The sequence below is a fragment of the Gouania willdenowi genome, chromosome 24, assembly GCF_900634775.1.
Source record: "Gouania willdenowi chromosome 24, fGouWil2.1, whole genome shotgun sequence".
In the NCBI taxonomy this organism is placed as follows: domain Eukaryota; kingdom Metazoa; phylum Chordata; class Actinopteri; order Blenniiformes; family Gobiesocidae; genus Gouania; species Gouania willdenowi.
Genome location: NC_041066.1, coordinates 17,969,102 through 18,041,190, shown reverse-complemented (window position 1 = coordinate 18,041,190; position 72,089 = coordinate 17,969,102). Strand labels below are relative to the sequence as shown.

The following is a 72,089-nucleotide window of genomic DNA, read 5'->3' as shown; positions in this document are numbered from 1 at the left end:
GGATTCATCCAACACATCCATTCATGTATCTGTGTTGGACAGGTGTGTATGTGTGCAGGTACAAAGTGAACCCATGTCTTAGCCTCATTAGACACCAATAAATGACTCATCTGTAGGTCCTTAAATACATATAAACATTTGATACACAGTAGTTTGGTGTAAGAGCTGTGGGCAACGATTGAGATTGTACTCTTTTTTTTTTTTTTTTTGTTCTAAAGGTAACCTTAGGGAGAAAAGGTGCAATCTCACATAAACTGTGATTCCCAGTTTTAGTCGAGGTTTTCAAAGCGCAGCACCTCAGGCAGCAGCTTTGTGCAGACAGGGGCAGCTAAGGGAGGTTAAGGGAGTGCATACGTGTGTGAGTTTGGGGATGGGTGGTGCAGAAACATGTGGCCTGAGGAAAAACTGGGAGTTTGTGTTTGCATAGAGGGCCTGAACCCTTCTTAAGTACGTTAATAAAACATTGCAGCATTATGCTGTGGGGTTTAAGCCTGTATGATGTTATTATTAATATGTTGGAACAGCCACTTCCATTACAGCTGGGTTTTTTTTGGTTTTTTTCTGGCCTTTTTCAGGTTTCAGTGCAAACTTGGGCATATTTCTGAGGAACACACTTTACATGAAATAGTTCTAACAAGTTTCACTTGACTTCCATGTTATAGTTCCAGCATGATTTATTGATTCTTCTTTTTGAATAGTTGTTAAGTTGAGGTTTAATTTTTTCATACAAGGTATTTTAGGAAATCTTTACTTCCCGACATGTTTCGACTGTCAACTGCCAGCCAACGTCAGAGGAGTTCTGCTGAACGCCTTTGATGTTTCCTTTGAAGTTTCACTTGAATTCCATGCAATAGTTCCAGCGAGATTCATTTTGTCTTCTTTTTAAATAGTATGTTAAGTTGAAGTTAAATTTTTTTCATACAAGGTTTTTCAGGAAATCTTTACCTCCTGACATGTTTCGTCTGTCAACTGCCAGTCTTCATCAGAGGAGTTCTGCTGATCGCCTTTGATGTTTCCTTTCTTTTTTAATAGTATGTTAGACAAGGTTTTTTAGGATTTTTTTTAAATCTCGTGACATGTGTTGAAACTTGAATAAATTGGTGTTACTTTATTTTAAAAAAATATTTCATTTTATACAGCTGCCTTTGTGGGAGAAAAAAAAGTTCCAATTGTGCAAGATTTTGTCTCCTCCTTTTTAGTTTATATGTGGGGTGAAAGAAACTAGTAAATTTGACTTTGAGTACTATTTAATTGAGCTACTTTTTACTTGTACTTGAGTATTTTATTTATGACTTACTCGTACTTGAGTACAATTTCAATCAAGTAACAGTATTTCTACTTGAGTAGGATATATCAGTTCTCTTTACTCCTCTGGTATGTAGGGATTGGGAATGGTTAATGATGAGAGATCTTCAAGTCCGACATGTCTTTTAAAGGTGGTTTAACGTAAACCCAGACTGGCTGAAACACTTTAAAACAGGCTAAGTAAAAGCTTAGATCTTTATCCTAGAATGCAGCACCAACATATTGACACAGCTTTAGGTTCTAAACCACTAAACAGGCCATGTATCCCCCCTCCTTAACCTCCCACCAGCTGGAATGAAAGCCTGGTCTCCAGGGGCCGCTGATAAATAGAGACAAGTGTGTGTGTATGTGTCCTGTGGGTGAAAGAGGGAAAAAATAGAAAAGGGAGAGGAGGAGTGAATGTGTGCTGAGGGTGGGGGCCGAGGGTCTGCTTGGCTCAGCAGTTTTTCCTCGCCCGTCCTGACAAAGACTTGTGTGTTCTCCTGGCCAGTCACTCAGGGAAACGCCCACATGATAACTCGGTGCCTATCTCAAGGGTCACGCTCCAACTTTAGCTGCTGCAGGAGTCCCCCCCCACCCACTCCACCCCCACCCCCCCCAGCGCCATGCACTCTTTGTTTACCACTTATTATTCTGTCTGCGCGCTCAACAAATCACCCATTCAGCATCCCGAAGAATTAGGAATCGAAACGTTTTATTTGCAATGAAATCTCAGGATATTTGACAAGAATAAAACATCTGAGAGACAATTTTTTTCATTTATAAATTGCTCATGCAATATATTTCAATATATTTTTTAAGACTTACAGTTTTTCCTCCACTGATAAGACACTGTTCCTGAAAAACAGCACTGCACACGAGTCAAAACACTTTATTGTCAAAATTTGAACTTAATTTGTTTTCAAAATGAGCACAAACAGAGCAAAAAGTAGCGCACTGCACTGCTAAATACAAAACACTGTCCGTCACTGTGTTTACATGAAGTATTTAAAAAAAAATGATGCCGTCCTCAAAAATGGCCACGTTTACATGGGAGCTTTATTTCCTCTTTAAAGCAGAATGAAAGTGCATTACTTTTTAACCTGACCTTGCAAACACATAATTCCTAATTCTAATTAAATTCCGAATTAAAGTTAATTAGGTGGCTGGTTTATTCCGTTTTTAATTCTGAATTAGACAATTCCTCTTTCTTGTAAACACTCAACTTGTGTAATTCCGCTTTAAGTTAATTCGTATTGTTTTGAGCTTGCACAATGACGACAAAATCCAAGATGGCCTTAAGAGCCTTTAAAGACATGAATATAATGAAAAGTGTGGATGGACGGAGGCATAAACATGCAGACTTTTACATGGACACACACGGACTTATTAAACACACACGGACCTCGGTAAACACGGTAAATGGAACAGGCTTCACCGGACGGCAGGCACTAGGACCCGGAGGCGGAGTAAATGCGTCCCAGTACTGCATTCACAGGCTGTAATATCACCAAGTTTATCATTGTACCTGTTGTTAAAGCTACTGTCTTTACCAGGGAGCAACTATTTATTCCTGGTGTTTACCAGTGATTAGTTCCCATCGCCTTCCGCTCCGCGGTCCAAACTGAAACCGTGTGTTATTGTCGAGCTGCTGCTTCAAAACTACATCAAAATGAAGGTGAAACCAGTTCTCATGTGTGGTCTTCTGTGTTACAGCCGACAATAAAAGGTTTGTTGTGTGATTTTCCTGATAGACGTGATACGTCACGTTCTCCCCCTGTCCAATCAGAGCCTTCCCGACCCCCAGACCTAGAGCGGAATTATCTAAAGCCGAATAAACCAGCTTTTCATGTAAACCTCATTCGGGAATGACCATTTCCATGTAAACACGAAGCAGAACTCTTTAATTCAGAATGATTTAATTCGAAATAAATAATTCTTAATTAAAAAAACAATGAAACCGTGGCCAATGACAACTTACAATAAACACTAATGCATCCTATGAATTAAGAAAGTGTCTATTCGTACGGTTGCCATACAGACAACCCCCGGTAGTATTGGTACATTTACCGAAGTACACGTACGTAGCGTCTTAGGGTGAGGGTTAAGTTATAACCCTATATCGCAACAATTTCCAGGGTTAGGGTTAGTCTTACTCACGTAACCTAAACTGGCCAATGACTGACCTTTCACGTGACCTAAACTGGCCAATGAGGGGCGCTGCGTTTGGATAGAATATCAGTATATTGCAGTGGCGGATGCTTTAAGACTACAAGGGAACCTCAGCTTCCCCTAAAATCAGTGGTCAAATATGTAGTGTTGTGTGTACATTTCATTGACTAAATATATGACAGAACACATGTATGTTTAGTTCAGAATCAGCTTCTTATAACAGGAAACTGACAGTGACAGCGTGACGTTCTTCATTCATTACCGCAGCGTCACAGTGTTAATAAACAGTGGTGAAGTTCAGCTTCAATTGACTTCAATGGGAGAGGAATTAGGGGTTGATCCACTGCAGTCAAACTAGACGCTCATTGGATAAATGCTCGGTTATGACGCACTTAGTCCCGCCCATCGGACGCCGGGCTTCACAGGAGGTCTATGGAGCAGTGGGCTGGATCTGTCTGTTCCGGACGCTGGAATAATGGATGATGATTGGATGATCTGTCTCAGGCTAATTCAATTTTGATTGACAGTGAAATGAGCCAATCAGAGAGTATGACGTTGTAAGCACACAGGCGGGTTTTTCAAATATTTCAGTCCGTTGCTCTGTGTTGACACGGAGACTTTGCTGATCCTCTCATAGCGAATTAACTTCTAACAAACCTAGTGTCTGTTTTTGGTGTTTGTGGAGACTGTTACTGCTTGTGTTGTGAGACTTTTGACCAAACACTCACACTCCAGCGCGCAGCAGCTACGCGCGTGCGTGCGTGATAATCTACAAATAGTTGTTGACAACAAAATGTGAATTCTAGTAGAATTCACATTTAAATAAACAGATACATTTTCTGAAGTAGGCAGAAAATGAGCTTCCCCTGCATGAAAGACCAGCAGCCGCCACTGGTATATTGATACAGCAACTGTACGGATAGCCACTGCCATGAATTCATCAGAAGGGACAATTGCACCTGACTGTAAATGTGTTCAATGTTTTGCAAAAAGAGCGCAAGAGTTTGGGAAAATGTGTGAAAATGACCATGAATTGTGTTCAAGGTTTTGACATCAGTGTCCTGTTTTTGAGAAACGTGTGCAGTGAGTTGGTGCCTGTGTGCAGTGAATAGAACTTAGTGTCTTATCCATTGGGAAAAACTGTAATATAGAGCGATGACATTTTAATCATCACCTTTAGTTTATAGCTACCACTTCAATAGAGCTGCAGCATGCTTTATGTCACTGCTTTGATTTGAAACATGTGTCGCCACCACCACCACCACAAGTCCAAAATATTTTAGCTGTGCTTAAACACACAAAAATGTTTCTTTCACACCCGCAAAACTGTGATATGACAAATTACTCTAAATAAATAAAAACAATGGTGACTTGATTTAAGCTTTTCTCCTTTAGTGCAGAGATCATTAGTTAAAGCTCAGCATGTTTTGGTCTCTGTGTGGAGTTTCATGTTCTCTCTGTGAGTAGCTTCAGTCGAAGAATATACCTGTTTATTTTCAAAGTGTCATCCCCGATGATACATGCAGACATTTCTAGCTTTATGGGGGCCCTTTGCAAGATGCTGCGTGGGGCCCCCAGTTTCCCAATCTATATTGAGAGAGTCCTAATTCATTGCTCTATGGACTGCTTCAATCTATTATATTCAATATCAATCATTTTAAGTTGAGCCACTTGTATTCATGTCAATAAATAAAACAGATGATAAATGCTTTATTTGATCTGATAACCAACATTAATTTTCCAGCATATTAGGGTTAAGACACCTAAAGTTCATTCTCCTCAGATAAGGCCAGGGACTCAGCTTTGGGGCCCACTAGTGCCTCATGGGCTTATGCTTGTGCATAGTCCGCATATAACTACAAACGGCTCTGGATACATGATAAAGATAAATGAGGAAACTCTGACAAACATTAAGAAGGCATAATTCTGACATGCAAGGCCAAAGAAACATCATTAGTTTTTTTGTTAATATATGACACTTTTAAACCATACATGGAGTTTGCAGAGGGGGGAGCTTTTCCTCACCTAGTGGTAAAAAGTTTTCATTACAGTTTTCCCAAATTCATTCGAAAAAATACAATTCTTAATATAATGTACACAATATAACGCAGTGACTGTACAAACAGTTGTAAAATGTTAGTTTCATGTCACAGATGTTAGTTCTACATCAGGTGTGTAATATAAGTTTTCAGTGAAATGGTCCCAAACTTTTGAGACTTTAGGTTGGTTCTTCTTCTTTTGCACAATTCTTCTTCACAATGTAAATGGTGAAGCGACACTGCACCCAGCAGTTCATGTACGGTAGTGCAGCAAAAATTAAGCAGAAAGCGGCCACCGGCCTGTTTTTATCGTGAATTTACAACATTAAATTGCAATTTTTTGTAGTCAACATTAGCAATTATGTTACTAATCATTTTTGCATTATTGTATATGCGACACACATTGTGGGTGGGGCGAATCTTTAGATGGTCTATGTATTTAATTCTATTTTTTCTTTTGCCCCCGAGCTGCTGTTATTGTCTGTCTGTCTGTCTGTCAGTTACCTGGCTCCGCTCTGCCTGAGCCACACCGTTCAATTACAACCACAGCCACCGAAATGAGGCTGCGTAATAAAAGTTAAATGCAGCCTGTGAGTAAAGTTGTGTGTGTGTGTGCTGTGGTGCTTTTGTCATCTGAGACATGTATCAGGGTGCACAGCGACACCCCTGAGATGATAACTGGGTAGTCTTGTGGTGGTGACTGCAGGGTAATTTATGACAAATGAGGAAATACCTGGAATTGACTACTTTTTTTCTCTCTTTCTTTGTAGAAAACAGAGAAGTAAGCATTTTAAAACTCTCAGTAAGACATAGGCAACTGGTAACCTGGGGGCCATGTGCGGCCCTCTCTCTAATTTGGTTTGGCCCCTACAGTAAACTGACAAAATAACTCCAAACACGAAAAGTGACAGAAAGATACACAAAACAACAGCAAAAACCACACAGGATCACTATGAAAATAGATAAGAATAAAAAATATACATATATGCAAAATGACAACAAAAACACCAAACGACAACTAAAACACACAGAATTAATTGAAAAACAAAAGCTCATGCCTAAAATACTGGAAAATAACAACTAAAATTCACAAAATGACTTAGAATAGACAAGAACAAAAAATATATACAAAATGACAACAAAAACACCAAACAACTCAAACACACAAAATCAACTAAAATTCAGAAAATTATTTAGGAAACAGAAGAGTTGAGAGAGTCCATGACTGAATAACAAAAACAACGAAAATACAAGAACAAACCCATTGTTTTTCCTGAATTTATGTTCACAATGGTCATTATTCTAAATGCTGATATGAATGTTGATCATGTGGCCCTCTACAAAATACAATCTTCACAATGGTGATTAATAACATTACATTATTATTAGTCTATGTTATGCATAGACTAGCTTTGGACTGATAAAAAGTTATACATTTTAACATCCTCCAATGCTTCCAATATGCTTTTGCCAAATTGACAGAAGATGTTCTTATTATTCCTATTTATATTAATGTAAATGTTTGAATAAAATTGCATGCGATGCATGTGGTTTCACAATGGAAGCCAAAGGAGTAAATAAAGACATGCATTTTTTTGCTGATGCCTTTTTGGCTGATGCCTTCATTTGATCACGATGCAGTGGTTTCATGGCTATAGCGTAGCAGCGAATATAAAAAATAGATGGATGGATAATTATGATGGATGATTCCATAACCAAGGATTAGGATCTGTTTCTCGAGAGTTTACAGATGCTCCTAAATCTTTCTTACTGTCTCAGGATTGTAGAGCATTTATGGAAATTTGATAAAAATGTATCAGATAATTTCTTTTTGAGTTAATTAAACAGATTCTTCTTTAATGCGCAGACATCAAACACTAACCCTGCATCCAGCAACGCTACCGTTTGTCTCAGCTTGTCCTGTGACATTAAACCAGAACAAACTTATTTTGTAATAGTATGTTAAGTTGAGGTTTTGTTTATTCAGACCTGGTTTTTCAGGAAATATTTATCTCTGATTTGCCAATCGCCTATGATGGTTCCTTTGAACTTTCACTTGATTTCCCTGTAATGGTTCCAGCAACATACATTGTGTCTTCTTTTTTAACAGTATGTTAAGTTGCGGTTTCATTTATTCAGACAAAGTTTTTCAGGAAATTTTTATCTTCCGACATGTTTTGACTGTCAACTGCCAGTCTTCAGAGGAATTCTGCTGCTTGCCTTTGATGGTTCCTTTGCAGTTTCACTTGACTTCACTGTAATAATTCCAGCAAGAATCATTTTGTGTTCTTTTAGAATAGTATGTTAAGTTGTGGTTTTGTTTATTCAGACAAAGTTTTTCAGGATTTTTTTAATCTCCCGACATGTTTCGACTGTCAAATGCCAGTCTTCATCAAAGGAGTTCTGCTGCTTGCCTTTGATGGTTCCTTTGAAGTTTCCCTTGACTTCACTGTAATAATTCCAGCGAGAATCATTTTGTCTTCTTTTAGAATAGTTTGTTAAGTTGAGGTTTTGTTTATTCAGACATGGTTTTTCAGGAATTTTTTTATCTCTGTTCTGCCGATCGCCTTTGATGGTTCCTTTGAAGTTTCACTTGATTTCCATGTTATGGTTACAGTGAGATACATTATGTCTTCTTTTTGAACAGTGTGTTAAGTTGTGGCTTTGTTTATTCATACAAAGTTTTTCAGGATTTTTTTAATCTCCCGACATGTTTCGACTGTCAAATGCCAGTCTTCATCAAAGGAGTTCTGCTGCTTGCCTTTGATGGTTCCTTTGAAGTTTCACTTGACTTCACTGTAATAGTTTCAGCGAGAATCATTTTGTCTTCTTTTAGAATACTACGTTAAGTTGAGGTTTTGTTTATTCAGACAAGGTTTTTCAGGAAATGTTTATCTGCCGACATGTTTTGACTGTCTCAACTTAACATACTGTTCAAAATGAAAGCAAAATGAATCTAGCTGGAACTATTATTTTGTAATAGTTTACAAGTTGGGTAAGAAAAACAGTCAATATCGTGGATTTTGACCATTGTTGTAATGAGTGTCTGTGTATTTTTTATTGGCATTATGGCCTAGTTATTGGTTGTGATTCTGAGCACTGCAGCATTTTGAAGTTGTCCACATGAGCAGATACTTATAGAATAAGAGAAAGAGAGAGAGTTGTAGATATGATGCAGTGTGAAAACAAAAGCATAGACAGAGTGGCTGCTCATCAAAAGCATGTGATTGACTTAGAATTGCCCTTGATAAACAATGAGCAACAATTATGGATATATGCTGCTTTGTCTCTGTTTGTTCGTGTCTGTAACAGAGCATGTAAACACTTGATGGGATCATTGCTGAGGTTTGTCATTTATTTGTATTTTTGATAATAATTTTGAATATTTGATTTGAGGGCTTAAACTCTGTGCAGTAAACTAAAAGCTCAGCAGTGACTGGACATCAGGCTGGATATCATCGTCACAGGACTGGTTTGGCAGAAACCCCAGACTGTTACTGGGTGCGGCTGGTTTCTTGTATGTTATAAAACTGTACTGAGTTTACATTCACTCACATTAATAATAATAATAAAACATTTTATTTTAAAGCGCCTTTCAGGCCACCCATGGCCACTTTCCAATAAAAACAGTGCAATACATTGGAAAACAGAATAATACAAAAAAGTAAAAAAGAACAATGTAGGAAAAATGATGGAATGAGAAAACGTTAGTCCAGTGATTCTCAAATTGGGGTACGCGATGTCACTACAGGGGGTACTTGAGAGAGAGAGAGGAAAATTAACAAATGAAAGCATTACAAATATGTTGTTTTCTAAAGTTTATTCATAGTTAAAAATTATAATCATGCTAAATATTACCAGCAACTCTCAAAACAAAAAGAAAAACACAAAATAAGAGAAAAATATACTGAATAATAAAAATATATATCCCCATTTATTTTCCCATCAACACTGTGGAACTTCTTGTTGATGATGTCAGGTTCTCTCAGAGTCAACAGCTCAATGTTGACAGGTAGTCATGGTAATCCTGAGTTTACCATGTTACCGTGACCGAAGTGTGTTAGCTGAGCTTGAGCTGCTTGGCGGAGGTCTGCGCTCTCAGAGTGCTTTTCTAGTTTAAAATATGTTGTCACTCAACATTCCATCATATTTGATCTATAGGTCTTTTTTTTTCACAATATTCAGAGCAAAATGTCGGACAAAGTGGGTACTTGGATTTAGAAATAAGAGAAAGGGGGTACAAGAGCCAAGAAAGCTAGTCTAATGTATTACAGCTGGCTGGCAAACGAATATAAGAATCAATAAAGGGAGAAAATGCAGTATATTAACATTTAACTCAGTGACTGAATTGTGCTTATTTTGTTTTCCAAATTGATTGACGACTCGATTGTTATTTCATTCTTTCCTCCATCTCCATCTGGACCAGCAGACAACTATTAATAGTGTAACACGATGTCGAGGGCAAACAACTTGAGCAGTCATTATGTCTTCCTTTAAAACACAGACCCCTTCCCTTCCACTGTTTTCCTTTCAATTATTCTTGAGAATAATTTCCTGAGTATGACCTGAAATAACCGCCTCTCTGCGTTCACGTTGACCCTCACGAAGCCCACTGTAAACATGAAAGAAATTGAAATAGGCAGTCTTCTGTTAAGTGAGTGCAATAAATGCATATGAAATATGACTCCAGGCCTTGTGGGAATGTATACTGAAGAGAAACTTAGACGGGCATTGAGAGAACTCAAGAGGCATTTTGGTTTAATCAGTTTGTAGAAAGCAGTGCGATGACTAAGTGCATTAGTGTTGAAATAATTCAACACCTTTCACCCAAACTTTGTCAGAATAGTAGAAATATGTTATATTATATTTTTGAATAACCTGATTTTAAAAGAGCTTGCTCACTCTTCGGCAGTTTAAGAAGTTGCATACTAGCGTTTAGTGCATTCACAGTATGGAAAGATTGAGTATGCGAGAAATACCCAGATATATACTACAGTATATCATATCATTTTTGAAGTATGCACGGTAGGCACACTATAGTCATACTCAACTGCTCCATGATTCATTGCAAGTGCAAAGTAAAACCGTCCGGCCGACTTCAAGCTAAAAATCAAACATCCCCTTTTCAAAATAAACGCATCTCTTCTTGTCTTTCATTAGTTTTTTAACACTTATGTAAATAAGGCTCTTGTTTTGGAGTTAACCGGAAGTTTTGTCCAAAAATCTCTAAAATGTCGGCATGAAATGTGTTTTCTCAAGTTTTATGGATCGCTTTCAGAACTTTCAAAGGTGGCGAAATAACAGATATTTAGCTTCAGTGTGCTTCAGGTTTTTGTCGTTGTAGGTTCAAAACGCCCCTTGGAAAACTTGAAGGTATATTTCAGTGGGAACTAATGTTGTGCCGATACCGGTACAAGTATCGGGAGGGGTCCTGATACGGCACTAAAAGGCTGGAAGGGTATCTGCAAGTACTAACTATTAACACGCAGATGCCATTTACAGCATCAAATTCTTCTTTAAACTACTTTTAATATCCAGGTGGCCGTATGTGAGAAGAAGCCGCCGAACACCAACGAAGAAGAACCCACCGAAAGTGTTAGCATTGCAGCGTAACTCGTTTGCCACCCATACCAGGTAGGCAATAAAACAGTTTTTTTCCTGATTCACAAAGGTTTAAGCAGTGCCAGACCAAGCCATGATAGCAATGATTATTACATCTAAATGAGTATTGCGACAAAAAAAGGACATCAGAACAACACTAGTGGAAATGGTCATCATCCTAATCATACTAATAGTATATAGTAGACAGTATATACTTAAGTGTAGTATGTTAGTGTATGATTTCCAACACAGCCCTTTTCTACTTTGCTTAGATGTTTCGGGTGCTCTCGCTCCTACGTTCCGCTCTGTTCTGCTGCTGGAAAGGCCGAGGAAGAGGAGAACTGTTGACTGTGTGAACACAGTCTATCCCACTGAGGTAAAAATAGTTTCCAGCTCTGTTCTTTCACAGCGGAGCCAGCCATGGCTCAGCCAAAAACAATATTTGGACATGGCAGCAGATGTCCACAAACAAGGCCAGTAGAACAGGCCTGCGAGGGGAACTTTTGGCATTGCCGCTCTCGGGGGGCGGGGGTAATGGGGGGAGGAATGATCTGGAAACAATGTGGTTTATGAGCACCCTTGAGGCAGACCATAAGTGCCTGCTTCTATCTTAACTCGAGACACTCAATGGAATCTCAGATTTATGGATGATGAAGAACCTGCCTCTTTCGATGAGATGAGGGATAGTTCATTGAGTTCAGCAACTAATTTCTGGCTGAATGCATCTGCAGAGAGGGTTTTTATTGGAGGGCTAAGAATGAGGTCTCCCTTTTGCTCTCTTTCCCTTTTGCAGTTTATTTGGCTTGATATGAAGGGGTATTTGCACACTGAAGCAGACAATAGTGTGGGTTTCCATTGCAGATTTTCGCAAAATAAAAGCAATATTTCAAAGAAATAATAATTGTGCTTTGAATCCGTTTCCAATGAAGGTCGTTTTGGGCAGGAGCCTCGGAACTCCCCTGAAATCTAATAAGATGGACGTCACAAACATCCTTATAACTCTCCATATTCCTTTGTCGTTTCACGTCTAATATGGCAGTATTCGTTTTTAAGTACAATGCTAAGAAATGTCCCGGTCTCCTCTTCTGCTTACATGTACCGCGCCATGTTTTCTCGGTGAGAAGTGGTCATGTGACCATGTACGTCAAGTTCTGTGACGAGTATTTGCTAATAAAGTGCTTTTGCGACACATTTCATGATGGAAATGTCTGAAACACCTCCCCATGAAAGCTTTTTTGCAACATTTGAGTGCTTTTCTGAAATTCAGGTGTTGCCATTACCAGTTTTTAATGCGCTATTTAGATATTGCCCATTTCCAAGGCTAATGGTAACACAGCTACTGACATAAATGAGAAGTCAAATTCAGATGGTGTGATGACAGAAGTCTGAGGAAAGGTTGTTTTTTTTACTCTACTAATATTTGTTTACCACCCTATTGGAAAGTGTTGCCATCAATACTAAATACCACCTTCTAAAGCACTATATTAAAAACTTAACAAAGCCAAGATTCTCTCCAGGCCACTCAGGTATCCATTAAGCACAAACTTTTACATACATATGGAAAGTATCAAAAATGGCACATCTTTGTCCCAGATATACAGGGAACTATTACAGCTGTGTCTGAGTGAAAACAGATTGGTCTTGTTGCAACAGGCACAAAATCTGAGGCTACGCAGTGTGGATGATATATGAAACCAACTTGAGAAATACTCCAGAGCAGACATGGGCAACTGGTGGCCCGGGGGCCACAAGCGGCCCTTGGTTGCACAAATTTACTCCAAAAACACACAAATTGGCAGGAGAACACACGAAACCATGGCACAAATACAAAAAACAATGGCACAAATACACAAAATGACAACAAATTACACACAGAGGACTACCAAAAAAAACATACACACAAAACAACAACAAAAATGCTAAAAAATGACCAATAACACAAAAAAAAACAGCCAAAAATTTACAAAACAACAAGAAATTAACAAAATGACTTCAAAAACGCACAAAATTACAACAAAAACACACAAACCCATTGTTATTTCCAGTATTAATGCACATATTGGTAATTTTTTTCTAAATGTTAACATGAATGTTGATAATGTGGCCCTTGGATCAGACACATTTTTGTGGCCCCCTCTGTGATCCTACTAAATGTGGTAGTTCACGATTAAGACTTGCCAATAGCAAAAAATTACAATGCGAAACCTTTATATTAATATATTTAAACAGTTGCTCGTGTGTTCTGTCTGTCTTGCACACAAATAAAACTGCTCTTATTTGAAGATCAATTAGTTATTCAGTAACTCAACAGTTTTTATGTCATGTTTTATGTTGTCTGTGTCTTCATTAAAAAGCTGCTTGGCACCTTGTCATGTGGAAAGAACTGCCTTTTTTTTTTAATCAGTTGATGTACAAGTCAGAGCAGGACTTAGGCTGTGGTTTTCAAAGTGTTTGTGGTTTCTGTTTGACAAAAAAGCTTCATTGGCAGTGGAAAAACAAAGATGCACTTGGTTAATATGGTTTCTTGGGACTTATGAGGTTCGAATAAAACTTGTGAGCAGTGGAAGTTTGAGGTTTTCTGATGCACATGCAGGTTTCTCCTTAGGCAGAATTTATGTAAAGCAAAACTCAAAAGCATTTGCATTTATTTGATTGCATAATGTAGCATTATTTTGTTGAAACTGGCATCTTTGATGAATATGTTGGGAGTTAAATAAACTAAAACAATTGGAATTTGAATATAATTTACAATCTAGCCTTTAGACATTACATGGAAAGTTGTCATTTAGAGTAAAAATAGCACGACATGCTAAGGTTATATCATACAATCAGAGGTGTATAAAGTACTTATATATCCTACTCAAGTATTAGTACTGTAACTTGATTGAAATTGTACTCAAGTACAAGTTAGTCATAAAATACTCCAGTACAAATAAAAAAGTAGCACAATTAAATAGTACTCAAAGTAAAAGTTCCATGTTTTTTAACCCCTTTATGTTTATTTTTGGTAATAAATCTTGCATGGTTCCCTTGCATACAGTAAACATCTCATGTATAAAATTTGCACCTAATTTTTTTTTTACACAATACAATAAATTTAGGTTTATGAAATAAAAAGGTTTGCCAAAATGTACAACTCTTGTTTTTAATTAAATAACAAATGCATTCAATTCAAAATAAAAACAATTATTAGCCTCTAAATATAACTACATTTATGAACTCTAAAAACTGAGAAAATAACCAGAATTCAATGCTGTTTTGGTGCGGTCGTTTAATCTGATTGGTCGGCTATGATGTGATGCATTTGTTTGATTGTTGTCTGGTTATTTCATTTCTTTATTTTTGATGTTCGTTGATCATTTTAAAACAAAAAAAACAATATGTTTACTCCGTAACGGTTGGGTGTAGAAATGTAATGCATTACTTTACTGTACAAGAACCCATAAAAGCACCTCAATTATGGTAACGTAAGTACTTGTAATCCATTACTTTCACCTCTGCATACAACTATACACAGAAAAAAAACAAAACAAAAAAAAACAGGTAGTAAACTCTTGCCACATCTTTTCCAATGACTTCAGGTGATTTTCTTGACACCACCAAGTAGCTGCAGTGCTGTTTTTTCCTTCTTAATCTGCAGGACCACTATGAGGGAAACCTACACCACCTTTAAATGGACTGTGAGACAACAGCCCTCACATCAGTCTTCACTCCCTCTCCTGTCTCAGTCTAACAAACTGTGACCTGGAGCTGGCACTCTGACAGGGCAGTGATTCAAACAGACATGCTATGGAGACACGAGTGCAACACTATCCTGGCAAGCTCGTGTGGCCTCTTCGGTCCGCTGCCAAAAGGCAGAGCCGCCAGGGAGAGGATTGAGCCTTCTCTCAATTAAAAAGTAGTAAGATTAATGCAGAGTTTGAAATCGGATTAAGAAATAATGAAATGATGCAAGTTAAAAGATAAATTACAAATCAAATTTGCCAAATTGAAATCTCGACACAGTCAAAATTAGAGAAAACTGAATAACAACCGGTAGATATTTACTGTAGATGCATGTAAACAAGATAGGCTGAAATTAAACAATCCCTAGCTTGGTTAGCACACCCATATAATGCAATTGAACTGACAAAGCATTCTGTGCATGCACCAAGGAGAAGAAGGAGATTGATGGCGAGTGAGAAGCAGAAGACACACTTTTGGACAGACGAGGAAACCAATTTCATGCTGCAACAGCTAAAGGAGCTAAACATCTTAAAATACATGACAAACAGACCGTCAGCCATTATTTTTCTTTTCTAGTCAACTGAAACTACTTCAACTGACAATATGTGCTGTTCTGTGAAGCAGGAGTTCTCGGATCAGGACCCTATTTGGGGTCACGAGACACTGGGAGGAGGTTGCAGATGCCTTCAAAAAACTAAGATTATTTTCTGAACAATTTGAGCCAATTTTTGCTTGTTTTTTACCCTTTTTCTGCAACTACACCAAACTCACTACATGTTAGTCTGTTTTCATGCCATATTTTTGCTCCTTTTAATGCATTTTTTGCTTCATTATTCACATTTCTGCCACTTTTCCATGAAATGTCAATGCCTTTTCTGCACAGTTTATCCACTTTCAAGACATTTTCAGCACTTAAAAACTCTTTCCACCATTTTGCCCACCTAATGTTGCATATATTGACCCATTATTGTCACTTTTAACCTCTTTTCATCATATTTCATGCTTATTTGTGCCAATTTAACCCCATTCACAATTTGTTATGCCCATTATTTGCCAGTTTAAACTAATTGTTCCTACTTTTGAAATTACATTACCCCAACCCCCAACCATTTCTGCCACTTTTAAGCCAATATCGACTCTGTGAACCCTTTTGACCACTTTTTCTGTCGTTTTTGGCCACTCTAATTCGCAACTTTTAACCAATTTCTGTGGTTTTTAAAATCCCACCTCGTTTTCCAGCATTTTGTGTCACTTTTAACCTATTTTATTACTGATTGAAACAAGGATTTACAACTTTAAGATAACTATATATTAAAAATAAACTTCCTGACATAACAGTAGATGTTATTCAGATAAATAAATAAATGTGGTTATCACAGATTCATAGAATAATGGACCATCATGTTGCTGAATGGGCCCCAAAAAGCTCTCGCCTTTTGTTCCCCCTCATAGATGGTCCTGTCTCCACATGACTGTTCTTCAATGTTCATGTCTGTGTTCAACCACCTTCAGGTACAGTCGGTGTCCCCGGTCTCTGGAACCTTTATTTTGGAGTTTACGGGCTGAAAAGGTTGAGAATTACTGTTCTACAGGGTCACTGGGTCTATCGGAGCTTATCTTAGCTGACATTGACCACAAAGTAGAATCACTCCCTGGATGGGATGCTAGTCTAAAGCGTTACCAGCCACAGAGTAGTCAGCTCTCTTTAATAATTATCAGTGACACTAACTAATTTACCACTAAAAAACTCCACTTTTTCATTTAATGCCTAGTACCCAGAAGGGACTGTGGTTAAAATAATACTTCTTTCATTTTGCTGCACAATTGTGACTTTGTCCTGCTTGTTTATGCATGTGTAAAGAATGTTGAATCACTCACTGTTGGAGCAAAAATAGCTTGCCTGTGGATAGACATAAAGTAAACTTGAACTTCAATGGCAGAGATGATAAAGAACCAACTTTCAAACAAGTGTTTTCAAAGTTATGGTTTTATAATACAGAGGAGTCCATACTTAGTAGAGGTGTGCGCCATGAATTTGATGATACGATATACGATTTGCAAGTCATGATACAATGTATCCCAATACTAATATATATATATATATATATATACACACACACACACACACACACACATATATATACACACATCACAATATCAATCCATCTATAATGCAAGAAAAATCTGTGTGTGACCGTGGAGCGAATATTTCCCCGACGCAGTGTCTGATCAGCCTGAAACTTTGTCAACGGCTTCCAAATCCCCCGAGTGTGTGCATCCGTAATTTTGGAGTAATTTGGTATTTCCAAAACCAATTTGAAATGACCAATCCACGCTGTGCAACTCCTGTCAAACATTGTTTTAGAATACTGATGATGTCATCAAAAGTGATGTCATCAGAGTTCCATTCAGAATGTTCTAACTGATGATGTCATCAACAGTGATGTCATCGGTGTTCCAAGAATGTTCAAACTGATGAGGTCATCAACAGTGACTTCATCATCAGTGTTCTATTCTATGTTAATGCTAAGCTAATGCAGTGAGACGCTGTCTGTCTGTACACGATAACTTGAAAATTTATGAACGGATTTTGATGAAATCTTCAGGAAATGTTGATAATGGGTCAAGAAACAGATGTTTAAAGTTTGGTGATGTTCTGGCTACCAAAATAAATTATATATATATATATATATATATCCCATTCTTTTTCCCATCCACACTGTGGAACTCCTGTTAATGTCAATATGAATACATACCTCCGACGGGCACTGTACTAGTAAACACAAATTCACAAAATGAAAAACAAGTACAAAATAGTTTGAAATACAATTTATTTCATATACATTTAACTTGCGAGAACAAATATATGGTAACAAACTGTAATTGAACTAGCAATATCAAAAACAAGTGGTATGTTTAATTGTTTATCAAAGTTTCAAATTACATCCTTCAAAAAAGTCTGACTTTTGCTTCAACAACAGATTCTGAGTACTTAAAATATTATGAAAAATAAGCACATACATCTATAAAGGTGCCCAGTATATTTTATAGAAATAAAGTGCAATCAATTTCTAAGCTTAAATAGATTGAGTAGTGAAGTAGTTTAACAAGGTCTGATGTGGTTCACTGGCACCCAGTGACCGGGCGTTTACGTGCTATTCATATGTTGGCGCAATTAAACTTCTTTTTTTCGATGAAAAACGATAAAAAAATTGATTTGGACATTTTTTGGATCGATCCGATAATCGCGCTGTGAAATATCGTGATATATCGCTCAATCAAATTTTTCTTACACCCTTTAAATAATTTTTATGAAAATAATTGTGATGTGTGATCATTAATTAATTACAGACTGTAACATCTGGCACAAACGCCAACCTTTGGGGGAAACGAGCGGAGAGACAGAGAGAGGAGGGAAGGAAGATGGATGATAGAGCCGCTCTCATTGTCACCGTACCCGGTTATTGTTCACACTTCTCCACATGCAGCGCTCTGCCTCGGGCGTTTTTATTGTGGCGTGGCACGTGACCAGCAGCTGAGGGGAACTTTCTCTATCAGAGGAAAAAGTGCACATGGCTGCACTGAGTGAAAGGTGAGGAAGGAAACGGTGGCACAATGGTCATGTGTGGAACTTCCTTAGATAAAGTGAGCTCAATGCAGCGATGACATTTAAACAGACACGGCGTCTGTTAGTCATCATTAGAACTGTAGAAACTGCATAAATAGGCTCACCGTCCCATTTCTTTACAGCTGTTTTTATGTCTTTATTCACCAGCTTGGTGATACATAATGTACAGTGAAGTTATTATTGTGTTGCTCTCAGTGTTGGCTGTAAAAGACTAAATCAATCACTGTAAACCTATACAGAACAAGCAGGTAGAGGGCAACATGATAAAGCTTAAATCATCCTAAATATGCATATAATTCTCAATATGTTTAACTGCATGTACAAAAGAACAGTTAAATAAATGACTGAAATATTCAGTTTTCACAAAGGGATTCATTGATAAAAACTTATTGGTCCTGTTAGATTAATTGAATGGTGATCAAGCCAATCACAGCCAGCCATTTGACAAAGCCCCCGTTCCGAGAAGGTAAACAAAGAGTTAACAGCGATGAGTAAAGTGTAAGTAAGTGTAAAGTGTGAGTGACAAAAAAATGGTGCAAAAGTGGCTTGCTTACAATTCACAAGTAGCACACCAAAAAAAAAAAAAAAAAAAAAAAAAAAAAAACTCTACAGGAGACAGTTTATCGCCAAAATATTAAGAAAATATGTAAGAGCTCATTTTCTATGCAGATAGTTGCAGATGCTCATTCAACTCGACCCTAAGCTAGTTTTGTCCACTTGCTGTAACACCGCTCTGTTCATAGTGTGTGTGTGTGCGTGCGTGCCTGTGTGTACGGTCCGTTTGTGTAGCTGTGTTTGCTCTGTCAAGCAAGCCCAGGTTTAGAGCTTTGCACAGGCAGCTCCTGTTGATTCTGCTCGGCTTTACAACACTTTGGACGTTTGACGTTAAACTATTTCTGGCCAAGCTGAATCAAAAATTAAAAAACTCACACACACACACAATCAAAAGACTCCAGAGCTTAAAACAAAAAAGAAAGGAATAAAGTTTTCAGGTCCTATTTTCATCTTCTTGTCGGGAACAAATGTGAAAGGATCAAACAGCTTGGATTAATCTGAAATCATAGATTCATGTTATCATATTTAGAAAATAAAACATTATTAATAACGTTTTATTTGTAGTCCACATAACATTTGACACCAAATCTCAAAATGCTACATTATACAACAGAATTAAAGCAAGTTTGGATGAACTAGGGCCGGGCCCGCGGAACGTCTCTGTGCTGAATTCCACGTACAACGTTTCTGAGAATTCAGTCAAATGACTCAGTTCTAACAAGTAAAAAAAAGTTCTCTGAGAGGCTCTTGACATCCGCTCATAGAATATCCATGTGAAATTACAGCTCGATTCAACGAGCATTAACGGAGGAGTAGTCATTTGAAAAATCCGGCCACTGGACGTCCCCGTGTACATACGGAGTGATGGGCCCCATTCATATATTGGTATGTGTCAATGATTCGGTACCACCAACTGTCGCGATATTTGACTCACAAATAAATAATAAAACAACTTTAATAAAAGGGGGGATGCCACATGTTCCCATTAATTTGGAAATTACCGGAAATGGGGTGTGACAGAGGGAGAGAGGGAAATGGTGTCTGAAAAATGAAACAGAGGTGATTGGAGAGGATCAGAGTTGAGGCGGAGCTGCCGTGAATAGTGCTCTGCTCCAGAGATTAATACATTGTTGACAACAAACTTGTGGGCACTTTTGGCCCATGGAACAAGGTTTCTAGTGGCATTCTTGGCTAAACTGAGTGACAAATGACCCGTGGCCCTCGCTAATTTCCGACATGGGCATTTATCATTTCTATCGTGGGATTACATTTCTGACGATATATGGTGAACGACAATATATCGCACATTCTTAGGTAGGAGTGAAACCATTTAAGGGCGGGGCCAGAGAAACCTGTGTTGGGCTGGAGTCGGTGCAGGAGGATGTGGTGGTCTACAGTGTCAATCGCAGCAGAGAGGATGTGAAACCAGAATCAGAAGCCATCAGCAGGTCGCTAAAGACTCTGATGAGAGCTGTTTCTGTGCTGATGGAGGGACAAAAACCAGACTTTGCTCTTTAATTTCATGTCATGAACCACTTATTGGAAGGTTGGGGGCATAATCCTTTTTTTTTTATATGTTAAAAAAGTTCTGAACCCAGACATCAGCCCATCTTCTGTTCGGATTGGCTCCTAATTTAACAACATGAGGGCATGGAGGAAATTGTTTGCAACTTTATAAGAGAGACTCAAGGGTTAAAGAACAAGACCTATTAACATAACTGCAGAAAATATTCACAAGCTACTACATTTTCATAATCATCCTGTTAACAATTGTGAATTTCAAGTTCTGAGAGCAAAAAAATTTCCTTTTACATGTTGTTGTTTTTATTGTGTGAAACTCTTTCCCACAGTACAACAAGGCTGAAGATCTTCTGCCAACTTGTGTAATGAAACCTTTAGAAAAAAAGACCTCCTGAACCCTTTAACGCATCAAAAGTTAACAAACCTACTCGTGCAGACAGTGATTTCATGACCAGTCTAGACACAACATACATTATTAATCATCACACTTTTATTTATAGAGATTCATGATCAAAACATTGGAAGTGAAACAAATTGCCCTGAGGTCAGTGAGTTTCTCCACTTCGCATGTATCTGTTTAGTTCCATCATTCAATCACTATTTACAAAGCATAGAGAAAAAAGCCATTTAATATTCAATGTTTGCTCTGAGCAAATAAATAAAGGAGTATGTTATGGTAGTTTTGGTTTTTGTAAGACATCTTTACAATTATCACCAATTTAAACTAATGCTAAGGGACATAGCTACACACCTGGAATAAAAAGGAAAAATGTTATACCTACTTAAGGTTTGCTGCCTTATGTCGCATGGAAAAAAAATTCAATATAAAAGTAATTTTGCCCAACGAAACTGTTCAGCTCTAAAAGCACTTTATCCAAGGCTTTTTCACTTGGAGTCTCAAATATTTGAGGAAAAACGTTGTCGCTATAACTTCTAATTAGAGTATTAAATATGTTGCCGACACTACCAGACAAACATTTACCGAGCCGTGTTTTTACGCAGCATTGACAATAGATTAAATTATCTTTGTGTATCTTTTCCTGCCCTGCCTTTGGCAAGCACAATAGTGCGGTTAATCAAACACTTAAGCCACCAACTGCTGATACACAAGCGTTTCCCACAGTCATAAATTTAATTTTAAAAACAGACACATTCTCCTCTTTAACTGTTGTGTGTTAAAGACCTCTGTGGCTTCTCTGGTGGCTGAGATCACACACAAATGTAATTTTCCTTTAAAGGGTGAATGAGCTAGATATTTGGAAAATTCATTTTTACAATGATAGGAGGAGCCAACATCTATAATCACACTAAATGGCTTTAAATTACCCCTCTTAAGCAGCTCTGTGTGGCTTTTCGATGAGGCAGAGCTCGTCTGTTTTGGCAAAGGTCTTGTATTGTGCAGCATGTGAAGCTTCTGGTGGATCAGAAGCGTTCAGGGAACCTCAGAACTTCCAGCTCGGCCAAAAGTAAAGACATCCAAGTGCTAGTGCACACCTACACAGAGTTTGGGAATCAGGGCTTTTACTGTGAGCCTTAAAGGTCCCACGTCATGCTATTTTTCACCCATCTCCATTTGTCCTAAGAACCCCGAAACATAGTATTTGAGGTTTATTTTCCCAAACTCGAGTTTTAGCCTCTGAAAAAATCACTTTCTGAGTAACTCTACACAAACAGGCTGATTTGCGTCCGACTTATGCATATTCATGAGTGGGCGTGTTTATAGACGGGACACTGACTTCCTCCTCCCCGCACAGTGACGTAGGGCCAGAGGACGGCCAGCCCTCCTCCCACCCACTCTGTAGCCGAGTTCATGCTGCTTTATAAACACCAGTCACATCGTGGGGGCGGGGTGTTCACCGGTTCATACATAGACTGTAGAAAATACATACATAGCACTGTGCAAAGGACGCTGACATGCACACCTTCGTGGGCGTGTCTGTTTACATGTCAATCACGGCAGAGAGCTTCCTAGTTTGATGTCAAAATGTGTATGATATTCTACTTGGTCACTTTTATGCTTAAAATGTTTCCAGAACTTCTCAACGGAGATAATTAGGCTCAGTGTGTTTCTCTGTTTTTTTTGTCGTTGTTGGTTTGAAATGCATCTTGGGAAACATACTTCATCATCCTAATCATACTTACATAGTTTGTAGTGTAGTTTGAACTTGGCCAAAGACTAATAGAAAAAAAAAAATTGCGTGAAAAACTATATAAAAAATTTTAATACTTTTGTTAACTAATAAAAAAATTAAACAATAATGCTCACAATGCTATAACTTTATTTTTTGGAATACATATATCCAATCGAAACTACAAGGAGCAAACCAGTAAGTGATCCAATTGGAAATAAGCTGATTCATGTGATTTTATGCATCGATCATATCAAATCTGTCTGTATATTTACAAACATTTATACATTAAGGCTAAAAATTGTAATTGAATCTTTAGAAAAATGCATAATCTTTTTACAATGATGTTTTATATCTTAGTCGACTATATCTATAACTGATTTAATCGACTAAAATCTATAATGTAATTTAGTTGGCTAAAACTGAAATAATCCTGATGATGAAATGTTGACTAAAACTAAGGTCAAAGGACAAAACTATAAAATTAACAGTGTACTGCTTGATATTACCATTTATTAAATAAAAAAAAAAAAAAGTCCACTACATTATATCACACTAATAAACTGTGATACTGTCATTGAGCTCGCATAAAATACAAACTAACTGTTAAATTCTGTATTAGTATCGGTCAAAAAAAAATTAATTATAGACACCGTATATAAAGGCACCATCTTTAACAGTTGATTGATTATCAAAATGGACAGCTAGGTCACTGATGTGAAGTACAGTATAACAAGGAGATGTACAGTATTTCTAAACTCGTTCTACCACACACGTGCAAGGAGTCATGAAAGTATGACAGAAAATGAGGGCAGGCACTCTCCTGATGAAAGACCTCTTTAACGGTTTCTTAAAATAGCTCCGTCACAAACAGGGGACTTTCCAGGTGGCTCTTATCTAACACTAAGAGAAATGACATCACACCCTGTGGGGACTATCCCAACACAGAGACACTCAGAGTGAGGCCGAAATAATAAAGAAACCGTGTCAAGGTTTTAATGCCTCCATAACAAAGAGTGAAAGGCTTTAACAGCATGATGAGAAACCATAGAAGTGATCCATTTCTAATAACTAAACCTTTAGCTTCTTAAAGGCAAATTAAAATTTTGAATCATTTATTTACTCACTCTATCAAAAGGGACAAATCAATTACCAAAATAAGTATTGCTAATTTACACCCTCAGTCCTGGCGGGTTGACAGAAACAAATACACACATTATGAACACATGGTATTACAGACCAATAAAATGGTGATGTAGCAATTATGATTTAATAAAGCAGCTCAGGATGAACCCTCTTATTTGATTGTTGTTGAAGTTATACTTAACAAATATAACGTGTTTAACTTACTCTCGGTCTGCCCTTGCTGTCTACAATGAAACAACACTAGAAACCAAAGTGCAAAGCAAACAATTGTAGTTCATGTCAATGAGACTGAAGTATGTCAGATAGCGCACACACACACACGCAAACGCACGCATGTGCTCATATTCTTATATTAATTGATAATTCTGTCTGTTGTCTCCAATCTAAACCTAGATCCAAACTGCACAAAACAAGGAATAATTTGTCTTTCCTTCACAGAAATATAATTCTATACAACCGTTGGTATACGATGCATGTGTTATTGTGACTTTTTGAGGGTCTGTAAAAATAATAATAATTCTGGAACACTCAAGGAGGAGTTCGCTTTTAAAGAAGGTGTGGTTTGGCCAAAAATTGAGAAAAAGTGACAAATTTGGCCTGCTAAATTAAAAATTGCAGACTTCCTGTTTAATTTAGGTTATCGGTCCAAATCTAGGATGCAGAAACCAAAATTACCACTGCTTGATATTAACATTTATGTACTAAAAAAAAAAAAAAAACAAGCACATTGCATTTTGTAACACCAATAAATTGTGGTAATGTCATCAAGCTTGCATTAAAATACAAACTAACTGGTAAATGTATTACTATTGGTCATACTTCTACTCGTTGTTCAAAAAGGAAATTCATTTGTAATTCATGTCAATGAGACTGAAGTATGTCTGATAGGGAGCACACCCACATTTATACTATACATGTGCTCATATTCTTCAAATAATTGATTAACTCTGTTCATTTAAAGTGACCCAAACTGCACAAAAAAAGGAATAATGTATCTTTACTTCACGAAAATATATTTCTATACAACTGCTGGTATACGATGCGAGTGTTATTGTGACTTTTTGAGGGTCTGTAAAAATAATAATAATTATGGAACACTCTAGGAGGAGTTCACTTTTAAAGACGGTGTGGTTTGGCCAAAAATTGAATATAAATGTGGGCCCGCTAAATTCAAATTTGCAGACTTCCAGTTGGATTTAGATTATGGGTATAAATTACATTTTTGCTAGACACGGTTCACTGCATATGCCTACAGAATGCTATTCGGCTAGTTCAAACTAGTAGAGGGTTAGAAACGTTAGGTGGTGCTACAGAATTTTTGCACCGCCTTCGGTGCTCGGGCCCTAATCATTTTATAAGAGGAAAAAGAGATTCATATTGAATTTTAAATGAAGACAAAAAATTAGATTTACTTAAAGGGGCAGTATAATGAGAAAAAAACAAATCACTTTCTAATGGTTTTGCTACAGTGATAAACATCCCTTTAGCCTCATTCAGAGGGCCAAAGGTGAAAAAGTTCCATTTCCTCTCTGCATTGTTATTCCACATTTTGTAAAAAGTCAGCTCCAAATGGGCCAGTTGGATTTTTCTCACTACTTGACGTCACATAGCGGAAACTCCTCCTCTTGACAATCCTGGCTCCTCCTACCCTATAAGAATGTGAGCTCCTCCCTCTCAAACTACCTGTGGTTTAATATAGAATATATATTATACATTATTGTCTTATGTAAAGCTACATACACAAAATGTGTTCTCTGCATTTAACCCCTCCCTGAGGAGCAGTGGGCAGCAACGGTGTCAACCCGAAGGAGTTCCATTTTTAGTATCCGTTATATCGACTCGTATCACCTTTGACTTGATCTGACCTGTTTGTGACACATTGCCACGCAGCGGTAGGACAAAACAAATGATTATCACCTTAAATGCGCTACTCCTGAAGTTAATGGAAATGAGGAGGAGAAGACAGTGACTTAGCAGCTTAACACTCCGGTGAGTGTTTGAAGCAGCTGAATAACTCCACTGCTGCTGCTGAGACAGACTCACAATCACAATAGCCGCTTAAATATCCATGTGTTTTACTGTAATGTGCAGTTTTTTGACTGAAAATGATAACAGTGTGTGGACAGACACGCCCACTCATGAATATGCATATGCAAGTAGGCCCCAAAACAACTTGTTTTTAGATCGGCTCAGAAAGTCACTTTTCAGAGGGCTAAAACTCTGGAAAATAGGCAAGTTTGGAAAAACAAACCTCAAATACTATGTTGTTGGGGTTCTTAGAACAAATGGAGATGGGTGAAAAATAGCATAATACTGGACCTTTAAAGGCATGTATAGAAAAGCAGAGAATTGACTTGACCATGGCAAGACATGACTTTCAGTGGAGTTGTGAGGTGAATTCCTAGCAGGGGAAAATGTCACGTGTATACTGGCCTTTCATCTGTGAAAGAATACTTTTGGTTTCTGGCTTTTTGACCTACCTAATAAGAACCAAGACACATAACTTAATCTGCAAAAGAAAAACAGTTTAATTTCCAAACATAGTCGTCGTTTGTTGGCTGTGTGATAAAGGTGGAACCATATATCATGCTACGCTAAATTGCAAAAGTACAAAATCACAAGATGTATCGTCCAGGGTACAAGTGGGGAGGGGTGTCAGGTAAAAAAAAAATAAAAATCCACTCAGTCTACTACAAATCAGCTTGTTTTGGTTAGTTTTGAATTTTGTTTAAATTCCTATTGAGTTGAAAAGGTCACGCCCAGAGTAAATATGTAAGTATGCCAAAAGTTAAAGTCAAATATTACAGTCTGTCTTATTGTTTCACAAATGCAATAAAGCAAAGACTCAGTTTTCAGTGGAACAGTGGCTTAGTTTCTGGCAAACACGTCAGATTTTTTCAAAAATCATTTTTGGTTGAAGGCCCAAAATGCTCCAGGCCAGAGAAGGCATTAATCACTGGACACTTTCTATTCAAAATGACATAAAATTCATCTCTTTTTCTCTGTGTTATTCATACATTTCTTCAGTATAACTACACATAAGTTAACTGTATACATGTACACGCGACAAAATAATCTCCTTTTGTTCACTGAGATAATATGAAAGTAAGGTGGGAGTGGCTGTGAACATCCATAAACCGCTTTACTTATGACTGTCAGCACGCTTTGTGCCTGTGTCCGTGTTTCACTTTCATTTCACAAGCACGTTGATTAAGAAGAAACTGTGGCAGCTCATCGTTTTAAGCTGTCAACTTAAAGAATCGGGGAAACTCTTCGGGGGCACCAGCTGCGTGTCCCGAGCCAGGGCCCGAGACGCAGCTGGGAATATTCATTTTTTTTTCTAAACAAAGCTGACAGTAAAAGATTTGCTGTAACCTGAGATCAGAGTTGGAGGGAGCTGGATGGAGGGGAATGCAGAAAAACAAATCCTTTCAGTGCTGTCAGAGTGTATTAAAGAAAGTGGGAAGGATTAGCGCAGAATGCCCCCCCCTCCCCCCCATCCCCGCCCCGCCCCCAATAGATAACGCCACATTTATACAGCGACGAGGGAAAAAAAAATACATTTAAAAGGCAAAACATAACAACATATTAGTGTGATATAACCTCTGAGTGAAGAAATGTCCAATATTGGGATTATATTTCCTCTTGTTAGCTCAGCATTATTTTAAAAGCATTATTTTTGTATTAAAGGGTACCTGTAGTGGAAATGTATACAACAAAAAGATGGTTAATGTATTACCAAATATGTGCACCTTAAAAAAAAAAATGCACACACACACACACACACACACACACACACACACACACACACACTCTTTCCTGCCCTTATAACCTTCTGGCCAGCATTTCAACCTGCAGGAGGACAAAAAAAAAAAAAAAATCTACACAAGACCCTTAGTTAGAATGAGGAAAGCAATTGAAAAACACATTGAGAGTGACAGATTAAAAAGATTACAAAACAACATTAACATCAGCTAGAACAAAGGGGGATATCCTGTTTTTCCTCAGCCTGCTCCTCCCAGAATAGCTCAGTGTGGCAAGAAGGTTTGTTATCTCTCTTATCGCAGGCTGCGTTATAATGGCCTGTGTGGCGCAGAAACATCGCACATTGTTTGCTCAACGTGTTTCCTTTCAGACTAAAGGCTCAAGTGGTCCAAAAGAAGGCCTGCACAGCTGGTATCCTTCTGCACGGCCCACTTCATTGAGATGCTGGTTGAAGTAGCAATTTCAGCTATAGTTTCTGCAGTCACCGCCTGCAACCTTATCTCCAGCATGTGGAGGAGGGTATATTGCACTAACATGTAGCGACACACGCTCGCATCGCCTCAGCCTCGCTCTCTCACTACTACAGTGGCTTAGATACAGAAACCCATGCACTTGACCTGCATTTCAAGGGCTTTGATAAAAAAAAAAGTATGTTGTGCACATTGGTTAGCTCAGGGGTTCTCAACCTTTAGGTTACGACACACTGGAAGGGGTCGCCTGATGCCTTCAAAAAACTAAGAATATTTGAGCCCATTTTGCTTATTTTTACCCATTTTCTCCAACTACATCAAACTTGCAATATTCTAACCTACTTTCTTCACTTTTTCTTAACATATTTTTGCTCCTTTTAATGCATTTTTGGAACATTTCTGCCACTTCTCTATCAGATTTCAATGCCTTTTCTACACATTCTTTTCGCTTTCAAGATATTTTTGGCACTTATAAACCCTTTTCACCACTTTTCCCACCTCATGTCACATATGTTGACCCATTATTGTCAGTTATAACCTCTTTTCACCATATTTCATGCTTATTTTTGCCATTCAATCACATTCACCATTTGTCATGCCCATTATTTGCCAGTTAAAGTTAATTATTCCAATTTTGTCTGCCACTTTTAAGCCAATATTAACACTTTGAACCCTTTTTTCCCACTTTTTCTGTTTGTTTTTGGCCCCTCAAATTTGAAACTTTTAACCAATTTCGGTAGTTTTTAAAATCCTATTTCACCACCTTTTCCATTTTTCAGGTCCACGGTCTTTGGCACCTTTATTTTGGGGGTCGCGAGCTGATATGGTTGAGAGCCAGTGGGTTAGCTTAAAAACAACTCCATGAGTCCAGTAATAGTGTAGCCGGCTGACACACTCAGCTGTGCCTTTTTTACACCATAAACAGACAAACTTGCACATACACAAGCCACATTCACACATCAATTAAATCCGTATCGGTGTCGCTGGCCCGAGCGTGCCACTTCTCATATTCACACACGCAGACATACACACTGATAGGTCAGTAATGCAGAAGTATCACAGGCTCATAACAAGCAGCTTTACACAGCAGCTGCAGCTCGGCTCACGGGGGCACACTGCTGGCATGCCTCGCTCCGTAAGTAAACCCACGCTCCGGGTATTTGTGGCACGCCATCCGGCCAAGGCCAAGGCCATTGTGCACTTGTGCAGCAGTTAAGGCAAACTTCAGCAGAGGTCAATAAGTCAGCAATTTGAAAAGCAAGGTCAGAACTTTCATTTGGAGGGCAGGCTGGAAAGAAGTAGAATTTAGATTTTCAAAAAAACTAAAACCTTTTGCACCAACATCTAATCTTCCTAATAATTCCAGCAAGTTCATTTTGTCTTCTTTTTTGAATAATTTAACCAGGGAACTTTGTTTCGACTGCCAACTGTCGGTCTTACTCAGAGGCATCTGCTGAGCGCTTTGATGTGTTCTTACGAGTCTTTTTTGGGCATAACCAACTTGATAGTTCTGTCAGGCTGGCCCACGTCACCCGACAGTCCCCGGAAAAAAGATCCCCAGGTACACATCAAAGCGGACAGCAGACGCCTCTGAGGAGGACTGACAGTTGGCAGTCGAAACATGTCAGGAGATCATACAAATGTGCCATAAAACACAGTGACTGTACAAAATATATATCTACCTCAGGTGTGTAATATATGTTTTCAGTGAAATGGTACAAACTTTTGAGAGTTGGTTCCTCTGTTTGGCAATTTTTCTTCACAATGTAAATGGTGAAGCGACATTGTGCCCAGCAGTTCATGTATGACCTGATTTTATCACAAATTTGCAACATTTAACATCGTGTTGACGCAAATTTTTGTAGTCAACATTGTCAATTATGTTACTAAACATTTTTACATTTTTGTTTATTACACACATTGTGGTATGCACAAATCTCCCCCCGGGAAGATTCTTAAACTCCACCTATGGTTCTGTGACCAAATTAGGGTAAAACTTCAAGACAAAATGTTAATCGACACATGATAAGAGGACAAAAACACAAATTAAAACAATTTTACATGTTCTTTCATTATGGCATTTGGACCCTTCCAGGTGGACGTTTAAACAGAAATCAAACCAACTTACTTCGAGTGATAGATAAGACACCAGTGCTAGTTAAATGTATCCAAGTATAACTAAATATCCTAAAAAAAACACACAATGACAGACTGTCAACGCCTCCCTAAACACACAAACTGTGCACCAGTGCCGACTCCAGTCATTTCACAATGTAAACTTAAGTCTGGCGTTTAAAGTTGTGTCTAACTAAACGCACACACACACACAGAGAGGTCTTCCTCACTCACGTCTGACTTAAGGTCATCATGGTGGAGAGTGGCACTGACCCCGAATGCCCCGCATAGTGAAAGACGTGCACCTGTCTCGCTAAGTGTCGGGGCCAACTGTCGAGGACAGACGGTCGTGGGAAAACTTGGAGCACGCGATGCTGTGATGTTTTGTTAGTCTGTCCCCGCTAAGCAAAGAGATGGTTTCGCTGGCTAAAAGACGAGAGCTAAATTTATGGTCCAGTACATCTCACAAGCCAAATGTGCTCCACCTCAGTGTTAAAGAGTGACAAGAGACATTTAAGAGACACGGTGTCCTCTGAGAGTTACGGCACATACCCTGGAGTGAAAAATAGAAGAATGAATAACGTAAAGGACTGAAATGATTATTTACAATACAATAGGAATGAGTAAACAGGCTTTACTTCATTTTATTTTCAGCAAATTGCTTTTAACTGAAGCAACATTTACTTACTGCAATAAATAAAGACTATCCAGCTGTGATGCAGGTTTTCATTAGTATTTTATTATGTTTTCAACAGTGTTCAAGATCAAACATTGCCATACACGCACATTTCTTCCAAACTTAATGTCTTTAAAATGTCCATACTTGTGTTAAAAAGAATACTCACAAAAAGTAAAAAGAACAAACTGAACCGAAAAAAAGAAACGTAGCTCAGAAGAGAACCAGGGGTGTAATTGAGAAATATTAAACATGAGCTAGTGATGCAGCTTTTCAATAGTCCAGTGAGAATTCAGTCAAATGAATCGGTCCCACGCAGTAAAACATGAGAAGTAAAATCGTAATCTACGTTGAATGGCCTTTGAAACTATATATTGCACGACTATGTTCCGATAAATGTAGAAATTACCGGTAAAGGGGACCCCCCCACTTTCAAAAAGGTCTCCAAAGAGGCTCTTGACATCCGCTCATAGAATGTCCATGTCAAATTACAGCCTGATTCAATGAGCATTACCAAAAGAGTAGTCATTCGAAAAATGGGGCACATACGGAGTAATTCATATTCATACGTGTGTATGTATCAATGATTCGGTACAACCAACTGTCGCAATATTTGGCCCCTCATTGAATTGTGCGAGGCATAATCGTAATCTACATTGAATTACCTTTTAAACAATATATTGCACGACTATTTTCCCATACATTTTTAAATGGGGGGGTGGGCCCCGGGCCTCATTTTAAAGAAAAGGCTAAGAGAGTCTCATCACATTCAGTCATAGAGTATTCATACCAATTCCTCTGATCTAACGAGAACCAACGTAGGAGTAGTCATTTGAGAAATGGGGGCCCCCCTGGTGCCCCCGTGACACGTACAGGGTAATGGGCCCCATTTATATATTGGTATGTGCCAATGATTCGTTACCACCAACCGTCGTAATATTTGACTCGTGAATAAATGAAAAATGGACTTTTGTTTGTTTTTCCCTTTTGGGGCCCCTTGGGGCCCAAATTGGAAATCGGGCTCCGTCCATAGATTATACCTACCACATTTCTGCCCGATCGGTTTAACCAGTGTACACAACAACATTTTACGTTTTGTGAGCAGCTCTGTTCTATATGCTTTTTTTTTTTTTTTTTTTTCCATTATTTAACAAAAAAAAAAAAAAATCCTCTTGGTTTTTTTAAACCAGCTTCACAAATGTATTCCTTTAAGTTTGATCATCTTTATTTTGTGTTTTAGGCAAGGCAAGATACATTTGTATAGCACATTTCATACACAAGACGATTCAGTGGGCTTTACATGATTGATAAAAACAATTGCAGCAGAATACATTAAACAGTTTAAAAATCAATAAAACATTGGCATAACAGCATTGGAAATCAACAATAAAATAATTACATCAACAATGAATTCATTTACCGTAATTATCCAATTATATTTTACTTATTAAAACTCTTTATTTTGCAAATAATAAAGATATTCTGATAAGTAAAGTGTTGTTTTTTTTTAACTAAAGTGAGATTGTAATTTAATTTGCTCTCTTTGGTTTTAGTTCTATAATAAATCTAAAGCGTACTATAAACCTGCTCCTTTGTGGACAGTGAAACAAATGTAAATGAAACTCTGATTCAAAACCTCAAAAACCTTTGTGATGAATAAACTCTTTCTTCTTGTATTTGATAGTTGTATTATGATTGCTGTGGTTCATTAGAGGACACATGAAAGGGTTTGATGTACTTAGTGTGGGTGCACATGTGTGTGTGTGTGAGTCTGAGAGTGGGCTGCAGGAAAGATGTCTATTTCCAAACCCAGCATGTTTGCACGCAATCTAGCACCTATTTTGTCTCTCTAGTGTCGTCTAGTATCATCTCATGAAAAAAAAAAAAAAAACTCAACCACTCAGTGTTTTTGAAAAGCATTAGTGGTAGGCCACAATATGGTGTGTGTTATGACACGTATGGACTGTCTATCACATGGTAAAATTAGAAGCAAAAACATTAGCAGACATTGCGCACTCCACCACCATCGACAGATTAAGTTACAATGAAGATGGCTGATCGCTAAGCCCCCGTGCTGCTCCTTCACCTGTCAAATTTTTGTTGTTGCATAGTATGACCCTGTTGATCCTGAAGGTCGGGGCAACAAGAGCAGGGCGTGCCTGCTAATAAACTGCAACTGGTGTCATTTTTTTCAATGTTGCCTGAAGTTCTGTCTGCTGTTAAGCAACAAATAATTTTTTGGGGGGGGGGGGTGCATCAGAGAGTGGAATAAAAATGAAAACGACTGCCCGTGTACCTACACTCCTTTATTTTGAAGCACTATCTGTTTTTCCGGATAAAGAATATTTTTTTTTATATTAAAGATGCAGTAAGATCTAGTTTTGCTCACATCACAGGCTTTAGGTTATTCGGTGCACTAGGCAAGAGTGGACTTAGTTCTGCTTTAACATTAATCTAAGTAACTTATTCACCTTAATAAATCCTTCTCGTAGTCCCTGTGAGGGTAATACAAGTGTTTATGTGGTGATTGGGGGGTCTTTCATCCCCCTCGCTGTCTCTGGCCAAAAAACAGCACTTGCAACTTTCCTACCTCCAACCCGGTGGCAAGTCGTACTGCTTTACGGCAGCCCAATACAAACTAATGCTAGATTATGACCAGCCCCCGTGGCTGCACACGGTTGTCTACAGATTCACTTTTCTCAAACTTATATTGTGGCGGAGCAGCAAAAAAAGGCAGAGAAGACCTTTGTCTGAGGAACAAAGCAACTTCATGCAGTGACAGCTCAGCAGCAACACACACAGTGTCGTCGCGGTGCCGCCCCTGTCCCACCCCACAGCTACACACAAGCGGCGGAGGGGTGCAGAGTTTTCACGACAGTGCCATAACCAAAAGGGACCTTTAGGGGGAGCACTAAGCACAAGTTACTTAGTTCCGCTTTGAGTAACTGTATGTGTGCACTAGGGATGTAACGATTCACTCAACTCCTGATACGATTCGATTCACAATACTGGGTTCATGATATAATTCTCTCACGATTTATTTTACAAAATGGGACTGTAGACAAATGATGATTGAAAAATTTACCTATATTTTTTTTGGGGAAAAAAAAAAAAGAAAATACTGCACTATTTTCTTTTTATTTTTCATTGTCAAAAGAATCCCTTGATAAACTATTCAAAACAATGCAATTTAGCTAAAAATAAATCTTGAATGAAATAAATAAAGGAATAATACAAATGAAGAAGAAGCCTATTAATTTAAATTCTGGTTCTATAGTAAACAATGCAAAACTGCATAATAGTTCTTTTTCTTTTTAAAAGTGCAACTAAAAATGTATTTTGTGCCTTAACAATTGGACTTTTTAAAAAAGAAAGTCATTGCCCTGTATTTACGTCAGATATTTGTTTGGACCAGCAGAGAGCGCTAGTAACCCAGTGGTCGGTTGCCATGCAGATATTCTGTGCAGTGAAGAAGAGATGCTATGCTAGCAGACAGAGCTAATGGAAAAACTTGACTTTTACAGATATTCATGTAATATTACAGATATTCTTTCTGTGCTTAAGGGGTAAGGAATCATTTATGAACATATTTAAGAGTAGAAGGCGGCCAGAAATAAAGTAGTAGCAGATTCCGCCCGCCGCCTCAGCCTTTGGACATGATAAGGATATATAGCGCCCTCTGCTGTTTAAAAAAAGTACTGCGATTCAATTTTCAGAAAATCGATATCAACCGTGATACCTATGAATTGATTTTTAACTGCCTTACAATTAATCGTTACATCCCGAGAGGGCCCTAAAACTGAGTCCCAGCAGAGGTATAGGTAAGACTACTCCCAGTTAAGATGTTTCATTTTAATAAGAATTCGCTTTGACTGTGGCCCATTTACAAGGTAAAGTGCTAATGTTTTACATCTTCAGTTGTTAGGTAGATACAGTTGAGGCCAAAATTATTAGCCCCATGTGAATTCTTGCTTCCAAAACACAGCTAATTAACCAATCAGCTTTCAAACCACAAGTCAATTGGCTTCCTAACAACACCCAAACATTCAATCAGCATAACAGGACTCCAAGGAACAGGGCACTTGAACACGTTATTGACAGAGACTGCTTTTACTACCAATGCCAACGACAAAGGAAATCAGTCTTGAGCTCAGAAAGAAGATAGTGGAGACTAATGATTCCTCGTGTTTCACAGTGTCTGTACGTTGCATCATTGCCAAGTACAAGAAGTCTAATTCTGTAAAATAAAATTTAAAAAAAACCTGGGCGTGGTCGTAAACACAAAATTTCCTACCTGGCCTTTTCTGGAGTTGATGTTTCAAGGAACGCAGTCTCCAGGACTTCAGGACCATCATCCCAGAAGAACTGCCCATGAACTTCTGAAAGGTAAAGATGACCCAAAGCATAAATCAAAATTGGTCCAACAGTTACAGAAGGATACCAAAACCAAGGTCCTGGAGTGGCCCAGACAGAACCCAGACCTCAATCGTATTGAGAATCTTTGGCAGGGACTCAAAGTGAATGTCCATGCTCAGAAACCACACATTTTAGACCAGCGAGAACAATTTGCAATGGCAGAATGAGCCAAAATCTCTCAGGAGACCTGTGCCAACCTAAAAAAGAACTACTCTAAGAAGTTGTCAATTGGCCAATAATTCTCATAAGTCTCATTTTTGCTTTTTTTTTTTTTGTTTCAACTGATTGTGTCAATAAAATATCCTAATCAAACTTGCCGAACATTTTGTCGTTATTTTGGAGACAAATACGCTACAATTAATGGTCATTTCCATATAGAAATCAAGAGTTTGGCTTTAACAGTAAGTACATATACACAACAGCAGAATAATAAAATGCAGAATGCAATAATTTAAAAAAACAAAAAAAAAAACACAAAAATCTCTACTTTAGAAAGTTGTTGGTTACTAATGCTGTACACGTTTTTAAACCCTAATTCATAGTTGGTCAGGTTTGGTGCCAAGACCTACATAAAGTGATGCAATCCTACTAGTCAGAAAGGAGCATTGTTCTTGACCAAATCCAAACATCCAGATGGAGTCCAGGAGGTTCCAGCTTTACACGTGCACTGGGTGAGCACGGAGGTCAGCTAAGGATAAGGCCACGTTTCTATTGTAGCAGCGTCTTTTCAAAGATATTTCCCAACTCGCAGAGCTCGTCTTCCCCCAGCACACACAGAGAAAAACTACTTGGTGAACAATTATATCAAGTGCATGGGAGAACAACATCCAAATAATCCCTCTAACCAGCATGAGTGGAGTTTTGGAGTGCACAGTGCAGATGAATGCATTGATAAGCAAAGAAAAGAAACCCTCTTAGCACTGAATCAAACCCCGCTTTGATTCAGTGCCCCAGTATTGCCTCACTTAACATTTATTTTTTTTTTTCTGCATTAAAAAGTGTTTGAAACCAAGAGTGGTATTACAAAACACATGAATAATTTACTGATTAGAATTGAGAAATCATAATCAGGATTTTTAAGAAAGAAAAAAAAAAAAAAAAACTTGCTTTGTCTATTGTGACAGCAAGCTTTAGTGCACACCTGAGTTTCCGTTCATCACGACACTAATGTAATGAAAATTATTGTTTGCCAAGTATCTATAATACACATGTCAAACAAATGTCTAGACGACAGAGAAAACAACTGTTACTTTGACACATAGAAGCACCCATTAGTGTCTGTAGGTGAGGAACAAAAAACAAAGACGCCAAATCAAATACTACTAAAAAAAACTGCTAGTACTCAAATTACTGTAACTGAGTGGCTTTTATGGGTACCTTTACTTTTTTTCTTAGTATATTTCTAAATCAGTAGTTTTACTTGTACTTATGTACATTTTAAAATAAGTAATTTGTTCCATTTCTACACCCAACTGTTACTGAGTAAAAGATCAACAGATTTTATTTTATTTATTAATTATTTTTGTTGATACTGACAATATGCTCAATACTGTTGTCATGTAAATGTTTCTTTAAAAATATATATTGTAAATAAATAGTTTAAAAATAATAAAATGATAGACGTTGTGAAACTACAAAAAAATGAAATGACCAGACCACAATCAAATGCATCACGTTATAGTCGACCAATCAGATTCAATGTAATGCACGGTGCCAAAACAGCATTGAATGCTGGTTATTTTCTCAGTTTTAGAGTTCATAAATTTACCTATACTTAGAGATTGAGAATTTTTTTTTTTTTAGTTTAATTCATTGGTGTTGTTGCAAGAAATGTGCATTTAGAAGAACATTTTATTTTAAACAGATGCCTAAATAAATTAAGCTGTAATTGTGCAAGATTTGGTCTGTTCCTTTTTTAATTTTATACATGAGATTAAAAAGAAACTTGGGAAGATTTATTGTCAAAAATAAACATGGGGGGGGTGAACGTAGCAAGCAACTTTAACTTTAAGTACTATTTAATTGAGCTACTTTTGACTGAAACTCGAGTATTTTATGTGTGATTTACTTGTGCTTGTACTTGAGTACAATTTCAATCAAGTAACAATACTTCTACTTGAGTAGGATATATCAGTACTCTTCACACATCTGCATAGAAACAACTGTATTATTGAATGCAATAAAAACATTTAAAATGAAAACATAAGGCTTTTACTCAACTTCCTTTTTTTCAAGCATTTTCTGTGTCTTTTTAGTTGTTTTCCCTCCTTTGTGTATTTTTTTTTGGAAATCTTTCTTGTAAATTTGTTGCATGAAATTTGTTTCAGGCACAGATGGTGCTAAAATGGCTCTTGTCTTTTGGACAGAAATGTAAATGATTATGAATTCCTCTCTTTCTCACTCTCATTTAGCGCCTGATTTTGTCTCTCTGAAAAACCAACAAAAACCAAAAGCAGCCATAGCGACAGAGAGCAAAAGCAGACCTGGCCCGGGCCTGTCACCTTTGAAGCGTCCTGATTGGTCGGAGTCTGCTTGTGAGCTTTGTTGCTGTGTGGACAGAGAGGCAGACATCTCTCTCTCTGCGTGTGTGCGCGTTGCCGTGGACGCAGAGCCAACTCAGCAGTCCTGTCAGGGTGAATATACACTGCGGGCGAGAGGCTGATTCTACATGTGACACTTTATGTGAGCAGATTAAAGAAAACCTCTGTGTTAGGGCACTGGGCCAAAAGATCTGCTCACCTTTTGATTGTCAAAGTCGGTACACAAGGAGTGTGCATTATACAAGTTTAATGTTGTCATCTACTTCAGGGGTTCTCAACCTTGGGGTCTGGACTCCATTTGGGGCCGCGAGACACTGGAAGAAGGTCCGCCAGATGCCTTCAAGAAACTAAGAAATATTTCCTGAACAATTTGAGCCCATTTTTGCTTATTTTACCCTTTTCTGCAACGACACCAACCTTGCCATGTTTTAACCCATTTTTATCACTTTTTCTTTTGCTACTTTACTCCCATTTCTGCCACTTCTCCATCAAAGTTCAATGCCTTTCCTGCACATTTTTTTTTCCACTCCCAAGACATTTTCGGCACTCATAAACCCTTTCCAGCACTTTTCCCACCCAATGTCACATATATTGACCCATTAATGTCACTTTTAACCTCTCCCCTTTATTCCCCCTTATAGATGGTCCTGTCTCCACATGACTGTTCTTCAATGTTCATGTCTGTGTTCAACCACCTTCAGGTACAGTGGGGGTACCCGGGCTCTGACACTTATTTTAGGAATCACAAGCTGAAAAGGTTGACAATTACTGATTTACTTTGTCAATACATGAGCTGAAAAGCACTGGATCTGATCGTTGACAATAATGTTTAAAGCAGGTGTAAACGCTGGATGACATTGACAATACGTCAGGTTTTAATGACTAAGGGTTCTGTAAAATCAACATTAAACAAGCTTTATTAGTGCTTCTGCAGATGTTTCATAGGGTCCTGGTTCTGTGCAGATGTTTTCCTTGCAGTGCACAAGTAAAATATTTGGACATGATGGTCCAATTCTTAACTGCACCATGCTTGGCTGCATAAATCCCTCCGCAGAGAAAGCAAATGTCTTATAAGTACAAACGTAATCCTCAGTTACCTAAACTGGACACGCTGCTGCCTGTGAATGCTGTTTAACAAGATAAATTCACATTACTCATTAGCTTAATCTTCAGGGCTTGTTTGTCCTTGAATGAAAAAGTGACTTCGAGGTTCTTTTGCAATTCTGTTTAAATGACAGCCACCTTTTCCACTTTTCAGGTTTTAATGGGATAAAGATTAGCAAACAATTGGAAAGGAGTGTTGATCACAATATTTTAGAGTAGATTAAACGTTATTTGATTGTGTTGGCCCCAGGGATGGGGTCAATTACATTTTTCAGTTACAATTATGCCTTCAATTATCCATGTTCAATTATAATTCATTTACAATTACAGTCATCCGCATTTTTTTCAATTATAAATAATTTACCATTATATTTATCCTCATAAAGTCAATTACAATTATGTTCTCAAATACTAAAGTTTAATTACAATGAATCACATTTACTGAGCCTTTAATAGATAACCTAATAAAAGTTGACCTTCCTCTTGTGTTAGCATCTCCAATGATAATGGGTTCTAAATCAGCTGTAAAAATACAGTAAAAACAAATATCTATCACCCAAATTCTTTCCTATCTATTGGTTATCTTGTTAGGCTTCCTAATCAATTAAAATATAGGTTTTAATATTTATTGTGTGGGTGTTTGAGCCTTTTTTGTGTCAGTATACTCCTTGATTTTAATCTTTTTTTTTTTTTTTTTTTAACGGTAAAATGTGGGAAAGGTGGATATAAAACACATTTTAATAATTAACTACATGTGTAGAACTGTACATAGAAATGTAACATGGTTCCCCAGTTATAATTGACATTTTTTTATTTTTTTTATTTCATGGCCATTACAATTACAACGTCAATTATCTGAACTGAATTCCAATTTAATTAAAATTACGACTGCAACAGATTTGAAAAATTACGATTAAAATTCTAATTATGCCATTTATGTAATTAATTATCAATTATGCAATTACTATTATAATTCACCCCAACCCTGGTATATGGTAAGGTTTACAACTGCTTACAAAAGCACCTACAGTGATGGCCATGGCCTACTACTGAGCATGAGGTCATACCACCATATTAATAGCATCTGCAGTTATGGGGCAGTAAACAATGTTTTACTGTCCACTGAGTTATTTATTATATGAGAGTTTATCAGGGCTAACTTTCAGTGTAACTTTGTCTACAATGTTTTGCGTTTTTCACTGACTTCTTTTTTTACAATAAAAAACACTGCTATTGTTGTCTTTGCTACTTGTAGGTTTCCTTCCTTGAGGTCAGAGGGGTCGTTGGTGCCAATCCAGCGAGTCATCACCTGATGACAGACTTGTGCTGTCTTTATGTTTCGGCTCAGGTAGGAAAACGGTGCAGATGTGAACCTGCTTTCAGTGTCATTGTTCGTCATTTTACACTGGTGTGTTGTTGCCCTTTGGCCATGGTGATGAGAGATGAGGTTGAAATACAGGAACGAACCAACAACAGTTGTTTCCTCAGTAGGAAATGAAGGATCGTCTCCTGCTATATAATCACAGTGTGGATTCAGTACTCCTTTCACTGTGTTTCATCTGCTGACCCCGCCCCCTCCACGCTGTTCCTCTGAGTTTACAACTCGTCATCATTACTATGACCTGCTGTGTTTGTTCCAGATGTTCTAACTTATTGTTTAATAAAAGTGATGAGCTAAAACAAAAATAAATGAATAAAAAATGGAGAGTTAAGTTACAAGAGAGAGGTAAGTCACGTGAGATGTTTTGAGAGTCACGTAATACTCTGTGAAATTCAGCATGGCGTCTCTATGCGAGACAGCGTGATCTTCTCAGGTATTCCGGAAACATCCAACGATGACCCAGATACTCTGCTGAAAACCTTCATGTCGTCTGCTCTAAGGCCTTGTCCACACGTAGTTGAGTATTTTTATAAATGTATATCCACCCTCCTCCATTTAGAAAAAAAATGTTATGTCCACACATCGTTGTAAAAAATTATATCCACACAAAACTGCATAAATGTGCTATCCACAAGTGCATGGACGTCACTCTCTGCTTAATGCATTGGGGTCTCAAATGCATTTTTGCACAACTGACTAACAATGTTTGAGACCCAGTCCATGTAGGAGGCCAGTCTGGCGTGAGCCTGGCCCGTCCATACAGCGGGCCACCAGAGAGAGTAGATGGCGCAGACGGCACGCAGCCGCTTGGTGCCAGCATGCGGTGGGGTCACCCCTGGGAGGTGTGGCTGGTGTCCCACTGTGCCTGGGGAATGGGGGGTGCAGTCATCCTCCATGGAGCCGGTATGGGTTTTCGGCCATGCTGCTCGGCGAGGCCGCAGTGTCCACCCCGCCACAACAGGGAGCAACCCCGCAGCAGAGAAACCCGTTCCCGCACCAGGACGCAATACAACACCATCCTCAGGGAGATGGCCCTGCCCCCCCGAACGAGAGTTTTGGAATCTTAAAACTCCGGTTATCAGTGTCCACACTGAAACGTGTTATGGCAATTTTTATATTCATCATAATATCGTCAAATGTGTGTTCATGTGTACAATTTGTCATGTTTTAATACATGATGACTCCATTACTCTTCGCACTTTTGAACAGCTGAATCATGTTAGATTAAACAGTACAGATCGTATTGTACTCAGTGCAACACAGAGTCTCTGCTGAAGGCCAAAACTCAAACTCACATGCAGATATACACGAACGCACACACTATCAAGGATAGATAAGAGTGGCGCCCAACCTTTCTCATAATATACACGTCTTCATCATCCTCAAATGTTTCCACTGTTGGGCATCTGACTCCCTCCTTCTCCTCACCTCAGGGTGGAACTTTTTCTGTTATCTGTATAAAAGCTTAAGCTGTGAAACTGTTAGTTAGAGTGGGTCTTGCCTTTTTGCTCTGCCACGAGCCTTTTGCCTTTCATTCTTTCAGGATGGAAGCTTCTTTTTTACTCCTTTTTTATTTAATTTTATAATAAATCTTTTTTATAAAATCATCAATGCCTCGCCTGGACTCCATCATTCAACCAGAGCAATAAATCATGCCTCCAAATGAGGTCAACCGCAAATTTGCTGTGACAAACGCAAAGGGAACTTTTCCCAAATCTTCACTTTGGTCGGAGTTTATCAAAAGCTCTGTTTTTAATGACATTATCCTGCGTTTTCGTGTGGATGGCAGGTCAAACTGTAGAAAAATATATTAGTTTCAGCAGATAACCAGCTACGTGTGAATGGGGTCTAAAGATCCCGACAGAAATGGTGAAACACATCACCTTTCAGTGTTCATCGAGGTAACCACCCACGCCCCATCATCGTCAAGTTTGAGCACTTTCAACAGAAAAGCTAAAAGCAAAGGGCGAGAACTTAAAGGCACGCAGTTCGGTATGAATGACCGATTTCCTCAAGAAATATACAGAAGTCGGAAAATCCTGTTCCCCAATTTTAATGGGGTTATTTATAAAAAAGCGCATTAATTTGGATTAATTGAATTTGACCTTGAGGGGAAAAAAATTTACATTTTAACTGTAATTGGATATGTTTTTTTTTTTTACACATCTGATCTTAGTTTAAAAAGGTGTCAAATATCAGTCAGATAAGGTCTTGCCAGCATGTGTTCTGTTCTTTCTTCATTGCGAACGAATCAAAGCCATTTCTGCTGATGAGCAACAGTAGTTTAGCTGCTGTGTGTTTACATGTACATGTGCAGACTTGTTTCATACAGCTGCAGGGCGCCTGTTCTGTAATTACCTGCTAATGTGTCACAGATTTAGACAAAACACTGACCCCTGATGGTTGTTGGATTCCCCTGAGAACACTCTGTATTCCCATGGCCTGTCGTGTTTTTGTGAACTTTTCACTTATATCCCAACACTCATCCTCGTGCTTAATAGGTTAAAAAAAAAAAGATGTGTAGTTAAGTATTTAAAGCATCATAAGAAGGTGGTTCATTCACAAGTTTAAAGGTTTTGTGTGACCACCCCAAAGTAAATGCACAAAATTACTTAAAAGACAATGTAAAAATCACTCGAAAAACACACAAATGACAAAAAAGGAGTGAAAATAAAAGCAAAATAACAAACTTACAAAAAGACAACGAATACACACAAAGGATGCAAAAACCAAACACATAACACAGAAAACAAAACAGGAAAAACAAATAAAAGGACAGAAAAATACACAATTTGACTTAAATGACAGTAATATTACATAACACAACAACAAAAAGCACAAAAAGACCCTTAAAAACAAAAAATGAGAAAAATAAACAAAAAAAACACATAATGACTAAAAATGCACAAAACTGCAACAAAAACACCCAAAATTACTTTAAAAAAAGTAAAGATATTAGATAAATACATAAAGCAGCAACACAAACATGCAAATGGTGAACAAAACAGCAACAAAAACACAAAAAAAATACTCCTTTTAACACAACACAATATGACAGAAAAATAACAAAATAACAAAGACAGTCTAAAAATGCACAAAACTACAACAAAAACACACAAAATGACTCCAAAAAACCCCAGGAAAGACCAAATCCTCTGTTCTTATTCTTGCTCAGATTGGTCATTATTCTAACATGCATGTTCATAATGTGGTTCTCAGATCAGACATTCACATTTCTGCGGGCCCTGCCATAACCCATGCTAATTTCCCTTCCAACAAAAGCCAACGATTAAAGCAGTGCTGCTCTACAGGTTATACTTTACGAGAGGATGATATTGAGTATGCTCGCTGTTTCTCTAAATATCAGACTGGGCTGCTTTTTAATAGCTTGTAAATGTTCATGGTACCTTTGGTGCAAAACCCAGAGACTGACGCTGCCTTGTTATAAAGACCATCAATTTCAAATTATAGCTTTAATATAATAATGTGCTTTTAATTGTCTTTTTATGGCCATTCAGCTGCAGCAGAACTGTGTGCCTGATTAATACTGAGAATATGAGGAACAAGCTAATGATGAAATCCCTCTTTCATTCCTCTTAAAATTGATTAAGCTGATGAAATTTGCTTGCACCATGCTTTGGGCCATTTCTATAGGAGACCAAGAGTAAGAATAAGGACAGCATTGATCTTAGCATGACATTTGCTGCAGCAGACTGCAAACCGCACTGTGAAACAACAGTCAGCATGCTTTGCATAGTGGTGCAGGATAAGAACACAAGCAGTTTGTCCTCCAAGTGTTTCTTCTGCTACACACACACACACACACACACTGTAAGTCAAGTCACATTTTAGACTGTGCTGTAATGCTGATAGCAGACCAGGCAACATCGCTTAGAAATTTGTGTTTTTCTACTAACTTCTCTGCAAATGTTAGAGCTGACCATCAGGGATGGTCTATGAAACACTAGCTGTGTTGCCATTACCCTTGGAAATGCGCAAAATCTAAACAGTGTAATAAAAACTTGTAATGGAAACGGCTGGATTTTGAAAAAACACTCAAATATCACAAAAAAGTTTTCACACTTTCACGAGAAGGAATTTCAATATTAAAATGCGTCACAAAAGCGCTATGGAAACACTTTTTTCGCAAATACACGTCACAGAGCGTGACGTACATGGTCACATGAAGTGAGGCACCTGGTCACATGACCACTTCTCCCCGAGAAAACGTGGCGCAGTACATGTAAACAGAAGAGGAGACCGGGACATTTCTTAGCATTATATTTAAAAAAACATCCCTGACACATTAGACGTGAAACAACAAAGGAATACAGAGTGTTATCAGGAGGTTTGGAGCGTCTCGCGGGATGAGATTTCACGAGGCTCCTGTCCAAAACTACCTTCAATGGAAACACGGTCTAAGCGCAATTATACTTTGTCGACATTTAGAAACATCACTTTTATTTTGCAAAAATCTGTAACGGAAACCCAGCTATTGACGGTGATGAACATCCTACAAGGGATGTCCTGATACATGACTGGTATCTAAATCAGACCCAATAGTGCAGTCTAATACCACAAAAGTAATTTTACCCTTGACTTATTATCAAGTTCGATGGTTAAATTGGAAAGCAAGCAGTTTTGTAAATAATGCTCTTAATAAAAGACAAACAAGACCACCTCAATTGTTTATTTTCTTGACAGTAACTTTAATGGCATTATTAAGTACTTGTGTCAGTGAGTACAGAAATCATACAGGTGTAATATTGTAAATGAACCCCCTTGAAAAAGGATCGGGGGGGGGGTTCTATATTCTATCACGGTCCATTTACAATCTTAGTCCTGTACTCTCTTATTGTTATTCAGAAAAAACTACAGTAGTATCAGGCTGTTCCTATAACTGCCCCATTTGCCTCAAGGCAAAGTGGAGAGAATTGGTGATAATGGCAAGTTTGTGCTGGTTAAAATGGTGCAATTTGAAGTTCTTGGGAACAAAATGAGATGTGAACCATTGTCAAGAAATCTCATAGAATGTCTACCAGTATATGGCCTCAGAGCAATAAACTCACAGAATAGATGTAGAAATGATGTGTAAAGAGTTGCAGTATTGATAAGCCCCCTGCTGCATAATAAATCTGAAAGGCTTAAAGCATAAACCTCAAGCTACACCTAACTTGAATTATGAATAGTACATTAGTATTCAATAAATACAGGATGGCCAGAGAGTATGAAATTAATTTTAATGGTTGGGGAGATTACGACTCTTTTTTTTTCCAATTCAACGAGACATTTTACTTATAAACACTGATTTGAAAAACTTAAAGGGGACATATCATGGTTTTAAATCTTTCCTTTTTACATATAAATCATACAGTTATGGTCTATATAAAGCAGAACTGCAATGCTTGGGTCTGAATTCCTCATTATTATAGCTCCACCCCTTTTCTGATGTGCTTCTGAGAGCAACTCGTTTTGGTGGTCTCTTTAAATGCAAATGAGACACTCCATACCCCGCCCCCTCTTCAGGTGACACTCGGTTCAACTCCACCCTGCTCGGCCATTTTTGTAGTTTGATAGAAGAGATACGGCTATGTAGCGGCGCATAAACTTTTTATTCAGAGGTTATTTACAAAATGTCAACAACGGAAGACTTGTCCATCCAGCCTTACATGTTCGAGCCAGAGTCTGTCCCGGCGGAGCGAGATGAAAATGAAGATGATGAACCTGCAGAACCCTAACAAGTGAGCTAACACAAGCACCGAGCTAACGCTAGCGCCAAGCTAACGTCACGAAATGCATTTTAATACAGTCTTTTCAAAGACAAAAACAGCAAAATGAAATAACTAATGAAAACTTTAGACTTAAATTAAATCACGTAGGCCATATCATCAAGGATCTAAAACGAGCACACAGCGCTAACATATGAAGTCTGAAGACGGTGCAACTGCTAATGCTAACAAAACAATGACAGGGACGTCTTATCATCACACTTTTTAGCGTTATTTACAGCTTACCAAAGTGCTCTGTTCGTCGTCTCCAAAGATAGAAGGAATTGACCCCTCAATCAGACAAAGTCTTTCGGCAAATCCTTATACTGGTGGAGGTTGCTGAAGCAGTCATCCTTGAAGTGCTTCGCGTACACAAAAAACGTAAAAGAGAATAGAAAAATCGAAACAGATTGAAAAATATGAGCAAAACAGAATATAAAGATATCTACGGAGCACCTGAAGAGACTAATTTGATTTTTTCTGTACTTCTAAGCACTCTAAATATACAACAAAATGCATTTAAGGGCTAAAAAAGTGGATTTAGCATGATATGTCCCCTTTAAGATCGTCTTTCTTACAATGTCTTAATGTATCATATTCTAAAACAATAAGTAAAAAAAAGGCTGTCGTTAGACTCTGCCTCACACGTTTTAGCACCTGTAATCTCACAAGGCTTGTATAGCCTTCTGAGATAAGTGCAGCTTCTCTGTGTGAGCCTCCCTTCTCTCAATCGTCAGGTGCTGTGTCTGACAGCTTTATTCATGCAGTAACACCAGCAGTGAAATTCACACAAAGGTAATTAATCTGGAAACCCAAGGCCGCTCCCCTTTCACTGCAGACCAGATAGATAATTATAGCTAGAGGCTTCGAGGGGTACAAGGGCAATGAAAGTGTTGAAAGATGGGCTTCAATGACAAACTGAAAAGTTATATTGAATTATTTTCTATACCCTCCAGTAATTTCTTTCCCCTCTGCCAACACCTGTCCTGTTAAACCAAGCAATTATCCCGGCAAGCTTGTAACAAGATACCATTCTGAGGTTTTGGGGGAGATTAAAATTACAAATCAGATCACATCACTCAAATTTAGGCAATAACTTTTACTTTAAGAAAGTTAGGTAGCATTAAAATGCTGATCGTGTAGAAAGTAACACAAATTGAGTCAGTCGCACATCTGTCCATTACCCCTCATCATCCTAGGCCCTGATTTATAAGAGGCAGTCGATCATTTAAAATGTTGATCATTGCCTGAAAAACGGGGATCAACCCTGTGGGTAGAAGCTTTTGAGCATGTGGTGCAGGTGCTAATCAGTGGTGGCCAAACTGCTGACAGACAGCGTTAAGGGTCAAAGTTCAAACCAGTAGGTCAGGAGTACACATCTGTTGGTATGGCTGGAAATGTAAAAAGAATACCAAACTTCATTTTTCATTTGTTCTTTAAAGAAGGTAAGTGCAGTAGTGAGAGAGCATGCTTAAAAACGAAATCGTAAAATAAAATTTAAAAAAAAATGCTGAATTACGTTAAAAATGGCCACCAATTATTTGATGTTCTTTGATTTGTTCATTTCATAAGGGACCTGATAGAAGGTGGCTACCATTCAGTATCTATATAAGGTAACATAGCTTGTCCTGAAGGGACATGCGCAAGTACAGTAAATGCCTCATAATGGAAGTATTTGTGATAACTAACTTTGTTTTTTAATTAGTTGTTATATTCAGAAATTCTCCAATTTTTTTTATTCCTCAATTCATTTATTATTTATTTTATTCAATTGTAGAATACTGTAAATATTATATTGAAGGTTAAAATGTATGTAACCAATTGGTTAATAATAAATGGGTCAGTTTTTCTCATACCTACTGTTGCTGACTATTGTTCTCTGTTTGAGTAACATCACTTGATCAAGCCTTTTCTAACATTCCACAATAAGTCATTATAATTTTTTTATGAAACTAAAAAAAATTTTAAAAAAATGTAAAAAGTATGTATGATTCATGCTGATATCGGATCAATAACGGTATCGGCCGATATGCAAGGCTGCAATATCAATATCATATCGGAAATTAAAAAGTTGTATGAAATGTATCCGTAAAATAATCAATTTTGGCACAATTCAAGAATCGGTCCAGTTTACTTTAAACTCCAAATACTGTAGCAGGCCAACAAAGTGCTGTAAATAAATCAGGAAGTTACTTAAACTAGGAAGAAACATTAAAAATAGCTCAAGAAAAAAGGAAAGAACTACCAGGCAGCAATAAGTATCTGACATGAAGACAATACACCAACAAGGACACAGTGCTTAATCACTCCTTTAAATAGTGAGGGAGGATAATCAGGGAATAAAGTGCACCTGAATGTAAACAATTTATAAAAAAATTACATTAAAAGGGTTTTGAACAATGCAAAAAAAAAAAAAAAAAAAAAAAAAACCGGCCCAGGCTTACACGTGTGCGCGAATTATATATATATATATATATATATATATATATATATATATATATATATATATATATATATATATATATATTATGTATTGAAAAAAATCTTCAGTACCTCATATAAGGTTAAGAACCACTGCTCGACCCTAAAGGAAAAGGACATAAATGATGAGGTTTAAACATTTAGCGTACAAGCCTGAACACAAGCACATAATACCACATGACAAGCTGAACACAAGTATGAAACTTAACACCAGCAGACTTCAGATCATGACACGTGGTGTATTCATGCAACAGATTGCTTCATGTCTATTTTACACTTCTGGCAGTACATGGCAAAAATGTGATACTGTATCCATATTATAATGTTTCTGATCAGAAAGATTTTACATCTCAGCTGCGCGCTGCATTGTGGGATTGGGTCAAAGGTCGTGGTAACTATCATTCTAAATTTCTAGCACTGGAAAGTCCAGTAATAATGTCAGCAACGAGGGAACCACAGATAGACAATGAGCCATCTATCCACCCCTACAGCCACCTCTAAGCCCTACTAATGGATGATTATAATGTACGCTGATGCTGAAATCCACAAACTATACCACAACTCATCTAATTGTATAATATAGCACTTGAAACTAGTAGAACAGCCCAAATTACAAGGAACGAAAAGCACAATGTGCCATACAATCATTAGCAGGTCAAGCTGCATTATATTCATTAACGTACAAAAGAAGCAGCTGCACAATTTATTCTCTGTAGTCCCAGAAGATGGAAGAATTATTGTCTCTGTATATATATGTAGTGAGACAAAGTGAGAAAAATAACACCCACGAGCTGTTTGCAGAAGTCCGCTGTGTGGGTGCAAGTGCATCTCTAAGTGATATAGCAGTCATTAATCAATGTCAACAAATACATTACACTTAAAATAGAAACTTGACAGAGGTCCCAGAATCAGGGTTGGGATCTATTCTAATTGTAACTGCGTAATTTATCATTACAATTGTGGCGTAATTAGAATTGTAATCTAAAATTTTTCAGGTACTGCAATTGTAATTGCCATGAAAATCCTATAAAATTTGTCAGTTATAATACAACGCAAAAACTGGGGAACCATGTTACAGTTCTACACATGTGTAGTTAACAAGTATCAAAATATGTTTATTATCAAGCTTTCCCACATTTTATCATTTAAATTTTAATTGAGGGGTATAATGACAAAAAATTATTAAAACCTCCATTTTAGATAGATAGGAAATAAATTAGATGATAGATATATGTTTTATAGCTGATTTAGGAGCCATTATCATAAGACATGCTAACAGACAGCTAATGCAAGAGTAAGGTTAATTTCTATTAGGTTATTTAATCCTGGCTCAGTAATTGTGATGAATTGTAATTGAACTTTAGTATTTGAGAATGTAATTGTAATCTGAAAAAAAAAATGCTTGTCACTGTCATCGGAATTTAACTGTAATTCAACATATGTATTTGAAAACGCAAATGTAACTGACCCCAACCCTGCCCAGAATGCATCAGGAGAAAGTAAACATTGTGATCACAGACGTGGAACTAATTCTATATCAAAGACAAAGAAGAGACTGCATATCTTTGAGTTTTTAAGAAAAAATAATTATCTTCCAGATTAGAAAATATAACATGTGCAAACATAATAAGAAGCATTGCGTTAGATCTTCTTTGAATTGCATATCTAAGCCATCCTGGACTTAGTCTTATTATCATCAGTGATAGCTCTGCAGGGTGTCTCATTGTCAAACTTCTCCCTCCTTTAGTCCACTGATGAAAAGCCAGCTCTGCTTCCTGCTAATGCTCTAATTAACGCCAAACAGACACACAGCTTGATCCTCCACATTTTCTGTCGGCCTCTTCTTCCAATATTCACTTCTACAATAGCGTGTATTAAATCCCTCCTTCTGTCTTTATTTTTAAGATTATGCTATAATATCCAGAAAGCACATTGGGAATTTCAAAAGGGATATGAAGAAAAAAAGCCATGATTTGGAAGACAAAGTACATCCCAAACTAATGCTTAAAAATAAAAGATCCATGAATGCAATCCTCCATGAATAATAATATTAGAAGGATTGTATTTTTCCGGATTGATTTTTTTTTTTTTTCTTAGGTAATTCCTAAAAACTTCAGGAACCTCAGCTTCAGGTTTAAGCAGTCTGCAAACAAAGAGACCCCATGTGCTGTCTGTTCAACTGGGAAAATGCACTTGTTGAAGCCAACCAGCTGCGAATGCAATCAGCTAAGGTTGTTACAAGACTCAGTGAGGCATGCCAAGCTGTGGAAGCTTTTTTAACAGGATTTAGCAAAAAAAAAAAAAAAAAAAGTGTCAAGAGAAACTGCGACGCTAAATCTCTCATAGTAAATGTACCAACAAACTGTCAACATGTGCATACACAGCTATACCTAGGAGAAGCACGTGGAAAACTAATTTAATAAAAGGACAAATAGAACTTGGATGATGGGCCAAAATCAATTTCTATCTAATCAAAGTCTATTTTAAGCAATTTGACATTCATGCCGTTTTTTTACCACCGATATTGAAAAACAGATATGTGATGTTTGAGACAATGTATTAAAAACAAATATGGCACTTTCACCATCACTGACATTGAATCAATATGCCTTTTTACAGAGATGGTGTTTATTTGTGGCATACATACAGTGCAGCGTCACATTAAATGTAGGTTGAACTTGGTATTTCCATGGATAAATAAATTAAGTTGCATAAAATGAGCGTAAAGTTGGTAAGGTGGGGATCTGCATATATCAATATCGGTTAATAACGGAAATCAAATTTTGTGTTTGACAATATTGGCAAAAAAATACTATCAAACATTCCTAGTATGCAATGGTTTTATTTGGAGCTTCTCTTTGCTCTTTATATATACTGTATATATATATATGATTGATTTATAATAAAGAAAAACCCAAACATTTTTAGTATGTACTTTAAGTTTCAAGTCAGTTTTTTTCCTATTACAGATGTGAACTAATTTGACGATACCCTTCCAATAAATAAAGGAAAACCTACAGACTAAATATAAATAAATATGTATTTATTTACAATGAATTAATTTGAAATCATGTATCCTATAATACTAAAAATATGTATACTATTTATAATAATTGTAGTGTGTGAAACAAAACAAAAAAAATGATTCAAGACTTGTGGGTCAAGCTGTGGCCCATGGGTGTTGTCAATCATATCATTAGTCAATCTGACAAAATGAAGAACAGCCAATCAGAGCTTTGCTATAAGATGAACAACTTTAAATGATAATATGCACGAGGCTTCTGGTTGTAATTTAATTAATGGTACTGCTTTTAGCAAGTCTGCATTGTTGTATATTTAATCCATTCCTATTTTGTTATTATATATTTGATTAAAATGAAAAAAAAAATAAAAAACACGTACTGCATTGGGCTGTGTTCGTTATGTATGTGCTTCTAAAATAACATTATTTCAGTGATTTGTATGACACATATTCGCTAACTAATGTAAGTGCTCACTGTGGGGTTTCCCTTTTCAAGCAAATATGTACAAATTTGTATTCGTAATGTATCCTCACATATATGTAATTGGTATTGATATCAGGAATTACATTATTACACAAGTTTGATGGATATTCGTGTGAGCTGATAAACTAAATAACACACACCATGTGACTTTTTGAGCAGGTTTTTTGCCATAAAATGTTCAAATTGTGTGTTTTACATGTCATATTCATGTACTCATGCCCTCACATGACCCTATAAACTTGCTTGCTCTCTCCTGTAATCCTTACCGAGACATTGCCTGTCTATGTGAGTGGGTGTGTGTAGAGGAAAATGGTGTATGTTGTTGGAAAGAGAACATTCAGCCCTCTCTAATGATATTGCTCTCTTGAGAGCCAATTATTCATAGATATGGATGCAGAGCATGTGATGACAACAGCGAGGTTAATAAGTTTCTTAAAGTGAAGTTTGTTTCTTAGTTTGTATTACTCTTTAAATGACTATATCCAAGACTGAATCCCAGCCGTGACCTGCACTGCTAAACAACACAAAGATCGATGTGTGAAAAGTGTTTCCAGCTGTGTAACCTTGACTCATCTACCGTTCGTTGTGGTGAACCTGCAGTGACCCCACGAGCCCCTGAGCTCAACCTCCTGCAGATTTGACCGCAATAATTAGCCTGGCTGTAAATCTAAATAGGTTTTTAGCTTCTTCTCACACTAATGAGTAAAAAGTGGTCGTGAAGTGTGGCTTAAAGCAGTGTTTCTCAAATGGGGGGGTGCGTGTACCCCTAAGGGTACGCGATGGCACTACAGAGGGTACCTAAGAGAGAGAGATTGGAAAAATAACAAATAAAGTGTCAGTCTTGGTCCCACCCTAGGCGTGAGACGACCGGAAATGATAAAAACTACATAAATAAATCCATTCAAGAGCCTCTCAATCAGTGTTTTTCAACCTTGGGGTCAGAACCTCATATGAGGTCACCTAGAGTTTAAATTTTTTATGTACTGTTCTTTTTAAAAATTAAAACACACAACAGTATTCCAAAATTTTTGCTCTAGTTAAACAAAAATGCACTCAAACATGATCAAAAATGTATTCAAAACGGGGGTCATGATCCAAAAAAGGTGCACTAAAGAGTGTTTCTTTCCACCCATTTACAAAATGAGATTTTTTTCAAAGTGTGTTAACGCTCATTTATTCCATCATTATGCTCTATAGTTGTTTTTAACTAGTTTTATATAAGCAAAATGTTGTCGTCAGACAAAGAGGGTACTTGGGCCATAAAAGTTTGAGAACCAATGGTTTAAAGATCCTACGTCAGTCTGAGACTGTCCTTGAACAGCCTAGCCTCTCTGCTGTTATTGATATGCAGCACTAAACAATGCAGTTCAAGGGAAGATACTTCGTTGGTAACAATGTGTGTATCTGCCGCCGCCTCAATCATTCATGTGTCATATTGTGCAAGAAAGCCAGTGTAAGGTTTCTGGACATTGTCAGAGCAGGTGCAATGAATTACACCACTCTTCATGACTTTGTAAAAGCTCTTTAGTGTATAACCTCCTTTTTCCACCACTTACCTGCCTCAAGGCAAGGACTTCACTCATCTTAACTGCAATATGACACCAATGGTCTCTACGCTCCTTCTGTTTCACGGGGAGATTATTGCAAATGTGGTCTGTGTCAAGATGAGGAAAGTACTCGCGGTCACAGGACTGACATCGTCGCAGCACATGATGTTTGAAATATTGTGGAAGTTTGTCATCTGATGTACAACCAAAGGGTCTCGCTGGTGTGTGACATTTCTAAGAAGCGGGAAGTACAACAACCACAGCGCTGTGTGAACTTGTGTGACAGGAGACAAGAAGATTTGTGTGGTTTACATGTTACAAGATAGCAGCTCAGCCCATGCAAGTGGAATTTCCTTAGAATTGTTTTTATCAGTACATTTCTGTGCGTCACACAGTACGATGGATCAGTTTACAAACAACTACACATAAGTAGCACAAGTGTATGGATGAAAGAGATTAAATCCTGTATTGTGTTGGAGAAATTCACTTAAATAAAATGTATTATTACATGATACATTGGATAAGATTTTTTATGTGCTGAGCATTTTATTTTAACCGTTTGTGAAATTGTTGTGCCGTTATAGATGTGTTAGTCTTTGTTTGAATACTTAAAAAGTTCCATATAAATATTGTTAAAAAACAGCTTAAATTTAAGTTTTTTTTATTAAACTGATTACACAACACAAAAAGCACATCACATTGCACTCTCACCTTAAAATAGTCAACTCTTTCGCACCCCTTCCATTTTCCTACCCTGACTCCCTCTTCCCTGTTCCCTACCCCCTCACCTAGGTGTAACACTGCCCTCTATTTTCATATTTTCCCTAGTTTTATTTAATTGCAATAATAAAGCATGCATTGCTGTCATGTAGTGTTGACCTTCGACAGCATGTGCAGACAAGGAGAAAAATCATAATCAATAGAGGGGTTGCTTGTCAAAGGGATATATAAATAATGTGATAACTACAGTAAAAAGTGCATTAATACTGTATTAGAACAACAGGCTGTTTGCACAGTTTAAAAATGCACACCTGTATCTCTTGCAGTATGCTAGCTTTCGACTGCACAATGGTTAGGTGACACGTAGGGCTGGGCGGAATACCGGTTCATACCAAATACCGGTATATATTTTCGTTACGACATGAATTTTTATTATACCACCATATTGGTGTATTTCATTACACAACTTTCGGAACGCTACGCTGCACCGCGTTTCAGACCGAACCCTTTGACGTTGAACTTCTAAATAGGAAGGTAAACAGTAGCGCTCTGGGGTTAGTTGCGGTGTAATGATACGTGCAAATGGATAAGAAAGACAATTCAAAGCTCTAAAGCTGCATGTGAGCATGTGCATACCTCTGCTAGAGAAGAACACGGAGATACGGTTAGCTTAGCATGTCGGCAGTAATACACAAAAAAAAAAAAAAAAAAAAGCAAAGGATTGCAATTTGTAATTCCTATAATGCGGAAATAAATCCTGGTGGAGGTGCAAACAAAACGCTACCTTACTCACCATAAGAAACCGCCACACCATTAAGTAGCTAGAAATTGCGCTAATGCTAAAGCTAAGCTAGCATTAGCTCAATACAAGTTTACTGTTGTAAACTTGTATTACTACTAGTGTGAAATTATTCTACAATATTCATTCATGACAGTAAAATACACCATCCTAAGTTAATCTACTGAGGTAATTAATCTCTCAACCAGTAGAAAATGCTGTGAACACCTGATTATACATTAAAAAAAAATACCGTTATATACCGTGACACCTAACCATGATATACATTTTTGGTGATACCACCCAGCCCTAGCGACACTGTTCTACCTTGTCCATACAAATCTGACCATCATCCCACCACCCAAATAAGGAGAAAGCGAGGGGGGGCATGAATGACATTTTGGGAGCAAGAAACAATAATGTGCTGTCAAAAGTAACAAATTGCACATGTTAAGTAGAGGTTGTCAGTTTATAGTTGTCCCAGAAGGTGTTACTTTAATTATGAGACTGTCTTTCTAAATTCATAGAACAGGCTGTCGAACAATACAATACAAATATGGGGGGAGAGGCGTTTAGCATGGATGATGATGGATGACACTTCATGACCATGATTACAGAGGTCAGCGCTCAGGTCCTGCCTTCCTCTTTGATCGAATAAAGTAACAATAGCATGAACAACGTCAAGACAGAGGACCCCACTGCCCTTTTTTCCCCCCCCATGTAAGAAATAAAATGATTCAGAGATAATTAGTCTCACTGACTAAACAAATAATGATTTTGTTACATCTGATAAAAGAATATTGTGAAGATTGAGCTACATGACCACAAAAATAATGTGCTCTCTTTTCTCTGCAAGCTGATCAAATTAATGTGCTTAAACTAGCTTTGAAAAGCCAGACAGAGACAGCGTACAAAGCAGACAAAGCAGACGGCTGTGGCTGAGAGTGTTAGATGTTTGTCTAGACTATGAGCAGGATCCTTCCCGTCATTGTTTAGTGGCATTGGGGACTACAAAACAGGAAATAATCTTTGAGTGAAAACACACAGCCGTCAACAGTAGAAAGTCATCTACACAAGCAAGTCAAAAGAGAAAAGTATTTAAATGTGTGGTTTTTAAGTCAGAAAGCAATTTGTATTTTATTAAAGGAAAGTTGGATGCATTTTCTAGAGACTTTACTGCAGCACAAATATTTAACTTTTTTTATGAAACAATAGAACAGATTGTCCAAAACAGCCCTGGACGAATAAGATGATGCATTAAAAACCAACATCAGCTTACAAGGATTGATCTTCAACCCCCAAATGTGTTTGTAGTTTTGTGGGTTTTTTTTTTTTTTTTTTTTTTTATTAAATCATCTTACGTAACTTTTTGTATAATTCAGTATTTACATAGGTCTACTTGCTGTATTACCATAGTAAAACAAAACAAAACAAAAAAAAAAAAAAAAACATTACTGTGAGGAACAAGCTGCTCTAAGATGGTGTTTTTGTTTTGTTTTTTTAAAAAAGGTCTCTAGCGCCATCTGCCGGATATATTACTTAAATGCACAGTTTTTACAGCATTATATACAAATACATTTTTCTTTTTTGATTCAGTAAAATGACATTTTATCTTTTTTCCAAAAATGGTGTGTTTTGGCAAATGTCATAACTCCAAGAGAAAAACTCAAATGTCAAAAACCAGTTGAAAGCCAAAACAAAAATAGATGCGCTTTTCAATAATCAGTCGAGATATTTTTCCTAAAGACATTGTCGGAGGCAATGGCTACCATACATATGCTTTTTCATCCTCACAGTAGCTGGATTTTCTTCTAGACTTTAATATATGTATTTTAGTGCAATAAAACTTTTCACACTCGGAAATCTCGCTCAGTTATTGCGCATGAGTTCAATAGTCAAGAGGGATAAATTTGCTTTGGCTGAGAGATTTAGATTATTTTTCCCGTTAGAGCGTTGATTCCTTGAAAAAAAAAAAATTTTGCGGAAACGTAGTATCGGTCGCCAAGGTAGAAATGCCGAGTTAGCTGCAAAAAAAGCTAATGCTGCAAACGCGCTGAATATTCAGGTTATTCCTGGCTTTTTAAACAGTGACCAATTAGCTGATCAGTGCGGTTTAGTGTTCATCTTGTGCACTGCCTTCAAATTTGTAATTTGAATTAAAATAATAGCTTAATGCAAATAATCATGGACCTGGTTAGTGAATGGTGTACCTCGTAAATTTATCTTTGTAAAGTGAGAACTCATACTGTTCTTTTCACACTCGGAAACTGATACATTTCATTCATAAGCGCTTTTCAAAAATTCAATGATATTTTAGAGTTCTTAAAACAATTACACAAGTCAAAAAAAGAAACTAACGATGAAGGTAAATACAGAAAAGAAAAAAAAAAGACATAATCACAAGTTAAGAATGGGAGAATGAATGTGGAAGCAAAGGAGGTCTGTAGCTTTAATATTGCTTCTCTCATCGGTTTTACAAAAGTGCTCAGATATGTGCATCGTTCCCGGGTAGAGTCTGAATTCCGCCCGATGGAGACCCAGGTCGTCGATGTTATCATTCACCAGGTGTAATCTGTGAGGAAGCGAGGGGACTGCCTTGCTTCGATACTGCTGCCGCTGCTCCCATTGTTTTTTTTTTGTTTTTTTTTTTTAAAAGTGGTCGGATTGGCTGAAAGTGGCTTCAGCGAAAAGCCCTGGTCCCCCTTGAGTCCAAATATGTGTAATATTAATAATAAACACAATTAAAACACTAAAGATCTCTGGAATAAAATTACAAATGCTGTTTGGTTGGAAATAACAGAGTGAACCAGCTAGTTTACATTTATATCCCCCTCAACCTATGAGCCCTCCAGGATGCGCATGCGCAGTTCCAGCGTGTGAAAAGGCTTATTATAATTGTGGCTCACTTCTCTTTTGAAGATCGCCATAATGTCCCATATTATTAGTTTATTTAAAAAGAGTTTGGATCAGGGACTACATCTTCAATGGGTAATGTGGGGGAGAACGAGCACCGGCCAAAGAGACCTGGCCGGCAGGGGATCAATCTGTGATTGCAGAGGTTGTATGCGAGTCACAGTGCGGATCAGGATGAATTTTTCTGTCCAAGCCCTAAACACACGGGGCAACAAACGCACGTCAACATCTGCCGCGGTCAGCAATGATGAAATCCAGCCTCTAATGAATAAGTGTCAGAAGACAAGGGCATGGGGGCCCCTACGGATGTCTGTCTTATTTATACCTTCATGATACTAAGGCACCAAGTAATAGAGTGGTGGTTTATTTCCACCTTGGCACAATAGACTTGTATGCATGTACTTTAAGACCTGTGCCATCTACCTGGCTGTGACACTCCAATTCTTCTTCAATCTGAACTTAAGGGTGATTAAAATTCCAGTGGTGTAGGCTTGTGCGTATATATTCCAACCTTGCCCCAGTAGGCTTGAGCATTTTGCATATATGTCAACCTTGGCACAATAGGCTTGAGCGTTTTTGTGCGTATTATAATATCCGAGCCACATACCTACCCTGTGGTATTCCAATGCCTTATCAACCCAAGTCCGAGGTTGATGAAGGTCCCACTGGTGTCAACTATAGACTGTAAAAAGAAGTATATGGTGTAGACTTATGACTTTGGATATTTTAACCTTGGCACAATGGCCTTTTGCATCTGTGTGCTAGGGTGATTAGCATCCCAGTGCTTTGGTAGACATTAGGCTTAGTGCCAGTATCAAAGAACGCCATCTGCCCTTAACACTAGACTTGTATAACCTTAGCAATTTTTTGTAATTAAACTTTTTCATACCCATGCACTTTTATACTGATGAACTTTTTATTCCGATTGTGGTTTACCGTAACGTGTTTTTTTTTTTTTTTTTTTTTTTTAAATTCATGATGATTGTGTTTATTTGGCTTGAATCTTTGAAGTGTACCTGGATGTTGTTGGGAGGGGCCTGTGCAAAGACAATAAAAGGATTAGAATATATATAATACTGGCACAAGAGACTTGTATAAATACTTTTAGCACAAGGTGTGTATAATATTTTCCGCACATCAGAATCAGATACTTCATCCCAGGGGAAATTGCTTTTTTTTTTATTTTGCAGAAATATTTCGAATGAAAAGAAAAAGTACATAATTAAATATGACTGTTAAATATAAGTGCCCACCTCCAGGAAAAATACAATGCAAATTTAAAACAGATAAATACAAGTATAGTATAGTGAGCCATCTACACTAAAATCTTGAAGCTGTTGGTTAAAGTGAGGAATTATACAGTTGAAGCGCCACAGGCAGGAATTATTTCCTATGGCATTCTGTATATAATACTTTTATCACATGAGACTAATGTCAGTATTGATCTTTGCACATGACACTTGTTTATACACAATAACAGTTTAAGAGACTGGATAATATAAACCTTTAGGATGAAAGGGTGATAGGTTTCTGATGTCATTTATGCACAGGTACATACATTAAACCCTTCCATGAGAAACTGAGGGTTAAGGAACTTGCTCAATGTTCTACAGTGATGCTCACACTTCGGTAATCATTAGGCACCACTATTAGCACAAGGGACTAATAAAATAGCTTTAATACAATAAAGTCTTGAACTTACCATGAGGTTGAGTCAGGGTGTAGAAAAGCCTCAAGAATGTCAACAAACGACAGATCCAAATCTTCGTTTTCAGTTCTTCAATATGAATGTTTCTTCCAAATATTTTGAGTACTACTGAACATGAACGGTTTTCAATTGTTCATTCATTAAAATTACATTATTCTGCTTTTGAAACATTTGTATATGGAAATTGGCATTTAGCTAAATCTGGTGTATTTACAACTTTGGCGGTACATTATTCCACTCTGCCTTACTTCAATAAACAAATTTGTGTATGATATACACTTTTCCACATTTACTAGGGTCAATTTTATTCAACTACCGTACATTCCTTTATTTTGATTTACCTGCTGCATTATAGCAAATGTATAATAATAAAAAGGTACTTGTTATATTTAGAATGAATTAAATTGAGAAAAATGTAAAATGCACAATTCAATTACCATGAATGTTTTTAATCATTGTGGCATTCGTTAATCATGTTATAAAGTTAAATAAATCAGCTGTTATAGGCTGAGGTCTGGATTTATATGAACATAAGGAGATACGACAAGGTGGAGTTCATAATGTACGGGTACAAGTCAACATGTGCAAATACTGAAATATTGAACCTTTAATCTGCTCGAAAGCTCAGGATAAATTGGGTAGGTTGTGTTTAAGCTATGGCACAGCAACAATACAACGCACAAACTATGACAAAGCAACCATACTCAAACAATTACAAGCAAGAATGCAGCCATCAAACTATGACTACTCAAGAATGGAGCCAAACCATTGCAAAACAACGACACAGCCACAATGCAGGCATCAAAGTGTGACGCAGTAAAACAGACATCAAAGCAGTAATGCAGCAAAACACATTGATCAAAGCGTAACACTGCAAAAATATACATTGATCAAAGCGTAACAGAGCAAAAATACATTGACCAAAGTGTAACAGCAAAAACAGTTGGGTGGGCGTTTGAACAACAACTCTGCATATGGTTAAATCATATTGTAAAGTCATAGTGATGAATAAAGTATACATTATAATTAGTTTAAACACAAAGCATGACACTACAACAATTCTGAGGAATGCAATGGTAGTGAAAAGAAGACTCATTAAATAATATAGTAGTGTTTAAAATGACTCTTGGGCAATATTTGGCTTAGCTTTGATTGCCATTACTCAATTAGGGTCAACTGTGATAATTATGCCACAAGTCAACACCACCATTTTAAGCAACAATACTAAGATAGGCTGTAGTGCTCAAACTATGACTCGACATTAATGTGTGGCTAAGCTGTGGCGTATGAACTAAAATCTAATAATGCATGGGGTCGTAGTGGAGCTTATACAGCTAAAACAGGAGCGTCAAATTGCCAGAAAATGTTCTTAATGTGTTTGTTTTTATGCCCAGCCATTACAGGCCCAGATGCACTGTGTAAATCAGGTTGACACCCCTGATGTAAGATACACTTACTGAGGAGAAGTCCGACGTACAGCGACCATTGGAGCTCAATAAAAAATGACCTGAGCAGCCACACCTCAAGTAAGTTGGTGGACTAATTAAGGTAATGAGCTTCACCTGTGACACGTGAGTTGAATGTGGGGTATCAGTATCAAAAACGTTGTTTATCTGTTTTTGTTTTTTTTTTAATGTTTTTTTCTTTCTTCTGTATTTCAGTTTTGGTTTTAAATCAGTAAAATCAAGTAACCACACCCAGAGCATATGTTATTGCAGGCGTTAACAGTTTAGGAAAGACCATAAAAATTACCTTTTTTTAAAAAAAAAAATTAAAAAAAAACACATATTTATTTATTTTTTATTCATTTATTTATTTTTACTCCATAGTACGAGTAGCTTTTATAAGCTTTTTTAGAAGAACTCATTATTCAGAGATTTAGCAGGGTATTTACAAACATATTTAAATGATCTATGCGTGTGCATGTGTTAGATTGTGTTATTTATTCTATTTTTCATTTTGTACTTGTATGATGATGAAGGACTTCTGCCATTTACATTGGTGTTTACATCTATTCGATTATTTTATCTTATTTTTTCTATTACTTTCTTGTATTAAATATCATATATGTTATATGATATTTTTTGTGTTTGTACGTTGATAAGGTTTTTCGCTTCTGATACAGTGATATTCAACACGCGCCTGATCGGCTTCCGTTGACTTCTACGTAACTTCCGGTGTGTTTTTGTCTCTACTGTGCTAAGCTAAAGAGACCGCTTCTCGTGTAAATTGTTTGCTGCAATAAAACAACAAGCATGGAAATCGGGGCTGAAATCAGCAAGAAAATAAGAGTAAGCATTGAATCGTGTTTTTTTGAGGAGTTGCGGTTCGGCCCTTATGTATGCTAGCGTTAGCATGTTAGCTTATTGCTCGTGTGAGGAAAGAAAAATAGCCGCGAACTCAAGTTTTGTGGACTTGGTTCTGTGTTATAACACTGCGGTATAACGATGCTGTATGGGTCATTGTTGGTTGTTGTTTTAAGGTGATGGATAATAGTATTTTCATGTCGCAGGCTGCTATTAAAGGAAAACTCCAAGAGCTCGGAGCTTACATTGGTGAGTTGCAAGTTTGTTTGTTGTTTTTACGAAAGCTGTATTTTCACTAAAACTTTGTTCGTGTAATCTTTGCTTCAGATGAAGAGTTGCCTGACTATATTATGGTCATGGTAGCTAACAAGAAAACCCCTCAGCAAATGGCTGATGATCTCTCTCTTTTCCTTGGAAGCAACACAGTGAAATTCACAGACTGGTGAGAATCACTTTATTGATAATCTTGATTATATATGTATATTTGTATATTTAATTTTATTCTGGCTGCTTTCCCACATTGTTAAACCAAAACCTTGTATTGTTGTTTAATTTTAGGTTGCACGGTGTCCTGGAGAAGCTCCGAACAGTTGCTGGAGGTATGTCAGTTTATTCCTGTGCATTATTTGCATTATTATATGACACTTTTTTTTGGGTGGGGGGGTGTACTGGCTAGTAACAACCTTGCTTTTTTCATTTGCATAATCAATTATTTTAAGAATAATTAATAAATGCAATTTTTGGACACATTTTCCTTAACATTTTTTTTTTTTTTTTTTTTTGCGCTGTAGAGGCCATTTTATTGCAGTTCTAACAATAGGAGACAATAATTAGTTACATTTTACGTAGTAGACCGTATTCACTTAGTATGGAAGTAATTGCATAAAAGTTGCATTGTTACCGACAAAAAAAGCCACTCATCGTTTTAAATTTGCAAATTAAGCCTTATATTAGGGAACCAATGTTCGAGACACAGTTAGGGGTTTATCAGGTGCCTGCATTTCCCTCTGCTGACCATAATTAAGTAACTGTAACTAAGTAACTGATGGTGACAAACATCAAAGGACCCATTAGCCAATACTCTGTGATGAAGTGGATGGAAAATGAAAAGAACCAATAATTCAAAAGGTGGAAGAGGTATTAAAAAAAAAAAAAAACAATGCATAGCGTATTGTCCAGAAATTATCCACGTTTTCATACCTTACTTGTCGTTTTTGGATAACAATAATTGGAGAGGGTAGGGTATGCATGATATGAAGAGGGGGGTACACGGGACAAACGAGATTGTGGACCACTAATCTTAATGGTACTCACTTCTCTTTATTTTACTTGTACACTTGGTTTCTAAAAAAGGTCTAAGTGGCAGACACACAAAGTTACAACAAGATATTGGATTCCACTGACGAGTCGGAGACAATCACCACTCTGTCTTTGCATCGTCAGTTTGTGGCATTTGAAAAGTGAAATTCTACACCCCTGATTATTGTAATGCAAAACTTCTTTAATGTTTACCAATTGGATTCTACGGGAAGCCAAATTTCAAAGCCAAGCTTGTCATGCTTCACAATAGTTGTGAGCAAATTTTCTGAGTATCAAACACCAGAATAGTAAACTATTAGTTTGCATAAAGGTGAAATTGGTTAATTAGTTTGGTGCTATTATGCATAATTAGCCGTTGTTTTGTTTTAGAGCCAGCATCTGTCCAAAACCAGCTGCTGATAGATGACAGCACTGGACCTGTGAGGAATCGCTTGTACATCGGTGAAGACAGCAGAGCAGAAGAGTCCAAGGTGTTGGCAGTGTCCAGCTCGCGCTCTGACAGAGCTGAGGCGAGCGTGTCCAGCTCTGCTTACGAAAGCAGGTTTGTGATGCAGACCTGTCCCTGTCCTCTACTCGTCATACATTGTTCATACGCTTGTTGTGATGTATTTGTTATCAGGAAGGAAACACTAGAAAAGGGCTCTTCTCGTCTCACGTCCGCTGTGAAGCCCCTCATCGACCTGCTTCCCTCAGAGGCTGTGATCGACATCAAACCTGAGATGGATGACGACCTCATTGCTGTCGAGCTTGAAATGGGCACCAGTCGCACTATTAATGCAGCGAGACGACCTACTGCGGAAGTCTACAGGCCTGGTCAAAATATGTTTACGTCAATAGGCTCTTCAGATGCATACAGGCCCACAGGACAGGACAGCAGGAGCAATAGAGTCTCCAGAAATGGATCCAACAAGGTACAGCTTCAATCACAGGTGGATGGAGCAGCTGTAGAAAATATCGTATCACGTTTTTTCTATTGATCCCTATTGTTTTCAGATTTGAGCTTACGACGTGAGTTCGACCAAATTCACGCAAGCTTTGGTATTTATCAATTTTGACTTGAGTGTACGCTGTGATCAGATCACACGTCAGGTCTGACCTCATGTATACAAACCTGAGTGTGTGGATTTGTGGTACAACACAGTCAGAAGACTGAAAATAAAGTCTTAAACAAGCCTCAGCTGTCAGATGCATAAGCACACCCACATTCAGAACAGAAAAAAAATGAAATATTAAAACAAGATTGTATTTATTTTTAGGAAGTCGGACTTCATTCATGTTTTTAAATGTCAATACTTCCTTAAACTTTCACAAATGTGCTGCAGTAATTGATAATGTGATGAATCATAGAAATTGGCTGAAGTAATAATAAACACAGACACGGGACAACATTTCATAATTTTTAAGGCTTTTTTTTTTTTTAAAGCGTTTCTATTGTTAATTTCTTTTAATGCGATATTAATTGCCTAAAGTGTGCGTACTGAGGCTGATATAAACAATATATCTGTGTGTGGCTCCAGGATCTCTGTTGCTCACAGCACACACGGGGGCAGACGTCACCTGCTCAGTAGCTGATCCCCTTCCACGCAGCGTTTAAATGCGCTTCTTTAATTCCAGTTTTCACACTGTCGAAAATCACATCTTTGTTTTGCTCCACCTCAGATGTGAAGATGCCGATTTTCATCTTGGAAAAGCTTCTTTTCTTGTTTCAGTGGGCGGGGCCTCTGTTACAGGAGGGTATTACAAATTAATTATGATCAGCCACCGGATTTATCAACATCCGATCATTTGTACGCTGGGATTGGTCAGATACGAATGTTTCATGAGTCACACATTGGTCCTGTCGTACGACCAAATGTGCACCCATTGTTGATAAATGAGGGCCAATTTGTTCCTTCTCTTTAATAGGAAGAGTTTTCACGCAAGCGTAAGGCACCAGTGGCGAGTTCTGTTGTGCGTGTGAGCCGAGCTGCAGACGAGGACAGCGATGACTTTGAAGAAGATGAAGGAAACCATGGAGGCAGAGGCTTGTCCAGCAGAGTGTCCCTCCCCTCCAAACCAGACCGAAAGTCAGTGATAACTCCTCACTTTATTAAGACATCGATGTTAGCATTGTTATTGTTTTAGTTTTTTTGATTTACCTTATTTTAATAGACAGATTGCAAACACACATCTATGATTCAAAAAGTTACTCAAATTATTGAATTAAACAAAAGCTCCTTTAAATGTATTCACAATTTCTTTTTCGAAGTTCTGTATCAGGAGCTCTAATATGTGCCAATATTTAGAGAAAACCACTGTTGATACTTTCTAAGAGAAATCCATGAAGTCATTTTGTTGTTTTTGCTTAAACCTTATTTATCAATTGTTGGCTTTCTTATTCAGGGAGTAGCTACAGTTGAAGTACATGTGGGATTCCCTTCTTGAAGTAAACAAATTACATGTTTGGATCGTTCTCAGGCCGACTCTTCCTCCAGCCAAACAAGCCAACAGAAATCTTATCCTCAAGGCGATTTCTGAGGCTCAAGACTCCATCGCCAAAACCACCACCTATTCAGCCCGTACGTTCCTGCTGCTGCAAACTCAACCCTGAATATCCTTCAGTATCTGAGGTCTTGTCATCACTTTCTCACTTTGACTGTCCTTTCACAGTCCCAAAGAGACAAACCGTCCCCGTGGCACCTCTGGCCCCTCGTGCTCGTCTTGCCAGCAGTGAAGAAATGACTGCCGCCATCCAGCTCGTCCAGGAGCACCTCAATAGAGCGCAGGCGTATACCTCTCCCAGTCTGCCTCCCTCCGGTACACACAGTAAGTCTAGTTGTCAGGGAGGTGACAGCAGGGATTTTTCCCCATGAGGGGAAACATTGCCCATTGCTGCAGCCTGCTGACAAGGAAAACTACTTAATTACTTGGTCACATGTCTAAAGCTCTGACTTTATTTGACAACATGCTAATCATTGCTATTCAAATACATGGTCGGATCAGAGCCGTTTAGAGAGAGAGAGTTGCGACAACAGAAGTTCGCAATAGACTTAAGTAGTTCCTGGAAGTTTATTGGCAGGCAATTCGAATCTATTGATTCTGAGTGACATTATCGAAAATTTGTCGTCAATAACTGTGTTGATTTACAATATTTATACAGTACACCGTCATTTATGTGTACATACAATATATGTTAATAATAATAATCCACTAACATGCTTTAATGCACATGTTAATTGCTGATGATGATAATATTCAATATGATTATTTAAACGTCTTACCGTTCAAAAGTGCATCACAATCTGTCTACTCCGCTAACTATTGTGAGGCTCCATGAACCGCCATTACTGTAAAAAAAAAAAAAAAAAAAAAAAAAAACGGTCCCTTTGACGAGATGTCACAACTCTCTCTAAACGGCTCTGTGTCGGACCAACAAAGAAGATTTGGGATAAAAGAGTTGCATTACATTTTAATGTCCGTTTTCCATGAACAAATATCCATTTAAAAAGTTTGGTCACACTTTATTGGAAGTTTTCTACATAAAGCTGTTTTTTTTTTGTTTTTTTTTTAGTTTCACCCAGATCTTTATCATCACGCCTTCAGGTGGAAACGCAGAATGAAAAAGGGCAGAGTGAATATGGTGAGTCTGTTCAGATCCATCTTTTTGAGTTGTAGAGAAAAGGGTTAGATGTCATCTAAAGTTTTATTTTTACATTAACATTTGCTTGTGTTTCTCTTCTTTCTAGAAGATGTTGACGAAGCTGCTGACGGTGATTCCAAGAAAATTGATACACGCTCATTCATCATGAGTCGACCACAGCTGGAGGGCTCACCTGGTGGTAATCAGCAGCAGGTTCAGCCTGCCCTGCCACGCACTGTTCAAGCCTGGTACAGACTTTGGCTGTGTTCGAAATCGCATGCTAATGTACTACTCATACTAAGTCTGACATCAAAATTAGGATTTAGTGCGTTCACATTAGATTTTATGGAAACGCGAGAAATACCTGGACGTATACTATATCGAGACATTTTTGAAGTATGCACAGTGGGCACACTAGTCATACTCAACCGCCCCATGATGCATTGCAAGTGGAATATAAAATCGTCCTGGGACCGGCTTCAAGGTAAAAATTAAACATCCCCATTTCAAAATAAAAGCATCTCTTCTTGTCTTCCATTAGTTTTTAAACCCTTTTGTAAATAGAGCTCTTGTTTTGAAGTTAATCGGAAGTATAGTCAGTAGTGCAATTGCGGGTCTCCGAAATGTCGACATGAAATGTGTTTCCACGAGTTTTATGGATCAAATGACCACATGTGGATATTCTACTTGGTCACTTTCTCACTTAAAATGATTTCAGAACTTTCAAAGGTGGAGAATCAACGGAGATATTTAGCCTCATTGTGCTTCAGGTTTTTGTTGTCGTAGGTTTGAAATGCATCTTGGGAAACTTGGAAGTATACTTCATTGGGAACGCTCATCAAACTATTCATACTAATGGTATAGTAGACAGCAGGGTTGGGCTCAATTACATTTTTCAATTATAATTACGTCTTCACTTATCCATGTTTAATTACAACTCAATTACGATTACAGTGACCAGCATTTTTTCCCCAATTACAATTATGTTCTCGATTACTAAATTACAACTAGAGTTCATCACAATTTCTTAGCCTTTCATAAATAACCCCATAAAACATAACCTTCCTCTTGTGTTTAGCTGTCTGGTAGCAACAGGTCAGTTTTGACGCATGCTTTAAATTTGCTGTAAAATACATGAAAAAATATATATATCATTGCATTTGTTTTTCATCTCTTGGTTACCTTTTTTGGCTTCTTTATCCATGAAAATATTGTTTTGAATATTTTTGTTGTAGGCGTCTAAGCCTTTTTGTGTCAGTATACCCCTAAATTCAATTTTTTTTAAAATAGTAAAATGATCCTCAAGAGAACTGACAGGTAGAGGGAAAACTTGATATGAAGTATATTTTAATCATTAAGCCAAAGAACTTTTTATGATTTCCCCAGGTTTGCATTTAATTAAATTGTAAATTTCCATACCAATTACAAAATAAACTATCTGAATTTTGTTCCTATTTTAATTACGTATTCATCGTAATTAATTATCAGTTACACAATTTCAATTATAATTGACCCCAACCCTGGTAGACAGTATATAGTCATTGAGTTTGTAGTGTGTATTACGTTAGTACGCGATTTCAAACACAGCCTTCTTTTCCCTCTTTCTCTCTCTTTTTTTTTTCTCTCTCTCTGTGTTTTCATTGAATAACTTTGTTCTGTTCTGTTTCTTTTGTTCCACCAATCAGTAAAGAGAAGAGCGACTCCTCCAGTCCCAAGTTCATAGTGACTTTAGACGGCGTACCGAGCGCACTGGAGAACCTCACAGACTGTGACATGGAGCTGGATGATGTCAGACCTCCGTCAAAGCTCATGGAAGCTTCCTCCGCTGTCGACCACCGACGAGCTAAAGTCAGCATCCTCGACCGCCTGCAGGATGTGAGCTCCCCGGCTGAAGGTAGAAAGTTATAAGTCAGTTATTTATTGTTTTTACTGCATTTATTGGAAGTTGAGTGAAATTAAGTGTATTAGTTAGTAGCGGTGTAACAATACATCAATCCACATCGATTAATTCATTAACGATCCAATTACATCGATGCACAATGAAAACAATGATAAATATCGTCATCATTAAGATATGCTTTTATTTTGAAATTCACATAGCACGTCTGTTCGTCCTGCCACCATTTCCTGCGCTGGGATGGTGACATAACGTAGCCAATGCCTGTCAACCCCTGCTGAGTGCACACCCTTTGTGATCATGATCCAGTATGTTTAAATCCATTTGTTTACACTTTAATATGATCTTTATTTCTTTTTGTTGTGACAGATGAGCTGATGGAAGTGGAGAACTCCATCCCTGTGAAAAAGCAAAAAGTGACTGAAAGATGCAAATTCTGGCCGGTCTGTAAAAGTGGAGACGGGTGTGCGTACCATCACCCAACGACCCAGTGCAAGTAAGTTACTGGGAAAATGATGCAGCATAACCAATGCAAACTATTATTAATATTCACTCCTGCATGTGTTTTGTTTTATTCAAGGACATTTCCCAATTGCAAGTTTGGGGATAAATGCCTTTTTGTGCATCCGAACTGTAAATATGACGCCAGGTGCACCAAACCAGATTGTCCTTTCACACACGTCAGTTGCAGAAGCATCGCAGCTCCTCCTCCTCTTCCTCTCAGACCAGGTGATTGGCCCCGCCTCTTACTTTCTTAATTTGACTTAATTAGATATTGATTGATGCAGTTGTATATGTCTATAAAATGCAGCGGTTTGTTGTAAGTCAAGGTGACGATTTATGACCCATATTTATATTTTTTCTCTGTTTTCAGCAGTGAAACAAGTGCAGACGACAAGTGTGTGTCGCTTCTTTCCCGATTGTAAAAAGATGGAGTGTCCTTTTTATCATCCAAAGGTAAACACTTACATCAGAGATGAGCAACTACGATCACAGCAGGGGCCACAAAAATGTGATTTTCTGCTCCGAGGGCCACATGATCAACATTAATATCAGCATTTAGAATAATGTCCAATGGGAATATTAATTCATGAAAAAAACAAAGGGTTTAGTCTTCTCATATTTTGTATCTTTCTGTCCCTTTTTGTGTTTGGAGTTATTTTGTGCATTTACTTTAGCCCAGGCCTTCTCGTCCAACATCAGTGCCTGATACTCATAAACGCTCTACAACAGTGGTTGTGTTTCCCAACCTTTTTTGGGTTGTGACCCCATTTGGATATCACAAATTTCAGGCGACCCGAGGAACGTTTTTTTCTTTCTCGAATTAGTTTTTGATGTTTATTACAATGTATTAAAAATACAGAGTAGTCCGTGTTAGTGCAAAAAGCACTCTATTTATATTTGAGAAAGTTAAAGTATAGAATACAGTCATAGCTGAAAACTACCCATTATTCAAAAATTAAAAGATCTTTTCTTGTGAATCGATTTGACAAAGAACTAAATTGGCAAAAGAAAACAGGAAAAAAACAGTGAAACATTCAAACTGGGAAACTTATGCTAAAACTAGTAAACCCACTGTAGCTTTATGAAATTACCATTGTGCTCCTTCCTCTATAAATTATTAAGAAATATTGTCCCTTCAGTTTTTGATCACTTGGGGAAATTGTGTTGATCCTAATTGTTATGTACATAAAATGTGTTGTTACCCTTTAGATGCTATACACAGTTTTTTCTTTTAATGAATTAGAAATGGATTTGACCTATTCTGATTGACTTGTTTTGTCCTCAGCCTTGTCGCTATGCAGCGCAGTGTAAGAGAGTCGGATGTACTTTCTACCATCCAACCACATCGGTGCCTCCGAGACACGCCCTGAAGTGGACGAAAGCTCAGAGCAGGTGAACGTTGTGTGTTTTCACTAGGGATGCAACGGTACAGTTTTCCCACGGTTCGGCATGCATTGCGGTTTTTGGACCATGGTAACGGTACGATTACGGCAATCGCAATATTGAGGGGAAAAAATTGCAATTAGATTATTTTCCAAAATCATTCAGCCTAATATATATACTTATACACACACACAACACATACATTCATACATGCATATATACATGCGCACACTTTTTTCTTTAGACAAACTGAACTCTACGTGGGGCGTAAAGCTTGACGCCGTTGGGTTGGTTTGGGGCGGGTTCTGAAAATAGAGGCAGCAGCTCGGGGCGGACGGTGCGGGTAAGATTTTGCCGTACATGCAGGGCCCCGCAGGTTGGAAAAATCCTGGCCCGCGCATCACTAATGCACGGTCACAGCGTCCACGCCCCAGCCTGTACATACAGCTCTATAGACAGGCTCCTGCAGCTCCAGTCTGACAAAACATGCAGCAGGATCCACGCCAGCTCCTGGGCTGGCTGCGGACTGTTGTCGGCCCCTCTCCAGTCAAAAGGCGGAGGAATACCGGTGAAACGTGGACGGTTGGTGAGTAGTCGTACGAACGTGCAGCAGAATGTAGGTTAACAGGTTCCTCCGCGCCACAGTACCCAGTCAGCACTCCTCAGCGTTCAACATTTGCATGCAGAGCGCTGATTGGCTCCTAGGAAATTCAGGGACGTTCTGATTGGCTCTGAAGGCGGCCTGAGCAGCGCATGGCACTGAGCCTGAACAATGTGCTGCTCTCATGTCTCTGCTCCTGAGAGGATCACACAGCATGCGCGGCTGCACAAAGTTTAGAAAAGTTTTGTGTTTGGAAAACGTACCGAAAATACCGTTGTTTGCCGTGCATTGAACCGAACAGGGCGTATTGAACGGTTCGGTAAAATACCGAATATTGTTGCATCCCAAGTTTTTACAATTCATAATTTAATTATAAATACATTTCACAGCTTTTAAACACTTAAACTTGACACCTATGTATTGCTTTGTTTCTTTTTACCAGTTAACTCCAAACTGACTGATGGAAACCTCAAGTTGAAAATGTGAAGCTACACAAGATATTTGTTTGTGCTCTTGGTTAATATTAGTATCAATTCTAAGTTTAATTCTAAACTTTTGTTTTTGAAAGAAAAAAAAAAGTATACATTGTTTCAAAGTTTTTGTTGGATTTGTGAAATTAAACGTCTCATGACTTTTACATCAATTGGTCTCCTTATTTTGTCTGATTGAAATGAAGTTGATTTCATTACAATAAAAACCTCTGATGGATGTCATTTGCAGACATATTGAAATACATGTTTATAACCTTAAAGTTAATCCCATGATGTACA

At 37.7% G+C, this 72,089-nt stretch overlaps 1 protein-coding gene and 1 long non-coding RNA gene across 4 annotated transcripts; one reads left to right on the top strand and one right to left on the bottom strand.

Moving 5' to 3' along the window:
• Window positions 1-38,407: 38,407 nt before the first annotated feature.
• Window positions 38,408-43,178, bottom strand: LOC114457423 (uncharacterized). Its single transcript, XR_003672942.1, has 3 exons — window positions 43,165-43,178; window positions 41,530-41,536; window positions 38,408-38,559 (listed from the first exon to the last, which is right to left on the bottom strand). It is a non-coding gene; the product is annotated as an uncharacterized LOC114457423 (long non-coding RNA).
• Window positions 43,179-61,839: 18,661 nt separating this feature from the next.
• zc3h14 (zinc finger CCCH-type containing 14) lies at window positions 61,840-71,886 on the top strand. Of its 3 annotated transcripts, none has more exons than XM_028440114.1 (17): window positions 61,840-61,980; window positions 62,202-62,244; window positions 62,323-62,437; window positions 62,554-62,594; window positions 63,685-63,856; window positions 63,935-64,226; window positions 65,221-65,381; window positions 65,773-65,873; window positions 65,965-66,120; window positions 66,866-66,934; window positions 67,044-67,182; window positions 68,620-68,828; window positions 69,201-69,327; window positions 69,412-69,560; window positions 69,706-69,788; window positions 70,621-70,727; window positions 71,762-71,886. In XM_028440114.1, the coding sequence occupies exons 1-17, from the start codon at window positions 61,945-61,947 to the stop codon at window positions 71,763-71,765; spliced, it is 2,004 nt and encodes a 667-aa protein (XP_028295915.1). In that variant the 5' UTR covers window positions 61,840-61,944; the 3' UTR covers window positions 71,766-71,886. The 3 variants fall into 3 exon arrangements, with proteins under 3 accessions (XP_028295915.1, XP_028295914.1, XP_028295913.1); XM_028440113.1 differs by having other exon boundaries at window positions 67,041-67,182; window positions 69,709-69,788; XM_028440112.1 differs by having other exon boundaries at window positions 67,041-67,182.
• The last annotated feature ends 203 nt before the right edge of the window (window positions 71,887-72,089 follow it).

What these genes read in the sequence shown, in the direction of transcription:
- zc3h14 (XM_028440112.1), top strand. Translation starts at nt 61,945, where the DNA reads ATGGAAATCGGGGCTGAAATCAGCAAGAAAATAAGA. An exon ending in CCCTCCAAACCAGACCGAAA is followed by an intron (nt 65,382 to 65,772) that starts GTCAGTGATAAC and finishes GATCGTTCTCAG; the next exon opens with GCCGACTCTTCCTCCAGCCA. An exon ending in TGTGAGCTCCCCGGCTGAAG is followed by an intron (nt 68,829 to 69,200) that starts GTAGAAAGTTAT and finishes TTGTTGTGACAG; the next exon opens with ATGAGCTGATGGAAGTGGAG.